The sequence below is a fragment of the Camellia sinensis genome, chromosome 4 (assembly GCF_055761805.1).
Source record: "Camellia sinensis isolate YWXY chromosome 4, ASM5576180v1, whole genome shotgun sequence".
Taxonomy (NCBI): domain Eukaryota; kingdom Viridiplantae; phylum Streptophyta; class Magnoliopsida; order Ericales; family Theaceae; genus Camellia; species Camellia sinensis.
Window position 1 is genome coordinate 108,395,944 of NC_138964.1, and position 72,089 is coordinate 108,468,032.

General features: G+C 40.3%; 2 protein-coding genes across 3 annotated transcripts; one reads left to right on the top strand and one right to left on the bottom strand.

Annotated features, from left to right (window-relative positions):
- Positions 1–14,117: 14,117 nt before the first annotated feature.
- Positions 14,118–30,909, bottom strand: LOC145789428 (uncharacterized). Of its 2 annotated transcripts, none has more exons than XM_082865900.1 (8): positions 30,740–30,909; positions 20,029–20,119; positions 18,658–19,943; positions 18,330–18,579; positions 18,004–18,231; positions 17,632–17,912; positions 17,035–17,522; positions 14,118–14,442 (listed from the first exon to the last, which is right to left on the bottom strand). In XM_082865900.1, the coding sequence occupies exons 3-5, from the start codon at positions 18,950–18,952 to the stop codon at positions 18,174–18,176; spliced, it is 603 nt and encodes a 200-aa protein (XP_082722026.1). In that variant the 5' UTR covers positions 18,953–19,943; positions 20,029–20,119; positions 30,740–30,909; the 3' UTR covers positions 14,118–14,442; positions 17,035–17,522; positions 17,632–17,912; positions 18,004–18,173. The 2 variants fall into 2 exon arrangements, with proteins under 2 accessions (XP_082722026.1, XP_082722025.1); XM_082865899.1 differs by having other exon boundaries at positions 17,617–17,912.
- Positions 30,910–42,567: 11,658 nt separating this feature from the next.
- On the top strand, positions 42,568–43,062 carry LOC145823958 (uncharacterized). Its single transcript, XM_082923533.1, has one exon. The coding sequence runs from the start codon at positions 42,568–42,570 to the stop codon at positions 43,060–43,062; it is 495 nt and encodes a 164-aa protein (XP_082779659.1).
- Positions 43,063–72,089: the final 29,027 nt, after the last annotated feature.

Consider the following 72,089-nt stretch of genomic DNA (forward strand, 5'->3'; position numbering starts at 1 on the left):
GTTAGTAATCCTCGGATTACTAAAGGCCTTTGACCTGAATATCATAAAATATAGGGGCTAGCGGAAGCAAATAGAGAAACATACATAGTCCATTGAGCTGCGTAGACATATATGGGACATAAATTTAAAATTTAGATACATAAGAGTGACGTCAGATATATACATTAGTCATACGCCACCAAAACCACATATACAAAACTTACAAAACATGTTCGGACAAAACATAAGAAAGTACAAAAGTCCCAAAGACTTGTTTTTCATAAACTTGGTTGGATCTCAAAAAGGAACCTCCTCAGGAGGCACAGTGGCTGGCTGACCCAACTCTCCAGACAGCAGCTTAGGCCTGGTCACACGCTTGCTGACCTACATAGATAATATAAACAGTGAGCGGAAGCCCAGTGAATAATAACAGACTAAAAAAAATTAATGAATGATGTTCCATAACACATTTTGTATCAACTACAAATTCAGAGTCGTATACTTAACCAGAAATCATAGTAGTTGTATGTGGTATATCCATTTAGCTATCATATCATATCGATTCTTGCATAGTCAGTACTGACAACCACATAGGTCCACATCTTGTGCACAAGTAGCCTTGGTATTCTTACCCCTAGGCGAGGGCCACGTGAACCTAGGCCTCGGTATTGTTACCTCCAGGCATGGGCCACATGAATATAAGCCACAGTATTGTTATCCCTGGGCGAGGGTCACATGCATATTGGCCACGGTATTCTTACCCCCGGGCGAAGGCCACGTGAACTAAGGATGCGACAAATACATTTCAGAAAAATGGACATTCATTCATGATTCATAAAATAGCATTTCGAAAAACAAATTGTATCATATCAGTCAGAAAATACTTATAATTAAACATAGCTTTACAGAGTTATTACTCATGAGTGGCTCCGGATTGAAATAGATAGAGCAAACTAATCAAATGGCTTACAGCGCGTGACCTATATCAGCATAACAAATACACATGATGAAACACATGCTTGGATTGCATATAACTTATTTCATTTCGTTCTTAGTGTGTTTCTAGCCTTTATCCTCATTATTATGTCTTAATATTGGCCTAGGAATGCCTAGGATGCAATGAGGATGCCAAAACATGTTGTTCAACACTTAGCCAAATTTGTTGAAAACAGGGGCCTCGCTTGAGCGCAATTTCCTTCACTCGAGTGGAGGTCCAAAAATGTAAGTGGTCACTCGAGCGCAACTCTGGTCGCTTGAGCAATCTGCAAACTTTGTAAAAGTACTGGTTGCTTGATTTATCTGCTTGATGCACGCTCGACGGTCGCTTGAGCATGAGACTGAAGTCTTCACTCGAGCGCAACTCTTGTCGCTACACTCGAGTGGTTTGCAAACATGGAAACTTCTACGAGCATGCAATTTATGCTCGAGCCAACTTTTGGTCGCTTGAGCAGAGGTGCAAAAACAAAGGTGGTCACGCGAGCGCATGATCTGTCATTCGAGCGGTGAGGTCGAATTCTGGAATTTCCAGATTCACCTCCAAGCTTCAAAACCCATCTTTAACCTTTCAAAACACATCCTTTTGAGCCCAAAGTTGAGAAAACACATATATATAAACTTATAACTTCTTGAAATGAAAGCAATTTTGTAAAATCAGGGCCCAAAAGCTTACTAATTATGCAAAATTAAACTTGAAACTCATGATATGCACACGTGTGTATAATTTCTTCAAAGTAAACCTTTCAAAACATGCTCAAACAAGGGAAATTGAGGGAAAGCATGATAGCCTCTCAAAACTAAGGTAGAACTGAGGCATGCATGTGAGAGTTCTTGGCAATTCAACTCAAAATATAAGAAAATGTGCATGCATGCATGATGTGGCTCAAGTCTCTTCATTTCTAGCTCCATTCTTATACTTATTCACAAAAGCTCCTTAGGTTCTCTTCATTAATGACTTAGATACAAAGATGAGGAGTTAATTACTCTCCTACGGCCTCTAATTGAGTTCTAACCACCAATTCTTGTGTTCTTACAAGCCAAACCTTCAATCCTTCTAGCTCTCTCTCTTTGGACTCACTCTCTTCCTTAGGTCTCTCACTCTCTCTCACGTTTTTGCTTTTGAACTTGAAAGCTGAGGGATAGATGTGTAAAGTGTAGGCAAGGTGTTGGGGTGGCCTTTGTATAGGTTTGGTTAAGAAATGAATTAATTAAGCTTACCACTAATCACATGAGCATTAATTATTCTAAACGTTTCGTTTCGAATCGAATTTCAATTAAACCCGCCATAATGTTCGAAAAATTCCAACTAACACATAATTCAAGTCAATTTCTTGATCAGATGCCGATAAGGCCTTCAATTCACAGAACAAAGCAGATATATGAACAGGTATTCCTACGATAGATAGATATAAATACAAATAATGCAACACACATGCAATTAATTCAAAATTTCATCTTAATTACTTATTAGGCATCTTTAATAATGGTTTAGCAGTTAATCGTAGGTCGGGGTCGTTACAACTACCACTACTACCATCATCACCATAAAAACCATCGTCATTTTACTATCACCATTACCATCACCTCTCCACCAATACCGAATAATATCCGACGATTCTTGTTGGTTAAATATGGTTTTCAATAAATTCTAAATATATAAATAAGAATAAAATACAAAGATAATGTTATACTAAACTTAAATTCATGTAATTCTAAACAATTTCAAGTTGTTTCAATCATAATGAAATGTAAAATCTATATTTACAATTCCCACAAATATCCACAGTTTGTTTTCCTTTATTTATGAATTTTTTAAATATCAATTATGGCTATTATTGTACCAGTTACAGTTTCAAACCAAATCGTATTTAGTTTAAATTAATTGGGTTCATTTGGGATGTGGGTTGGCTTTTTGTCTTTTTGACTATTTTAGCCTGGGGCTAAAAAGTCTCGTTTGGGATAAAATTTTTGGTTTTTTTGACTTTTGTGAGAGAAAAAATGAAATGATTATAGTTTGGATATGACATTTTGTCTTATTGTCTTTTTAGCCTATTTTGTCTTTTTGTGACTAAAGCTTTTTGGCGTGCCAAATGAAGGCTGAATAGGTATTAGTCAAAATCTAAAAGATTGGTTATTTAAATCCAATTGGTGTGAGTAATTTTATATAAAGAGTAATGTTAGGTTTCATGAAAGAAATATCATAAAAACTTTCTTGAAACTTAAGAAATAATTTAGTGTGGTAGGTAACAAAACAAGAAAAGTAGCTTATGTTAATGTAAGTATATTTTAATTTTGAAATCTTAGTTTGCAAATAGTAGACTAGTTTTGTCTTATAGTGCTCTATGATTGATAGGTTGTAACTTAGTGTATGTGATTGTATAACGTATAATAAAACACACTACAAGAAATTACACTTTTGACGACCAAATTTTTAGTCGCCAAAGGTTGTTTTTTAGTTGGCGAAAGTCAATGGCGACTAAATTTATTCATCGCCCCGTTGGTCGCCAAAGCCTAGTCGGCAATAGTCAACGGCGACTAATATAACGTTGGTCGCTAATTATCTTAAATTTGGCTACTAAAATGGACTTAGTTGCCAAACATAACATTTTGGCAACCAAATATTTGGTCGCCAAAAGTAATTAAATCAAAATGAAATTCTCTTTTAGCGACTAAAATATTTAGTTGCTAAAACATTTTAGTCGCCAAGCATAATGTTTTGGCGACCAAATATTTAGTCGCCAAAAGTAATTAAATCAAAATGAAATTCTCTTTTAACGACTAAAATATGTAGTCGCCAAAACATTTTAGTGGCTAAACATAACATTTTGCCGACCAAATATTTAGTCGCCAAAAGTAATTAAATCAAAATGAAATTCTCTTTCAGCGACTAAAATATTTAGTCGCTAAAACATTTTAGTCGCCAAACATAACATTTTGCCGACCAAATATTTAGTCGCCAAAAGTAATTAAATCAAAATGAAATTGTCTTTTAGCGACTAAAATATGTAGTCGCTAAAACATTTTAGTGGCCAAACATGACGTTTTATTGACCAAATATTTAGTCGCCAAAAGTAATTAAATCAAAATAAAATTCTCTTTCAATGACTAAAATATTTAGTCGCTAAAACATTTTAGTCGCTAATAATAGTACGTTTAGTGACCAAATAGTTTAGTCGTTATTAGTTTTCACGACGAAACACTTTAGTCGCCAAAATCTTAGATATTTTGTAACGCCCTCAAAATAATAACAATAAACCCATCAGATAAGACATGCATTTACATATAAATTAACCACACTCTTATATTCATTAGAGTTCCGTTAATTAAATATTACATGTTAACCTCATAACAAAATGCCCTATGGGCTTACAGCTTTCCAAGTTAACACTTGGTTACAACAAAGAGTTCTAACTCGTTTACACATTAAGCCCTTGGCTTGAAGTTACATATAATACATCAAAAGTAAAACGACAAAACTATGCCCGCCACTAGCCTCCCAGCTATGTCCTTGGAGGTGGCATGCTTCCTGTACCTGAAAATGATATTCCCATATAGGGTGAGCCACAGCCCAGTAGAAATACACTAAACCAACCATGGACAATGACTAAAACATTAGCAATTGATAGTTGGTCAACACTGATACAATCACATAAATTACATATTTATGTCAACGACTTACAAGTCCCATTCAATTTTCATTTTCCCTTTTTCAACAGATAAGCATGCTAGCTCTATCATCATTTCCACAGATATGTATAAAAACTATATCTCACATTCAGATAAGCATAAAAGCTATATCCACATTCTCAACAGATATGTATATCAACAATATCCACAGATAAGCATACAAGCTATATCCACATTCTACAACAGATATGTATATCAATAATATCCACAGATAAGCATACAAGCTGTATCCACACTTCACAAAGATAAGCATATGAGCTCTATCTTCACTTCTCTAGACAAGCATATGAGCTCTGTCTACGGAGTTTATCCCCTATCTCCTCCCAATACCTATCCGGTTTAGAGGTACATCCCCTATCTTCCCCTAAACCGCGGAGTACATCCCCTATCTCCTCCTCTACACATAACGTATATAAACACATTGGTTCTATATACAATCACACAATACACACAATTAGTGTACTCTATCAACCGTCAAGTTCCATGACACATTCCATTGATTAGTTTCCGTTTACCTAATCATCATGCATTGTCTACAACAATCTCGACTATCCTCCACCGATAGCCCAAAGCAGTTATTTCTAAAACAGAAAATAAATGCACAAATGGATATTCAATCAACATTTCATTTCCTCATTTCTCACCAATTAATTATCCCAATTAATTAAACAATGTAATTAGGCCATTTTCCATAATTACTATTTCAACCCTTAGGTTCCATTTTCATCAATGATTCAACAATCATTCCATTTTTCTATGCCAAACATGCATCTAGGTTTATTATGAATAAAACCCCAACTTTTGTAAAATTACACAAAAGCCCCAAACTTTCACAAAATTACCCAAACCAAGACCAACATCTCAAAATACCAAAATTTAAAGACAAAACCCATAGAGAGGAGTAGGATATCCCTACCTTGAAGTTTCAGCCAAAAAGAGATGAAGACTCCAAGATCAACTTGCTCCAAATCCAAACTTTTTCAGATTAAATCGAAGCTCTTAACACCCTCTACCTTTTTAACAAAGGCCCTAGGCTAGATTCACACCCTAGGGAGATCAAACCTTAGAGAGAGTGCAAGTTTAGAGAGAGAGAGTGTCGGATTAAGGGTTTGCTCAAAGAAAAGAAGTGAAAAAGTGATGTTTTAGACGCTGCTGTGCGCTGATATAAAACACGCTCGCTCGAGCGAAGGCTTGGTCGCTCGAGCGACCAGACACAGAAAACTCTCGCTCGAGCCAAGAAGTTCTCGATCGAGCGAAGAAAAACCCAGACCGCTCGAGCCACGAAAAGCTCGCTCGAGCCAAGAAAGACAGCTCTCAGGTCCAGAACCGGTGCAACACAACTCTCGCTCGAGCGACAAACTCCTCGCTCGAGCGAAGGACCAAAAATCTGGACAGCAACACTAGGCTCCCAAACGCAACCAACCTGTAGCAAACCTGCCCAACACATCCCATAACTCAATATACAAAGTACAAAGGATGCAAACACGATAATAAACAACAACCAACATCCACGGACACATGTCCGGATCACTGTACAACAAGGGTAAACCCGAGATCGCTATAACCTCCCCCCCTTAAAGAATTTCGCCCCCGAAATTAAGCACAAGTTTTCAAAAACAAGTTTTCCTTCATTTTAAACAACAATGTTACACCTGAACATTCAACAATTCGACCCATTACCGGTCATCCCATCCCTTTAACAAGAGACATATCACAATATGTAAACAACATATGTATTTTCAACATGCAACAACATTATGCACTAACTTTCCAATGTCAACAATATATTCAACACATATAGTGTCACATTCAACTTCCATATGAGGCAAGTTCCAAACATACTTCCAATAATCAAAACATTTTCAATGTTTCACAACTTAAGACATATATAAAAGCTCTTAAGTTCAACAAAATATAAAATTTAAATACAAGATTACATATCAACAAACAAGTCCGGATATTTCTCTCGGACTTCCAACTCACGTTCCCAAGTGGCTTCCTCCACTCCGTGATGTTTCCACAAGACTTTTACCAAAGGAATGGTCTTGCCACGCAGGACCTGATCCCGCCTATCCAAGACCCGAACCGGTCTCTCCTCATACGAGGCATCCTCATCTACCTCTAAATCGCTCCAATCCAGCACATGTGATGGATCTGGCTCATACTTCCGAAGCATACTCACATGAAACACGTCATGCACTCCAGACAACTGCGGCGGTAAGGCTAACCGATAAGCAACCTCGCCTATCCTCTCAAGGATCTCAAAAGGACCAATAAACCGAGGGGATAACTTCCCACTCTTCCCAAACCTCATCAGGCCTCGTCTAGGTGATATCTTCAGAAAGACATGATCACCTACCTCAAACGCCAAAGGCCTCCTCCTACGGTCGGCATAACTCTTTTGTCGACTCTGGGCTGTAACAAGCCTCCTACGGATAAGCTCAACTTTCTCCGTCGTCTCCCTAACCAACTCCGGACCCAACAAAGGTGCATCACCCACCTCGGCCCAACAAACTGGAGACCTACACGGTCGGCCATACAAGGCCTCAAACGGTGCCATACCGATGCTAGACTGAAAACTATTGTTGTAGGCAAACTCTACCAATGGCAAGTGCCTCTCCCACGTCCCACTGAAGTCCAGGACACAACCCCGAAGCATATCCTCGAGGATCTGAATAGTACGCTCGGACTGTCCGTCAGTCCGAGGATGATAAGCCGTACTAAAGGTCAACTTAGTGCCCAAGGCACTCTGCAAACTTTGCCACAACCTAGCAGTAAAACGAGGATCTCTATCTGAGACGATCGTCACTAGGACCCCGTGCAATCTCACTACGTCCCGAATATACAAATCGGCAAGATGATCCACCGAATCTCTCACGCGCATAGGAATAAAGTGCGCCGACTTAGTCAACCGGTCTACAACCACCCAAATAGCATCACTACCCCGCTGAGTCCTCGGAAGACCTACAACGAAGTCCATAGTGACATGCTCCCACTTCCACTCGGCAATAGGCAAGGGTTGCAACAAACCCGCTGGCCTCTGATGCTCGGCCTTCACTTGCTGGCAAGTAAGGCACTTCGATACGAAAACAGCCACATCTCTTTTCATACCCTGCCACCAAAACTGGCGACCCAAATCCTGATACATCTTAGTATCTCCTGGATGCACCGCAAGGCGCGAATGGTGAAACTCTCGGAGTACCTCCTCTCGGCAAGCCTCCGGTACAAACAAACGGTCTCGGTATCTCACACTCAGGTCGGGATACACCGTCAAACCCTTCTCAACTTTCCCACTGGAGATCTTCTCTCGGAGGGATTCTACCTCAAGGTCACCTTTCTGTGCCTCTAACACTCTAGTCACAAGTGTAGGCTGCGCAACAACAGAAAACAAGGCCGCAGCCTCGACAGATTCGCCCAGTAGCAAATCAAACTCGCCAAGTGCTCCCAACCTCTCCCATTCCCGGATGGCTATACAAGCTACATCACTAATGGTTTTCCTACTAAGGGCATCGGCCACAACATTGGCCTTTCCCGGATGATAATGCAACTCAAAATCATAATCCTCGATGAACTCCATCCATCTCCTCTGCCTCAAATTCAAGTCTCTCTGTGTAAACAGATACTTCAAACTCTTATGATCCGAGAATACCTCGAACCTCTCACCATAAAGGTAGTGCCTCCAGATTTTCAAGGCAAAGATCACAGCTGCTAACTCTAGGTCGTGTGTGGGGTAATTCTTCTCGTGTATTTTAAACTGACGTGAGCCATAAGCTACCACTTTCCCCTCTTGCATCAACACACAGCCCAAATCCTCTCGTGAGGCATCACAATAAACCGCATAACCCAACCCTCTCTCCGGAATAATCAACACCGGAGCGGTGGTCAATCTAACTTTCAACTCTTGGAACGACTTTTCACAAGTCTCACTCCACACAAACTTGACTCCCTTCCGAGTCAGTCTAGTCAACGGTGACGCTAACTTGGAGAAATCTTTCACAAACCGACGGTAATACCCAGCTAATCCCAGAAAACTGCGGATCTCAAACACACTCTTAGGCTGTGCCCAATCTTGCACTGCCTCAACCTTGGATGTATCAACAGACACCCCTTCCCCGGATACCACGTGGCCTAAGAATTTGACTTCCCTCAGCCAGAACTCACACTTCCCAAACTTGGCATACAGCCTATGGGCTCTAAGTAACTCAAGCACCACTCTCAAGTGTGCCTCGTGCTCCTCCTCAGAAGACGAATAGATAAGGATGTCGTCCACGAAAACAACCACAAATCGGTCTAAGAACTCCCAGAAAATCCGGTTCATCAAGTCCATAAAGACTGCCGGTGCATTGGTAAGCCCGAATGGCATCACCAGAAACTCGTAATGGCCATACCGCGTACGGAATGCCGTCTTAGGAATATCTTCCTCCCTGACCCTCAACTGATGGTAACCCGATCTCAAGTCTATCTTAGAGAAACAACGGGAACCCTTCAACTGGTCAAACAAATCATCTATACGGGGCATAGGGTACTTATTCTTAACCGTAGCCCGATTCAACTTCCGGTAGTCTATACACAATCTCAAGGCACCATCTTTCTTTTTAACAAAGAGGGCCGGTGCTCCCCACGGTGAAACACTAGGGCGAACAAAGCCCTTATCGAGCAATTCCTGGAGCTGAACTTTCAACTCAACCAACTCTGCTGGAGCAAAACGGTAAGGTGCCATAGAAATCGGCGCCGTACCAGGCACTAAATCAATAGAGAACTCTATCTCTCGGTGAGGTGGCAAACTAACAAGATCTTCGGGAAAGACATCCGAATACTCACAAACCACCCTCGGTAACACAACCTGGGTCTCACCACTCTTACCACTCTCAAAGCTGGCAAGTAGACTACTAAGTTCACTTCGCCCTCGCGAATCATACCCCGGTGGCAAAACACTACCAACCCGGTCTCCCAAGAAATGGAACCACTCCCCGCTCAAGGTACATAACGTGACCCTCTGGCGGTAGCAATCAATAACAGCCCGGTATGACGATAACCAGTCCATACCCAAAATAACATCAAAACCCTTCATGGGCATGACAACAAACGGAAAAGGAAGCCTATAATTGGCGACCTCTATATCACATCCTCTAACACCCTGTTTCAGGATCAACTCACCACCCAAAGGCGATACCACACAAATAGGAGATGCCAACTGTGCTAACTCCAATTCCAAAACAGATGCAAATGCAGCAGATACAAAAGAATGAGATGCACCCGTGTCTATCAACACATTAGCAACTGAGTTGCAAAACAGAAAAGTACCTCTCACTACTGATGGAGCCGGTACTAAATCCTGCGCGGTAACAGCATACACGCGCCCCGTAGGCCCCTGGTCTACCTGCTCACCTCTCGGAGCAAAAGACTGCTGCACAGACTGGGATGACGAAACTCCCGGATTGGCCCTCGAGGCCTGCACAGACTGAGCTGGCTGAAAACCCTGCGTCTGCCTAGAACCAGACGCTCCCGAAGTGGCACTCAACTGTGGGCAAAACCTCTTCAGGTGCCCAGGTTGTCCACACTGATAACAAGTCAAGAGCTGCCCCCTGCCCAAACTCTGACTCTGCGGTCTAGCTGAAGAAGAAGCAGCTTTCTGACCCCCACCCTTCTGCGGGCAAACTGAAACCTTGTGACCCAGCTGGCCACACTTGTAACAAGTGAATTCCCCCTGACTGCCTCTCCCCGAGCCTACACTCGGCACTGGAAAGGTCGATCTAGAGACTGCACCCTGAGACTGCTGAGGGTTATAACCCTTCTGTCTCCTGCCATCACCCTGACTATCCTGGCTCCTCTTGGAGCCTCTCTGACCCTCATCCTCCTCCTGCATCATAAGCTCCATATGAGCTGCAGCGTCCACTAGGTGTCTATACTCTCGAATATAAGACCCACAAATTCTCAACTTGAGGCCCCGCCTCAACTTCCGCTCAAACTCATAGCAACGGCGTTCCTCAGACGCCACCAGTTCAGGTGCAAACCTAGACAGACTGGTAAAAGTAGCCTCAAACTCGGCCACTGACAAGCCCTGCTGATTAAGCCGGCTAAACTGATCCCTCAGCTTCTCCCTAGCTGCTGCTGATAAAAACCTCTCCTGAAAAGCATTCACAAACGCCTCCCAAGTACCACCAACACGAGCTTTCTCGTACTTCCACCATTGACCCGCATCTCCCTTCAGTTGGAAGGATGCCAAGGTCACTTTCAGTGCTCCGTCCTCGATGCCAAGCATCTCAAACGTCTTCGTTGTCTGTTCGAGCCATTCATCTGCCTTAAGCGGCTCTTTAGGATCCCCGATAAACTCGTCCGGATTACACTGGAAGAACTCCCTCTTCAAGAAGGAAGGCCCTGTCTCAGCTGCCTGATTCCCAGCTCTAAGAATACCCAAAGCTCCCGCTATCTCTCTGGCCAAGGCACCCATGGCCTGCTGACCCACTGGCTCAGCCACATTGGCCTGCCCAACTCCCTCCTGAACTACCGGGATCTCTTCTAGCACAGGCACCTCCTGCCTACCCGGCCTACCACGCCTACCGCGTCCTCGTCCTCGTCCTGACATCCTAATAAAGGAAACAAAGCCATTAGCACATTAATAAATGTGCCGAAGCTAAACACTCGTGTCCTAATGCAATGGACAACAATAATTCACTCCACATAAGCACATAAACACATAAGCACTTACGAATTTCATTTCCGGATAATGATAGTCCCGAGACGTTACCAGAGTTCCGGTTAGAAATAGCATTGATCAAGTGCTTTTCCAACAAGACTCCCAGAAACTCAAGGATCCACTCAACATCCTAGAAATTAAATCCCATACCCACATAGTCACATAAGCATGTTATCAAATAAGCACATAGCATATGGTACTACATCTAAGTCTCTATCAAGCGAGACAAACCCATTGTGATACTAATCACTTCCCACGTACCCAAAGTATTCGAACCCGGTACGCTCTGATACCAAGTTGTAACGTCCTCAAAATAATAACAATAAACCCATCAGATAAGACATGCATTTACATATAAATTAACCACACTCTTATATTCATTAGAGTTCCGTTAATTAAATATTACATGTTAACCTCATAACAAAATGCCCTACGGGCTTACAGCTTTCCAAGTTAACACTTGGTTACAACAAAGAGTTCTAACTCGTTTACACATTAAGCCCTTGGCTTGAAGTTACATATAATACATCAAAAGTAAAACGACAAAACTATGCCCGCCACTAGCCTCCCAGCTATGTCCTTGGAGGTGGCATGCTTCCTGTACCTGAAAATGATATTCCCATATAGGGTGAGCCACAGCCCAGTAGAAATACACTAAACCAACCATGGACAATGACTAAAACATTAGCAATTGATAGTTGGTCAACACTGATACAATCACATAAATTACATATTTATGTCAACGACTTACAAGTCCCATTTACTTTTCATTTTCCCTTTTTCAACAGATAAGCATGCTAGCTCTATCATCATTTCCACAGATATGTATAAAAACTATATCTCACATTCAGATAAGCATAAAAGCTATATCCACATTCTCAACAGATATGTATATCAACAATATCCACAGATAAGCATACAAGCTATATCCACATTCTACAACAGATATGTATATCAATAATATCCACAGATAAGCATACAAGCTGTATCCACACTTCACAAAGATAAGCATATGAGCTCTATCTTCAGTTCTCTAGACAAGCATATGAGCTCTGTCTACGGAGTTCATCCCCTATCTTCTCCCAATACCTATCCGGTTTAGAGGTACATCCCCTATCTTCCCCTAAACCGCGGAGTACATCCCCTATCTCCTCCTCTACACATAACGTATATAAACACATTGGTTCTATATACAATCACACAATACACACAATTAGTGTACTCTATCAACCGTCAAGTTCCATGACACATTCCATTGATTAGTTTCTGTTTACCTAATCATCATGCATTGTCTACAACAATCTCGACTATCCTCCACCGATAGCCCAAAGCAGTTATTTCTAAAACAGAAAATAAATGCACAAATGGATATTCAATCAACATTTCATTTCCTCATTTCTCACCAATTAATTATCCCAATTAATTAAACAATGTAATTAGGCCATTTTCCATAATTACTATTTCAACCCTTAGGTTCCATTTTCATCAATGATTCAACAATCATTCCATTTTTCTATGCCAAACATGCATCTAGGTTTATTATGAATAAAACCCCAACTTTTGTAAAATTACACAAAAGCCCCAAACTTTCACAAAATTACCCAAACCAAGACCAACATCTCAAAATACCAAAATTTAAAGACAAAACCCATAGAGAGGAGTAGGATATCCCTACCTTGAAGTTTCAGCCAAAAAGAGATGAAGACTCCAAGATCAACTTGCTCCAAATCCAAACTTTTTCAGATTAAATCGAAGCTCTTAACACCCTCTACCTTTTTAACAAAGGCCCTAGGCTAGATTCACACCCTAGGGAGATCAAACCTTAGAGAGAGTGCAAGTTTAGAGAGAGAGAGTGTCGGATTAAGGGTTTGCTCAAAGAAAAGAAGTGAAAAAGTGATGTTTTAGACGCTGCTGTGCGCTGATATAAAACACGCTCGCTCGAGCGAAGGCTTGGTCGCTCGAGCGACCAGACACAGAAAACTCTCGCTCGAGCCAAGAAGTTCTCGATCGAGCGAAGAAAAACCCAGACCGCTCGAGCCACGAAAAGCTCGCTCGAGCCAAGAAAGACAGCTCTCAGGTCTAGAACCGGTGCAACACAACTCTCGCTCGAGCGACAAACTCCTCGCTCGAGCGAAGGACCAAAAATCTGGGCAGCAACACTAGGCTCCCAAACGCAACCAACCTGTAGCAAACCTTCCCAACACATCCCATAACTCAATATACAAAGTACAAAGGATGCAAACACGATAATAAACAACAACCAACATCCACGGACACATGTCCGGATCACTGTACAACAAGGGTAAACCCGAGATCGCTATATATTTTCTTTTCATGGTATTTTACGACCAAACATTTTAGTTGCCGAAAGATGCCATGTTCTTTCGTGACTAAAATCTTTAGTTGGCAAAAATTTCTTCCCTCATCTTCATTTATTTTAGCTACTAACTATTTGGTCAATAAAAGTCTTTTGTTTCTTTTTACTACTAAATATTTAGTCATGAAAAATCTTTGCTTGCATTTTTGGCTACCAAAATATTTAGTCGCCAAAAATTTTATAATTTTTTTTAATCACTTTCTCAGCCACCTGTATTTATTCCATTATTAGTACAATCTATAACTTGTATATATATAAAATTATCCATATACTGATAAAATTAGCAACCATTGCACAACATGCACATATTTCACTTTCAACCATCGAAAAAAATTCATATTTAACATCAAATTAATATTTCCAATAGAAATTCCATACAAACCAAGTATAATCCAATCTAAAAAATATAATTCCATACATAACATAGGATTAAACAAAATTAATATCCAATTGTTAATCTGTACCACCAAAAACTAATTTGTACCACGCCAAAAGGTAATCTGTACCATGCCCAAAAAGTAATATGTATCATGTGAATAGGTAATTTGTACCGCATAAAAAATTAATCTGTACGACATCAAATTCAATCTCCTGTACCACGCCATAAAACTAATATGTACGAACTAATGCTAATTTGTAGACTAAAAACAATGTCTTTCGTACTTGTGACAAAAATCGTTCACTTTAATTCCACGCCAAAAACCATCTGTAAAACAAAAAATTAATCATTTGTATTGACTACATTTTGGAAAATTTAAAATTATAAAAAAATATATACATAAAACTCGAATGTAATTAATATTTTCAAATAATTCATTAGTTTTGCATAATCGAATTTATAATAATAAAAAAAAATGTAAACATCGATCGCATATGTCATGCAACAAGTAATATTTTACAAGTAATCATTGCACATAATTAATAATTATTTTTGCATTTTCGCCTCCCGAACGCCTTTTACGACTAAGTTTAAGATGTTTTCTCCCCTAACTCCTATCTTACTTATCCTATTTATGTACTATCTGTCCCTACAGGTCATATTTGGCACGAGAAACTTGCCGGTTACATCACAACATTAATTTTTGGGTTTTTTTTTTTTTTTTTTTTTTTTTTTTTTTTGCAATTTTGCCCCCCGAGCAGGTTTTCTTGAATAAGAGTTGATTTTGGCAAAACATAATATTAGCAATACTTGAGTGGAACATCTCTTGGCCCTTAGAGGCTGTTCTTTGAGTGCACTAACAACAGCAGAGCATTTGTTGGACTAGCATACATTTGATTCATAATTGGACTGGGGTAAAATTGAACTATTGTGATTGGACACTAGTAGGTATCATATTCCAAAACTATTCAATCAATAAACAAATAACCAACTATGCATAGCCAAAACCTCATGGTATGGGAAACAGTTGACGGAAAATGTGTAGAAGCCTCGAACGATATTATGACTACGAACATAAAAGGTCCAAAAGTCAAGTTTGCTCTCGAGCAAAGCTTTACAGTATCAGAGAACGATGGACGAGCAGGCAGAGTATGACTAGGAAGCTCTTCAAGTGATGAAGGATATGATTATGAAGAGAGAAGAAGAGATTAAGGTTTTAGAGGATGAACTCCAGACATATAGAGAAAGCTATGGACAGATAACTAGATTAGGCAGTGATGAATGTGAAGTTGATGCTGATGACAATTACCAAGAACTGAAATTGCAGTCTTTCTCATCCGTGAGTGAAAAATCTGATTGTGGAAGCACCAGTGGAGGTGATCATAATGGTGAGAATGAGAATAAGGAAAGTGGAAAGAGGAATGTTGATGAATCATTGTTAAATTTTGAAGGTGAGAGATCTTTTATTTTTGGTCTGTTGGCAAATTTGGAAAAGAAATTCAATGAATCTTCAGATGATGGGATTAGTCCTACCAAGTCTAACTCTGACATGGTAAAGTGTGAAGCTGAAGATATATGTAATTTTTCTTTTTAGATTTTCTTTAATTTTGTTTGCTTGAATTATTTCCACCGAGTTATATAGTGTAGATGATTAAATGAATTTTGTGGGCTAGTAGGACTTGAAAATAAGGTCGTCCTGACAAGAGAAATGTCTCTTCTAAGGGAGAGATTGAGAGAAATTGAAGTAGATGGTGGATTCTTAAAGCATGCTGCAATGTCACTCCACAGAGGTAGTGAAGGAGAAGGAACAAAACTTTTGACAGAGATAGCTCTTTATCTGAGGAAGCTTAGGCAGTAGTCAAAAAAGGCCTCAGAGGATATGGATGCATGACTTCTTTCATGTACTCTTAAGGTACTTGCCCTACGATGTGTTTCTCTCTATCTTTCTCTCTCTTTCTCTCTCTCTCTCTCTCTCTCTCTCTCTCTCTGTGGGTTGACATGCTCTTGCTCTTTCACTCTAACAATTCTTAAAATTTTTTCTAGGAAGAAGATTACAGATGCTGTAGTTGCGTATTGTATGAATATGTTTACATAACATACAGAAAGTGCATATATATATATATATATATATACTGGCTGCAAAAACAAGATGCCCTAGTAATCATGTTATATTCTATGTTAATAGACTGTCAGACAGTAACTAGAGATATATGCTGGAGATTATGGGTTTTGAAGTATTATGTACGAGTCATGTAAATGCATGTAACACAATTCAGATGCATCAACTAAATCCAATATTACAAGTTTGCACGTAAATCATGGTTGATTTATTGATGACACCTTCAACATGACTACTTTAGGTGACAATCCCCAATAATTTGAAGGACACAAAATATGGTGATCACAATTTTAGACGTTAGAATTGCTTTGCACTACAAGGCGGTAACAGTTTAGATCCCGATGTCACCAAAAAGTTAACAAGGGAAAAACATCGAGTAGCTGAAAAGAACTAGTTTTTAACCTACACAAATCCCAACAATGAACATCTAATAAACCTGCAAAGCTGATTTCATAACCATAAGTAGCATCTACTCTTTTGAATTGTTACGTGATCAAAATTCTAATTGCATCACCTCACTTTGTGAAAAAAATACAATAAAGATAATATGCAATAACAAAAAATCAACAATCTAGCAAAATTTTTTAATTTGGACATCATAGATTTGTTCATATAAAAGGTTGTGACCTGGCATGCTTACATGTGTTATCCGCCCCAAGTATTATTATTATGGTGTGGGTTCAAGTGACCTACATACCCTATTCACATACCGTCTGTCCCTACAGGACAATTGACTAGTTCATTGTTAAATCTAACAAATTTTAACAAATTATTTTAAACATTAATAAAATTGTACTTACCAAATAGTAAACGTCATTCGACCACCTTAGATCCCCATGAGTTGTGTGAGTTTGGCGACTACATTATTCAGACGATCAACCTTTTTATCTGTCTCCTACCGATCTTTCTGTCCTCGCGCCCGCTATTGCAACATCTCATTGTAACATCTCTCGCGCTCCTCTCGCTCTTTTAACATATCATTGTAATATTTCTCGCGCTCATCTCGCTCTTTCAACATATCATTGTAATATATTTCGCGCTCCTCTCACTCTCTCATCAACTCTTCACAATCTTTTTGTTGCTCCACACGAAGTGCCTCCATCTCAGCTCTCATTGACTCTATATCCTTCTCACGTGCTCGTGATACAGCTATAGTGGACGGTTGTGGGCCGATCCCAAATCCAAGCAAGTACTTTTTCTTTTCGCCAAGCACTTGCCTTGAAAGCTCCTCCTGTGTCAATGGCGTCCTAGACTCAATGGCAGCCGTTTGTAGATTGACCATCTTTTGCTGTCATTGCAATAAAGAAGACAAAAAGGCATAATAAGATATATATTTTTAGGTACTAAGTCATATTAAATACAATTAATTCATTGTTTCATACTTATATGCAGCTCACCGCATTTGGGATGGATCCAGTCATTCGTCTTCTTGGACGTGTGGCTATTCTCATAAAACTTAGGAAAATCCAAATCGACATTTTTCGCTACCTGTTGATTTCAAATCACAACAAATAAAAAAATCACAACATATTATTCATAACAAAACAAAAATAATGAAGTTAATTTTAAATAACATCAATCTCATGATAGCAGCCATTATGATAGGAAATGAGCGAGATCCACTAGTATGATTGTATGGCAACTAACTTCTATTACTCTTACCAGCTTTTGACCGTTGCTACAAAAAATAAGTACATAAACAATTTTTTGTTAAATATTGGCTATATCACATTTGGCATGGGACTATGTATGATGCATTAGTATTTTACCTGGTGAGATGCACCTTGCCATGCCACATCGATCAAATGCTTCCAATCATCCAAACTCACCCCTCGGGGCGAATGAGCATATAGGTCATTAATACCCTCTTCCTTTGATAGCTTGAATTCTTGCTTCAAGTTGTACCTCCAATCTTTGTACAACTTATATGCCTTCGTATTCACAATTTGCTGAGCTTGTGAGTCAATGTGAAAGTCATCCCCAATGTCAAACTTGTCCTACAACCATAACAAGTGAAAATGCCAATCATTACAATAAGTGCTTCTTACAAGTACAAATAATAGAGGAATACATATTGCCCAATATTATCAATTACAAGAACAACTTGGACGACGTAGCTTTGGTAGTCTCATCCATATTCAGCCACGACGTAACATCCTTGAGAGGGCATATACATCTATTCTGAAGCGCTAACTCATTAGCTGCTGGAGTGGCATAATCTCCGGTTATTGCATTTAGGACACGATCAATGTGAACATATAATTTTTCCCTTTTGTTGGATCTCATTATTTTTTGTATTCTTTTTCCAAGTGTAGGTCCCCGTACACATGTAGACCTAGAAGTCCCTGATAACAAAATAACAATAAGCAAATTGCAAATAATGACAATTGATAATTGACATAGTTGAAGTACAATGATCTTACCTGTGACATGATTTTGAGTTTCTGACGATGGCTGTGTCTCATCAGAATCCTCGAATGGTGGGCTAGTCGCATTAGGAGAAGATGCACCGATTGATCTTGAGGGGATAACAAGAGGTGGTGCACCTGTTGATCCTAAGGGGACAATAGGAGGTGGTGCAACTGTTGATCCTAAGGGGACGTTAGTCGGTGAGTTTGCTTCAGTGGTCATCAGTGTCCTTTTATTGAGCCGACCAGTCCTCAAGCCAGGAACCATCATGCAAACTGCAATAACACAACTAATAGTACAAAATGTCATATACAATAACACATTTAATTATAAAGAAGAGATATAACAAGCTACTATGTCCTGATTTTTAAATTATTTGTTGCGTAGATATATAACAAGCTAACATTATAAATCATGATATACATGAAATAATTCATACAAAAATATATAATAAGCTATGACATGATTTTTATGAAGTAATAAGACAAGTTTTTTAGTTCATTATCATATCCAAATCATAAAAGCAAATACATCAACATTCTACGTCAACATCCGTATCAAAATCACTTTGTAGGTCACATTCTTCGTCTGTGTCGTTACCCTCCCCCATTAATCCATCTTCATCATCACAGATGAAGGCATCATCTATAACACCCTTGGCTTCTACACCTCTAATAGATTGCAAAACTTCCATTGGAATAATTTCAGATTCAATATCATCTCGTCGCAAAGCCACATCATCGTCAATAGCCTCAGCTGGTACAACCTCGGTAGTTTCTTCTTGTTGGATCACATCATCAGTTTCTATGTCATCCATCTATGGCACATCCCAAATTCCTCGATGTTCAAACTTTTCTACGACTCTCCAATTGGCACCTAGTTTGGTATCATCAACATAGAATACTTGTTTAACTTGACTTGGTAATACAAATGAGTCGTCTTTGTACCATCGACTTCTTACATCAACCGTTGTCACATGTGGTTCGACACGCATAGTTCTCCTACTACCGGTGTTAAACCATTCACATTGGAACAATACGATCCGATGTCTAAACAAATAGTTCATTTCCCACACTTTGCACAAGTACCCATAGAAGTTTATCAATAGGCCTTCATGCTCCCCTTCCACGACCAACCCACTATTTTGACTTTTACGACGGTTATCACGGTCGATAGTATGAAATCGGACGCCATTACCAATACATCCTGTATATGTGTTCACCAAGCCGCTGGGACCATTGGCTAATGACCACATCTCATTAGTTGCTTCAGGGGACACTTGGTTCCGCAATTGATTCATCTACATGTAGAACATGTGTTATGTTACAAGTATACGCAATATTAAGGTAATGTATGACTGATTGTAAAAGGCATTTCGATCTTACACAATCTTTGAACCATTTAGGAAATTGTTTGCATTGCCTCTTTGCGATGTCAAATGCACCTCCAGTTTGTTGTAACAAATTCTTGTGCTCCCTAGTCACAAAAATGGCTCTCAAAATAAATTAAATAAATCAATACTAATCGATTTGACAACTATAACAAAATGAACAAAATGAAGTACTGATCTATCTACACTCTTACCAAGTTTGTCAGGCAATTTGGGCTTTTTCTTTTTTTTTTTTTTAAAAATAAAATAAAAAATGGAAGTCTCAATATTGACAAAAAGCACCTTTCATAAACACGGGCAAATGCTGAAAACTTTAGGAATATGAAATTGTAAATAACATATCATTTTTGTTTCTCTATTTTATATGCTAGACAAGGATAAACAGATTAGGCGAAATTAAAAATACAATATTATTTATACTAATAAGCAACTAAGTGGCAATTACCAAACTACCATTCATCTAATAATGTAACAGGCCATACATCTTTGTTCCTGTGTACTAGGTTCAGAAAAAAAATAATAAAAAATCCTTGTTTTTTCATTCTTTCTTTCCTTCTTTTTTCTTTTTGTTTTCCATTTGTTAAGAGAAGAAGCATCTAGGCAATGAATTGGAATAAAATATGATAGAGTTACTTTGCAGACGAATTAAGGAAAAGGCCTTTAAGAGATCATATTGCTTAAATTTGTATAGTTAGATAATTTCATGGTTTCATTTGGATTATGAATTTGTTGTTTATGGAGCACAAGTAAAATAGAAAATTTATAATTCAATAGTAAAATAGAAAATTTAGAATTCAATAGTAAAATTCAATTAAAACTAAAAGCCACAATTCAAGTACAGATACAAATAAATTAGAAAGTTTTGGTTTATATGTTCAATACGAAATTCCATGACAGACACAATAACATTGCCTCATAGGTCATGTAAAACTTATCTAACACAACAATAGAGACTTTATTTTTTTTGCTTATGTTTTTCATAGATTCAATCGCAACATAAAATTAACGAATGGTTAAAAGGGAACCAATATGAGAGATTAAAGACATTTAGTTAGGTTTATATCAGATTTTGATAAGCATAGTGTATCTACTATCAAATGAAATAGGTCTTTTTCTATGAAATGGGTTTCTCACTCTGCTTTATGTTATTTTTTACTTTGTTTACTTACTATCACAGTGTAACAAGTAATCAATTTTTTTATTATGTTTTGTAGACCACCCGAACTTTCTCCGCGCGCCCCCCTTTCGGAGAGGGCACGAATCGAGTTCTGCTACTACAGTTCGGACTCCTGTCACGATTCTGAATCTAATCTCACAAAGTGCAATGTGAGACTGATAAACATCAAAGAATCTAAATCTGGCAATTGGTTTTGGAAAATCAGTTTTGAATGAAAAAGCACCAAACATGGACTGCTTTGCCAGATTATAGAGTGGCTACCTAAATATTTTATTTTGAAAAATTTAGGAAACCCTGAGTCGTGCCAAAGGCCATGTGTCCGTCATCACCAAAGTTGCCTCGGCTCGGGAACTTGGGTATGAGAGGGGAAGGTCATGCAGCGAGCACCCCTGTCGCCCAATGAAAGGATCGGCCTCTACTAAGCATGATATGTTGTTTTATAAACCATGTGTTCTTATTCCAGTTATTATCTAACTTACTATGTGATGCGCATAACATACAAGTATGGACTCAATCACGAGAATTGGAACAAAACAACTCATGTTTGTTTGTGAAAATGGTTTGAAAGTGCTACTCGCAAGTAGACTAAAGTGTGGATTTGCCACTCTCAAGTGGGCTTGAAAACATGATTTTGCCACTCAACAAAGTGGGCTTAAACTCATATTTGATGAATTGTCCCAATTCAGGCAATCAAGCCTTCACCCATAGGCATTCATGCAGTTAATCACTTAAGCAAATAGCCTCATGGCAAGCATGCTATCATGGCAACACTCACACTCATGCAAGTATGCTAAAGCGTAAACACTCACAGTGTACTCCGAGCCAAAACAAAAGCTAGTTAGAAATCATGCATGATCCTAACTATGTTAACAATGCCTAATGCAACGCATGCAAAAAAAATGCAACTGAATAGGCCCGGCTACCTAAGATGGCATATGAATGCAACTTGATAACATGCTTTGAAACACGTATTCAAAGAAATGTATTAAAATACAATGCAATTTGGATGATGCACCGAGCCTGGTGCATGCAAGACAAACGAATGATGCACGCATGCAAGCATAAGGATGCTAATCAAAACATGCCCTAAAACTAACCATCGAAAGCTGATAAGTAAAAGAAAAAAAGAAGTGGGGTTAGAAGACATGCACACACACACGCACCCTTATTACAACGATACGCCCTCACGAAGGAGGGTCCGAATGAATAAGCTAAGCTAATCAACTAATCTAATCAGACTAATTATTACACAACCAATTGAATAACGAGTAAACTACTTACTAATTATTACAAAACAATAAAGAAATAGCTAAACTAAGTTACTTAATTATTACAACACTTAATCAATTAGTAAACTAATTAATTAAATTTTAAAACCAATGCTAACTAACAAGTAAAGCATTAAATTACACTACCTCAGCTCTGCTTTAGAAAGTTGAACATGTATGCATTCGGTTTCTCACCGCGAAAAGCCCACCGGTTTGCTATTGAGAGGCTCTGTTTGCATGGTGTCTCCAAGAACTTTCTACTGAACCTTACCAAATCACTTCTGGGAAGTGCACCAATGGCCTTCCGGCCATGAGAAGTTGCTGCCGGCCATCTGTCGGCCAAGGATATGCACTGTCAGCCAAAGATGAAGCAGTGCTGGCCATTTACCACCATTCTACAATAGAGCACAAACTAGAGAAAAAGGGAGGGTCTCCCAAGGGTATGTTTGTACTGTGCCACTCCTTATCATCTCAAAACATCAAAGGAGAGGCACCATTTATAGCGATCCCAGTTGTCCCTTTTACTGTTCTGTTGTATTCTGGACTCGGTTCCGTGAAGTTGGTAGTGGTATCTATCTTGTTGCCGTCCTTTAATTCCACTTGATTGAGTTTTAGGATGTGTTGGGCAGGTTTGTTACAGGTTGGTTAGGCCTTGGTTTCAATTCCTTATTGTTCAGTTTTTAGGTGATCCGCTCGAGCGGGTCTTCTTGCGCTCGAGCGGGGATTGCACACCTCCAGTATTTCGTGTTCCTGCAAAACTTCTGCAGATGTGATTTTTACGCTCGAGTGGGTTTGTTTACGCTCGAGCGGTAGCGCTCGAGCGGGTTTGTTGGCGCTCGAGCGGGTAGTACTTTCTGGGTATAAGTTCTGGGAGGTGGAAATCTACGCTCGAGCGGACTGGTTTTCGCGCTCGAGCAGAAGTGCTTTATTCTTGTGTCTTGGCACTCGAGCGGCATTATTGCGCTCAAGCGTGTTCAGATTTTTGTTCTTGGCGCTCGAGCGTTGTGTTCTCCGCTCGAGCGGGTCATACGTATATGAGTTATCCGCTGGGTGATTTTAAATCACTTTTTGCTTTTCTTTCTCTCTCCTACTTTTTCTAAAAATCATTTTTGAGAGCCTCTCTCTCTAGAAACTCCCTTCTCTCTAGGGTTTGATCTAGTTAGAGTGTCCTCCTTCCCTTCGGCCTTTGTAAAAGTCGTGTTGATCGTTGAGGGCGTCGTTTTGGTCCGAAAATCTTGGGCTTTGGAGCATTTTGGGTTTTTTGTCTCTTCTCCATTCGAGCTCTAACTTTGAGGTAGGGATATCCTACTCCTCTTTATGAGCTTTGTCTTTAAATTTTAATATTTTGAGATGTTGGGGTTGGTTTGGTAATTTTGTGGAAGTTTGGGGCTTTTGTGTAAATTTACAAAAGTTGGGGTTTTAGCTATATAAAACCTAGATGCATGTTTGGCATGAAAAAGTGAAATTAATGTTAAAACATTAATGAAAATGGAACCTAAGGGTTGTAATGTTAATTATGGAAAAAGCCCTAATTACATTGATTGATTAATTTGTATAATTAATTGTTGGAAATGAGGGATTGATTTGAAAATGTGGAAATTGGAAAGGGAAGGGGTTAAAGGGTGTAGTTGGATCATTTATCACTCACCAAGTTGAAATGTTGATTATATATCCATTGTTGCATTTATTTTCTGTATAGAAATAACTGCTTTGGGCTATCGGTGGAGGATAGTCGTGATTGTTGTAGATAATGCATGATGATTAGGCTAACTGAAACTAATCACTAGAATGCGTCATTGAGTTTGACGGTTGAAAGAATACATTAAATTTATGTATTGTGTCGTGTTGGAGGAGATAGGGGATGTACTCCACGGTTTAGGGGAAGATAGGGGATGGACCTCTAAACCGGATGTTGTTGGGAGGAGATAGGGGATGGACTCCATAGATAGAGCTCATATGCTTATCTATTAATGTGTTGACAGAGCTCATATGCTTGTCTTTGGAAGTGTGATAATGCTCTTATGCATATCTATGGAAGTGATGATATAGCTTGTATGTTTATCTGTTGGTGTGGGATATAGCTAGTATGCTTATCTATTATGAAATGAGAAAGTGTTTAATATGGGTTATTGCCTCATATGGGTTGTTTGGCCAGGTTCTAAGCCATGGTTATAAATTGAGAATTGAACAGAATTGGAAAATGGATTGTAACATGGACTTGTATGTCATGAAACTGTAAAGTGTGATAAGGGAAAATATCAGTGTTGGCCATCTATCAATTGCTAATTTTTTTGTCATTGTTCATATTTGGTTTAGTGTATGTCTACTGGGCTGTGGCTCACCCTATATGGGAATATCATTTTCAGGAACATGTAGCATGCCACCTCCAAGGACGTAGCTTGGGAGGCTAGAGGCGGGCGGACTTTTGCTATTTTATTTATTTGATGTATTACATGTATGTTCAAGCCAAGGGCTTAATGTGTAAATGAGTTAGCACTCTTTTGTTGTAACCAAGTGTTAACTTGGAAAGCTGTAAGCCTTTAGGGCATTTGCTTTTGTTGTTAACATGTAATAATTTTGGGTAATGGAACTCTGATGAATAGAAGAAAGTGGAACTTTTATATATCAAAGTATGTCTATATTGATGTGTTTAATGTTATTATTTTGAGGGCGTTACACCATTGAATTCAAAACCATCAATCAAGCATTCACAATGCATGATGGCCAAAGATCCAACTTGTACACATTCAATAAATGCAAAACAAACAAGACTCTAGGAACCATTACCTTATCATGGATGATCAAAGGCAATGGAGACAAAGGGGATTGGTTCATTTTCATCACTTTGAGTATGAAATGGACCAATCCACCTTGTGTTCAATATAACGTCCTATTGAACACCAGGCAATGCACACATGACATGCTTATCTTGACATGTTTTACTTGTCCAATTTTATTTACACATTTTAGCATTTACCAAGCCATTCATTAACCGGTTTAGTTCAATGTGAAAGTCCTCTAATGGGAAAGATGGCCTCAGCCACAAACACCTTGAGCATGAAAGAAGCCTCATGCTTTTGGTTAGTAGAAACCCTCAAGAGAAGGCTGAAACCATTAGGCATGAGAGCCTCAATTCCATGCTCAAGCTAACAAGGGGCTTAAGACTACTTTCAAAGCAAATGAAAGAGTGAAGCATGGAGGAAGATTGCAGAAATTCAGTGCTGATATGGCATGAGAAATAAGACTATAACATGTAAACAACTCATGTACAACATGTTAAGAGCTAAAAACATTAAGGCTAGTGAAAGACACAACACTAGAGGCATACAACATAATGCTCAAAAGGGACAAATAGTCTAAAACAGTCCTAAAACACCCTAAATGGAGTTCTAAAACATGCTTGAAATAAGCTAAGAATAGCTATATTAAGAGGCCAAAACAATAACACATGCTAGGCAATTTAGCGCAATTGCACTACAAGCATACAAAGCAAAGCTCATATGATCGAACCAGCTCAAAGCAGAGCTTAATCATGCCAAATCAGTGACCTACACATGTTGAAACTTAGGCACAAAAGGCAAGAAAAACATGCACACATGTTGGCTCACAAACAAGGCACAAAGCACACCTCTCAAAAGCAATGAAAGAGTGGAATATGTGAGAGTGTGACAATGATATATGCTCTGAAATCAGATGTAAAATGATGCTATGGCATGCAAATTCCTCAAGCAAAGCATGCTAGGGGCCCTAAAACACAAAGCTAGTAAAGGCTATTTACACTATAGCTATACAAAGCAAAGCATATATGATTAAGACCACTCAAAACAAAGCTAGAGCATGCTAAATCAGTAGCAAAAACATGCTGGAGTCAAGCTAACACATGCTAGAATGATGGGCTAACACATTAGGCATGCTAGGCTAGTAAGCAAGATTACACTACAAGTGCAAGAATCAAGCAACAAGTGGCCAAACCAGCCAAAAACATAGTTAAAACATGTTAAATTAGAGCCTAAAACATGCTTGAACTAAGCTACAAAAAGGTAGAAATATATGCTCACAAGTTAGGCCATCTACACTTGCAAAGAGGATATGAGGATGGGGGGACCACCCCCTCCTATTTTGGTCCTCAAAACCAACTTTCTACCACTAAAATTCCTCTACAATTTAGTGGTTAAAAGGCCAAGAAAATGAGGTTTCAAAAGCTTTGAAAGAAGGCTCAAAAGTCTTTACAAGCCAAAGAGCAAAGGGAGGAAACCACCCCCTAACCACACTAGGCTTAAACCAACATTTTAAGACCTTAAAAAAAGAGGTTTTTACAGTTGAAAATCAGCTCAAAACAGTTTGCAAAGGTGGCAAAACAAGTGTGCAAAACAAACTTAAAGGGTGAGTCTTATACCTCTTGAAGGGAAGACAACACTTAAGCAACAAAACCAAGCCAAATGACCTTCAAGAGCTCCAAGGAAGCTCCAAGAGGGCTTCAACCAATCTCAGCCCAAAGATGAACAACTTTCATCAAGTATGAATGAGCTAAAGTTTGATGTATGCAAGCCTCCAAGCACAAATGCTCAAGAGAGAGAGAGAAATCTAGAGAGAGAGGTTTTAGAGAGATAGGCTCCCAAAGCTTCCTAAATTGTTCTAACCCTTCAAAACAATAGATATGGCCTCCATATATAGAAAAAAGAGAGCCTTGGGTCGAAAATATCTCAAAAGAGACAGCTGGAACAGTCGGCAACAAATATCTGCAAAAATCTACTTTCTGACATCAATGGCCGACACTGCTTCACTGATGGCCGGCACTTGATCATTGTTGGTCTGCATGCGACACTCTTGGATGGAAAGGGGCCGGCATAGGCCATTCATGGCCGGCACATGGCCAAAAAATCCCATTTATAGCCAGCATTCTCCACCTCTGGTTGACCAGAAAAATTTGCTTTTTGGACCCGACTTCAATCGGACATAACTCCTTCATCTGGACTCCTTTACAGGTCATTCTTGAGCCTAAATTAAAGCCCTGGAAGTCTTATTTCCAATGGTGAAAGCCTCACATCAACATTTCAACTGTGAAAGAAGTTATGCCTATTTGAGTGAAGACTGCTTAGCTTCGATCCTACCCGGATTCATGTCGAACTTCTCCTTTACTAGTTTTCTTCTCTCCTCTCCCATTTTCTTCAACTCCAAACCCCTAAACAAGGTGTTTTGAAAGATTTTTCAAAGAGTTCACCTCTCTTTCATTCATTTCTACTTTGTCCTTGCTCGGTTTACCGAAAAGCGCAACATTTAACAAAATGCGAGTGTCGAAACATCGTAGGAACTCTTTTTCAAAAATGTTTTGAAAGAGAGGGTTTTAAAGTCTAAAATCTTTTGGTCAAAATCGTTTTGGTTCAAAAAAGGGGGTGTGAAGTTGGGATTTGAAGCTCTTCTTGCCAAGGAAATTGAACTTTTGCACTGCATATCTTTCATCACCAAGTAAACCATCAGTAGCGCCCAAGTCTTAAGGGCGGTCAAAAATGGGGTGCATACATGTTTATGTCAGATTTTAATCCTGTTTATCTAGTAGAAGAACCCCTCTACCCCACCCTCCATCACTTCAATCACATAAATAGTTGCTATTCTTCTCATTTTATAAACAAATAGACCCAAGTTTCTACTGATACTGCTGCTGTTATATATTTTTTTGATTAACAACGAAGAAACACTTTATTGATGAACAACAACTTTACAAGGAAGGAAAAAGACATCAACAAAGGGAGGGGGAGGGGGAGGGGGAGGGGGAGGGGGGAAGATGCAACGGCCATCATAGCGAAATAGCCCAATCCCAACTAGGTTGGCACTAAGTAACTCGCTCAATCACATGGTAGCATCCAACCAAGAAGCTATTTTTGAGAGACCAATAGATACACAACAACACAATAATAGAACTGACAAAACAGGGCTAGCAACAGCAGAAAACAGAAACAGCAGAGAAACCTACTACTACTAACACCCAACCATCAGAGTAAGGCAGCCACAACTGAATCAAGTGATACCCAATGAAGATGACACCTAAAACAGCTTCTTGGTTGATTTATTACAAGCTTGCACCTAAATCATGGTTGATTTATTGATGATAGCTAAAACATGACTACTTTAGGTGATAATCCCCAATAATTTGAAGGACACAAAATATGGTGATCATAATTTTAGACATTATAATTGCTTTGCATCACAAGGCGGTAGCAATTCAGATCCTAATGTCACCACAAAGTTAACAAGGGAAAAACATCGAGAATTGAATTTATGATCACAAATCCATTACAGAAAATTAGAACTAGAATTGAATTTATGATCCACCAATACAAAATAATCAGTGACTTATTTAAAAACTATGTTGAAAAATTTCATAAACCCAAACTACATCTTAAATAAACTCTAAATGACCACATGACTGTGTGCATCAAAAGGTTAGAAAGGACAAGGGAACCTCCCTTCCGTTTGCTTTCAATCTATCTTGTGCCACTTCATGGTACACATAGTGGACTGAAATTGGATACTTAGACCTATTTTAGCGTCCCCCAAATCGAAATCACACAACTGATTTGAAACCAAAGTGATATAATCAGAAATTGGTAATTGTGTTGATCAAGTTGACTAGGGTGATTTCCTTTAGCTACTTTTGCTTGTCTAATGTTCACTTGAAGAATGTGATGAATTGGAAAGAAACCCAAAACTCCAATTGGATGAGGTTCTGTTTTAAGTTCCTCAGATATTATGAATTGTTGTCTCCTTCATGTTTGGTGGTAGTACTTGGAAGAACAGTCATAAGACTGTAGTACATCTGATGGTTGAGAAGAAGAAATAGGGCTGTTTTTGCATTGTTCTCTCTGAATAATATTAATTTTGTTATAGCTCGGCCTCTATACCATCTCCAATTAACATGTCCCACATCTCCAAAATCATAATAATATCATTATTCATTGTCAATATCTTGTAAAAAGTGATACAAAATAAAAGATAATAAAATCAATAATATTAATTTACTGAACATATCAATATTCATAGCAATAACTTATTCCTCAGCATCTGAAAACAATCCCACTCTATTATTCTACTCAAACTTTACATCCCTTAACACTGAATCAATATTTAACTATTAGCCACCCTCCTCGAAGATAAAGTTTTGCAACCAATAATATAATTATTTATATGCCTAACATGTGCTTGTTAATGACATAATTTTATACATTGCTCTATAATTACATCAGAACTCAGAGAAGTCAATATTCAGTCACCCTCGAGCCTTAACGGTCAGATTTGGCAATCAATAATAGAATTACTAACACCATTGAAAAGTGCTTATCTAAGATATTTTATCATTCCAGCCCAATCATCCAACAAAAGCGGTACCAAATACAACTTAGAGAAAATGCATAAATACACAAAATAAAAATTACATAATTATTAATACCACTAACAAGTGCTTAATCAACATATTTTATCATCAGAGAGGCCAATCGGCCAACAAAAGCGGTAACAAATCCAACTTAAAGAATATGAATATATTCAGAAACATATCTTGTATAATTATATTTACAAATATACACATACATGTATAACATTAGATGAATAACATAATCTAATCTACTGCTAACTTTACATTTCATCAAAAATCCACAAATTGACAGGTTTCATATTAATAATAGAGTTCAAGATGTCAAATTTCATCCAAATGTTTAACTTTATCCAGAAATAAAAGGCAATACAATCAGTACCTCAATCTATAAATTTTGATTAATAGAAGAAAAAAATAGAACAATCGAGAGAGCCAGATTCAATAATGTGGATTAATTGAGATGAGTTATTAATTTTCTGAAAAAAATACGAAAAGGAATGTAATCCTCAAAATTTTCTTCTATCTATTTTATTTCCACATTTTCTCAACTTTTCTCAGTAACCAAACGGATGCTAAAACGGGAGAATATAGTTCGAGAGCCATAAAGAAATCAATTAGAGACTCATAATAACCTAATATAAAATAAATAAAAATAATCAGAAGGGAAGGGAAGGGACCCATAAAATATGAGAAGGGATAATTTTCCTATGGCATCAAATCGATTTGGGGCTGGGTCGATTTGTGGGTGGGTCGATTTGGGGTTGGGTGTGAAGGTATATGTGAATGGAAGAAGACACAGATAGGGAGGCAGAGACACACACACACACACACACACACACACACACACACACACACACACACACAAAGGGAGAGAGCGAAATAGAGGACATACCTACCCGAGACAAAGCGACGGTGGTGCTTCTGTAACCCTTGAGGTGTACTCGTCTAACCGCGGTGGTGCTCCAGTAAAAGAGAGGAGGGCAGAGGCGTGAGGCGTGAGGTGTGACAGAGAAGATACGCAAAAGAGTGAGGCGTGAGAGATTAGATAAACATAATCATGGGTTTATTCAATGAATGGATTATGCTTCCATTCCCGACCTCCTCAAAATTTTAGTCACTAATTCATTTAGGAATCCCTCCAATTTTTGAAATCTTACCTCCAAAAATTAAATTACAATTGCCGTCTAAACGTTAGTTGCTAAAAGTAAGAGAAAGGAATTGGGACCACTGCTGTGCCTTTGGCACAACAGTTTGTGCCTCATTTTGAGGTGCATTATGGACTTATTTTTATGATCTGAACCGTTCATGTTGTAGGATTTGTTGAGTACTTCATACCTAGGAAAAATCATATTAATCGAATATCAATTACTATATGATTGATAACCAAAAAAATAAACAAGTTTTTCTTTTGAGAAATAGCATAAAAATATGCAATTCAATCATATAGTTATTGACATTCAATTAATATGATTTTTGGTAGGCATGAAGTACTCAACAAACCCTACAAAATGAAAGGTTCAGATCATAAAAATAAGCCAATAATGCACCTCAAAATGAGGCACACCAGTCACTGTCGTGCCCAAGGCACAGTAGTGACCCCATTTCCTAAGAGAAATGCCAACTAAATTACTTTTAGTAGATATACATTACTTTTAGTAATTACAGATTAATAATTCTAATGGTAACCCGTGCTATGCACGGGACTTTATAAATTTAAAAAAAAAAACATTATAAATATGTTAAACTAATTTAATATATTTTGTCTTGTTGTATACATGAAATTTATAAATTAATTTTTATGTTTATAAAATTTTAAATTATTAGTTTAAAAAATTAAGTGTAGCTTTTGAATATGTGTTTATCAATTTTGTTTTATGGACTTAAACAATTGATATTTTGATTTAAAAAATTAAAAAAAAATAGATTTTTTGGGATAAAAGAAGTCATCTAACTCCTTTATATACTATTTTAAGATGAACTATTTTAATTACCTAAGGAAATATAAATTATGTTTGGAAATTATCCCTATATATTATGCTATTATATACAAATATAGCGGTAACATATTAATTAATATATATGAAAAGTTATACTAAGCTTTCATTTTCAATTAATTGAATTATGATTAACAAACTAACAAATAGCAGTAATGGTATAATATGATAGAAAGAGGATAAAAAATAAAAAAACACAATGATATTTAAAAGTTTTAAATTTACCTAGTTATACAAAAATCTAATGTTATGGTACAATCTTGAATTCGCCATAAATTTTCACATATTCTATAAAATGAAATGACATAAAAAATAAAAAAATCGATACTCATTTTTTAACTTCAATTTCATAGTTTTCATTGACAAAAACAAAATCCGATCAAAATCCTTGGCACATAATGGGCATAGATGCTTCAATTGCAACAATTATCACCAATAATTCTTCTCTACCATGTAAACCTGTAAACAAACACATAAATCTCACTAAAACCGAAACCAAAACCAAAACGAAACCAGCAACAGAGAAAGCAAATCACAAAGGAGAAAAATATATATATATCTACATATAAATTTTTGGAGTGGTAGGATATTATCCCCCAACAATTTAGACCTTGCCCCGCCTAATCTGTCAGCCCCTCCGCCAGTGCCTACGAAGTCAAGGAGTTTGGATGACTAATCAGATTATTCTTTAAATAAGACTTGAAAATTGATTAATTTATCCTATTAAGTAATTTAAAATGTTGATAGATATATATCACTTTGATAGATATTTACTTTTGGTTATGTTATAATATAATATATACGATATTGATAGATACGCACAATTCTCATGAAAAATATTATTAAATTTTTTGAGGAAGAGAAAAGGAAGGCAAGTTTTAATAATTTCTTTTGGAAATTGATGAGAGAAATTAGAATGGAGAGATTATGAAATATTTATCTTTCCATTTGAAATCCATAAATTAATGGATAATTATTATTTCTAAAATAATTAAATAGGTATGGAAGAAGTTGAAAATGGTGTGTATAGAAGAAGTCACAAAGTCTTGGGAGACGTCAATAAGTACTGTGATTTTTTTGTAAAATTAAAAAATTAGAAAATTAGGATTAAGATATTGGAGCTCCCACAAGGCTTGTGAGTTAAGAAAAATACCGACTAAACTATTGTTCGTAGCTGATGATTGTACCTTTGCCGAAACATTTTTCTTTCGTAGCTAAAGTAGCTAGCTTTGGCGACTAGTTACTTTTTTTTTTTTTTTAAATTCTAAACTATGTATCTTTGGCGAGTAAATATTTTTAGTCACTGAAAATATATCTTTAGCGACTAATTTTTTGGTCGCAAAAGATTATAAATTATATTTATGTTAGTTTTTGGTAACTAAATTTCTTTAGTCGGCAAAAATTAGTATACAACAACTAAATGTTTTTTGGTCACTGAAGATCAATATTTGGCTACTAAATTAGGTAATCACCAAAGATTTTGAGTAAAATTATGGTAGTTAGTCGGTAGAGGAGAGCTATTCCAAGGCTTGTGGAGCGGCAGTGAGAGATGGAGGGAAGAGGAGCAGCGGAGACGGAGACGGAGACGGAGACAGACGTTGATAAGAGAGAGAGGCACAAGTTTGTTTAGGCTTTGGTTTGGAAACAAAATATATAAATCCCTCCAATTCGCGACTAAACATTTTAGTTTCTAATTAATTTTATAAATCCATTTCAAATTTGAAATGTGTCTCCCAAATATTTTAGTTCTTCGACGAATGAAAATATTTTTAGTCACTGAGCTATAAATGTTTGGCAACCAACCTTGTTGGTCACCAAAGATGAAAATAAATTTTTGTTTTTCATTCGGCGACTAAATAATTTTAGTAGCCAAAACTAACTATACAGTGACTAAAATATTAGTTGGTCGTTGAAAATAATTGGCTACCAAACCTTTGGTTGCCAAAGATGAAAATAAATTTTTTGATTTTCATTCAGCGACTAAATAATTTTAGTAGCCAAAACTAAATATACAGCGGCTAAAATATTAGTTGGTCGCTGAAAATAAATTATTGGCTACCAAACCTTTGGTCGCCAAAGATGAAAATAAATTTTTTGTTTTTCATTCGGCGACTAAATAATTCTAGTTGCCAAAAGTAACTATATAGCGACTAAAATATTAGTTGGTCGCTGAAAATAAATTATTGGCTACCAAACCTTTGGTTGCCAAAGATGAAAATATTTTTTTTGTTTTTCATTCAGCGACTAAATAATTTTAGTAGCCAAAACTAACTATACAACAACTAAAATATTAGTTGGTCGTTGAAAATAAATTATTGGCTACTAAACCTTTGGTCGCCAAAGATGAAAATAATTTTTTTGTTTTTCATCCGACGGCTAAATAATCTTAGTAGTCAAAATTAACTATACATCGACTAAAATATTAGTTGGTCGCTGAAAATAAATTATTGGCTACCAAACCTTTGGTCGCCAAAGATGAAAATAAATTCTTTGTTTTTCATTCGGCGACTAAATAATTTTAGTAGTCAAAACTAACTATATAGCGACTAAAATATTAGTTGGTCGCTGAAAATAAATTATTGGCTACCAAACCTTTGGTCGCCAAAGATGAAAATAATTTTTTTATTTTTCATTCGGTGACTAAATAATTTTAGTAGCCAAAATTAACTATACAGCGACTAAAATAATTTTTAGTCGCTAAAAATACAATTTTTGCGACCAAACTGTTGGTGGCCAAAGATAAAAATTAATTTTTTGTTTTTCATTTGGCGACTAAATAATTTTAGTAGGCAAAAGTAACTATACAGCGACTAAAATTTTTGTTTTGTTGCCAATTGTGGAATATTTAGCGACTAAAAATCATTTTCGTCGCCGATTGTGACATTTTTAGTGACAACATTTTTTTTAGTCAGCAATAATGAATATAGCCCGACTAAAAACAATAGTAGCTAAATCTTGTACTTTTGTCGACTAATATAATGTTTGGTTGCCAATTCCACTACTTTTGGCGACTAAATTTTTTTTAGTTGCCAAATTTGGTCGCCAAAAGTGTAATTTCCTGTAGAGACACCACAAACTAATCAAAGGGTGAAGAATATTCATGAAGCTTTTCAAGACACAAAATTATTAGTTCATTTCCTTTTTGTATATCTCTCTCTCTCTCTCTCTCTCTCTCTCTCTCTCTTCCATACTTATTTACACATTATTACTATTCTTTATAAATTCTAAACCTTTAGTACAAACTTGACACCTTAAAACTTATATTAAGTCTTTGAAGTTAATAATCTAAAATGCTATAATTATAAAAGTTAACTTATAAGTAATACGAAAGGAGCCTATTTAAAATAGAAATAAAAACTTCACATGCAATGGAAGTGCCCTACAATTATGCATTGTGGATTAGACTAATATGAATATTTGGAGTTATATCTGGTATGCATCTGTTTCAATGTGCACGGAAGGAGGCATACGTGACTGTAGAATTGTGACTTATCTTTATACCCTTTCTCTTTGTTTTGACTGTATTATTTTGCATCCTAATTTCATAATTAAGATCTTATATCAAACTTCAAAATTTGCTTCTTTTTCAAAATCTATTTTATTCACAAATTTGTTGCATTGCTTATAAAATTTCTCATTTCTCACTTTTGAAAATATAATTACACTAAAACCACGCGCAATGCACATGCATCGCCACTAGTATTATAATAAATGTATTGAATTTGTTATAAAAGGTGATAATAACTCTATTATTAACATTTGTAACTATAAGATTAAAATTATTTGTAATAATAGTAGAATTAAACTATACTTTTTATTTTTATTAAAATATCCCAACATGAATCGGGTTGCTTCATTAATATGAATTATTTTAGAGAGCTGATAATTGATGGAATTTGGGATGAGACAAAAAGAAACCTTTTGGGTTTCACCAAATTGGACAATAACGACTATTCCATGAAGATCTTTTTCGAATTGAGAAAATAAATATACCTCGAGGCCTTAGATAGCCATATTGTTAATTTTCCTTGAGTTGTTGCTCCCTCTTGTTCCCTTTATGTCGTGGTGGTTTTAATCTTGCATCAACTCGAATTTGTTGGAATTTTTTTAAGCGTGATCATGTTGCAACTATTGCAATCCTTGTGAATGAACTCAAAGTTTTTTTGGCATTTAATCAAGACGTGTTCAATGATTTGACCAAGCTATTGACATTAGATGATTTTAGGTATGAAATCTAAACAAAAGTTGTACTCACATAATGTTTGATGACATTTATGTATTTGAATTGCAAATCTTGTGACTTTGCAGAGAAAATAAACTAATCGCCAGTTATATTAATGCAACAAGTGCAAGATCGAAGATGGTGGTTGGGTTCGGGGACCTTATCGAGGCAAATGTTATTTTCCATGATGGACTAAATTTCCCCAACTTGGCAGATTCAAGGTTATGGAACCTCATTCACCAAAGGTAATAAATTTTATTCTAAGAAGCATGGACAATTTTACGGAGGAAGTGTGTCATGTCCAACATATTTCTTCAACATGTCTTGAAATATATAGCTTTTTAATGTAAAAAATTTGTTGTGTTATATTATTTTTATTATCTTTGAATAAATTATTCATATATATACATATTAAATTTATAGAAATATAAAACTTTAACGTATCCCAGGCGTGTCATGTCCTACATTTTCTGAAAATTGACATGTTGGCGTGTCAGTGTTGTGTCTATGTTGTGTCACGTGCTACTTATGCTTTGTTAGAAAAATATATATGTATATATATATATATATATATATTTTTTTTCTAATGCTGATTTGGGTGTAATTGTCACACCCCAGATCTAGGCATGACTGGTCATGGCCCACAAGGACTTAGCCCAAGGCATACGTAAGCCTAAACATGAACCCAAAATCACAAAGAATAAATGTGACGATAGCCCAGAAATAAATAAATCAAAACCCAAACTAGTGGCAAATCACAAGCATAAATGGTAAAACTAGCCATAACCAACTTCCAAAAATATACACTAATTGGAACACAAACCGCCCATAAAATAAAATAATTTTAAATAAAATCTAACCACAATGTATGCACAAAACCGACATAACAAGTTAAAACAAAATAATGAATGTCTTAGAGACCCATACAATTGAGTCCCTGCTATGCCATGAGTCCACTCTAAGTTCTTTTGACACCTGAAAATGATAAACAACTAAGTCAGTTGATCAGTGAGTAACAACATGGATAGTAAATACAGTTTTGAAAATAGGGTTCAATTCTAAAATAAGATATATATATATATATATATAGATTGGCATACAGTTTTGATAAAATAATCTATTTCAAAAAGAAAGTTTCACAGTTCAACAGCCAAAATACTCATGTCTCTCAAGAACATGATAAATGACATTTTCCACTTAAAATATATTACAACATGAACATCAATAATTTTCTAGGTGCCAAGAATAAGAAGTAACATGCCACAAAGTTTTCAAGGCAATAAGCCCATTGGATCCAATATCATTTTCAGGGTGGCAACCCGGGCCTTTTCTTTAAGATTATTTGATTGAAGGTCACCTAGCCTAGCCTAGGTCTTTTCCTTACAATTGTTGGGCACTAGAGTCATCACGGCCCAACTAGGATCTGTTCCCTAGTGGCTAGAGTCACTGCACACAGTGGAATAATTTCCCTGGACTAAAATATACATATGGTCCCAATAATCAACACAATTCAGTTTCACAAAACATGGTAGTTCACCATTATAAACATGAGACCATAACAAATAGTTTATAGTATGCCAAGTTTACACATGTTTCAGAAATAATTTAATTTCATTGATAATATAATAATTTATCAAAACAGTTTAGTCCTGAAACAACAATTTAATTTTCCAACAGTTCAGGGTAGGGGAACATTTATAAAAATATATAGCATGCAACTACTCACCTGAATTTCAAAATGTGTAGCCTTTAAACATAATGCGAAGAAGTAATCACTTATATCCTGAATGAAATAATAATAATAGTATTAAGAAAGACCTATACTTAATTCTATTATAGAATCAGAATCTAATAAAAATAACCCCAAAAATGAAATCTACACCTCGAAAAACCTTAGGCATGTATTTCTCGAAATTAAAAACTCATCCATTAAATCCAAAAATCACTAAGGTGTACCAAAATCTTAGAACCCAACCTGACATGATCACAACCCACACAAGCCTATTACCTTCCAGCAACCCTTCAATTAGTTGACTCTAGCAACCTAATACTAAGACCAAGGCATCAAATATATTTATATTTTTTTTCCTTATTTGTACCACTACTAAATCTCTCGCACACACATTACAAACTGTATATATAATAATAATAAAAGTTGACATCGGTGGGCCCACGAAAGGTTTTGGCTCACGACTTAGAGCCTAATTCACGATTCAAGTACTAAAGCCCAACACCCTTGAGAACCCAATGTTGAACCAGGAACCAATGGCATCTAAACACTTGTCAAGCAGGGAACCAGCCACGTAAGCAGACAAAGATTCTGCAGAGTTATTGCACCACACATCAGCCATTAATGAGGCTCCTACAACATTAAATGTGACAACCCCTTCACGTCGGAACATGCAGCCTCACCGTGAATAATGCAAGCTAGAGTATAGACTTTCGGCCAACACGATATGCCGGAGTGGACAAGGAAATTATGGACAAAGGATATAAGGAAGTTTCCAAGACACACCAAAGGTTAAGTTCATCATTCTTCTTCTTCTTTTTCTCTCTCTCTCTCTCTCTTTCTCTCTCTACACAGTCAATCTCTTTAGTTCTAACTTGATCGTTGGAGGGTCCGCTAGGGGACTCCCATTCCCGTTGAACCTTTTTTGCAGGCACCACTAGCGAGCTCTAAGATTGGCAAAAGGTGTTGGAAGCGTGGGTCAGCTCGACTTGCCCTCCCTTGGATCAACAACATCATCAGTTGGCGCCGTCTGTGGGAACCGCCACTCCGGTTAACAGTTGTGCTTATTGTTACCGGAGACCCGTTCCCGATAATTTCTCCTTAACTTCCATCGAGGTGGATGGTTACAACGAGATCCATGGCTTCTTAACACAATGTCGTCGACCCCCAAGCCGACCCTCCCAACCCAAACAACCCACCTTAGTACTTCACAGAGCTCACCAACAGTATCAATCGCTTGGCCGAACAAAACCAGGCCTTGATCAATGCTTTTACTCTAGCGAAATCTCTCTATGCCTCCTCCACCACTACAAGATATCCCTCCCAATTGAGAACAGACCCCAAGCCATCCTTTTCAACAAGCCCACCTTTCCACCTTAGAGGGTCTACAAGCCCCACCTCAAGGCATGAACCCACTACCTCGGGGCTTACATCTATCAATTTAAGCACCTATCCCTAAAGGAGAGGCTAGTAGTGTTCAGCCCCCACTACACTTTGGAGGGGACAATGTTCTTATTTGGAATGCGGAACTCTGAGCTATGAAACTCCGGCTTCAAGGAGTCATGCAGAACATATAGAATAAACCATCCACAGCAGCCAACTCCCCATTTGTCGCCTCCATCAGGGACAAACCACTACCCCCAAGTTCAAAATGCCCTCGATCGACACCTTCGATGGCACAACTGACCCAATCGACCATTTGAAGACCTACAGGACCCTCATGATCCTCCATGCTTTCCCTGATGAAATCATGCGTTGGGCCTTCTCCGTGACGCTTAAGGGGTCGGCTTGACGATGGTTTAGTCAGCTATTGCCAGACTTTGTCTCTACTTTCCAACATCTAAGTGATTCCTTCCTAAACCATTTCATTGGCACTCAGCGCCAACGGCGCTCGGTAACTCAACTGCTTAATATTCGGCAGATGGAAGGGGAGTCACTACGCAGCTTTGTCACCCATTTCAACACCGAGGCCCTACAGGTGGCGAAAAATAATGACAAGGTCATCCTCACAGCCTTCATGGCTGGTTTACGACCATCTGATTTCTTTTTCTCCCTCTCTAAAAACCCTTCGACTGCCATGGCGACCCTCCTTTCCAAAGCCCAAAAGTATATGAATGCTGAAGACTCTTTGGCAGCCCGCCAAGATTCCACACCTAAAAATCCATCCCCTAAGGACAAAAGAAAGGAACTCAAACCCAGATCCTCCCAATATACACATCAACCCCCTCAATATACAGACCAACTTGCTCGAGCCAACCGACCGGCACCTACCCGACCCCCTGGTCGGTTCGAACGATACACCCTTCTCAATTCCCCTATGGAACAAGTTTTGAACCAAATTCAATGAGACTACAACCTAAAATGGCCTCAACCATCACGATCTCCCTCAAACCGGCGAGATCAATCCAGATATTGTTGTTTCCATTAAGACTATGACCACAACACTGAGTAATGTGTTAACCTTAAAGACCAGGTAGAGGATTTGATATGCTAGGGGTGCCTCAATTGGTTCACGGCAGCTCGTCCCCAGCAACGGCCGTGGACCGACTCGTCGGGGGGCTACCGCCGACATACCCCCCCGACAACCCGCAGAACCTAAGCGAGACAACGATCGGCTTCCACTACAACCCCGGGCACAAGGCAATCCCATCCCCTCGGTCAGTGAGATCAGAGTCATCGCTAGCGGGCTAGCATGCGGAGGGCCATCTCGATCAGCCCAGTGAGCTGAACTCAGAAAAATCAGACAAGGCTCCGATAAGGAAGTAACGATATTGGATCGCCCCTTCAAACACCCCAAGCAATGGTCTAAACCCATCACCTTTACAGAAGCCGACTGCACAGGCATCCGTTACCCCCACGACAACCCCCTTGTCATCTTCGCTCTCTTATCCAACTACAAAGTCAGACGGGTCCTTGTCGACAATGGTAGCTCTTCAGACATTATCTTCCTGAACACCTACTGCCAACTCAATGTCGGAGAAGAAAAGTTGTCCCCCCTCCAAACCCCGCTAGTCGGCTTCATCGGCGATCGGGTGACCTCTATAGGCTCCATCGATCTTCCCATTACCATCAGAGAATATCCACAGCAGACCACCAAACTAGTCACTTTCTCGTCGTCGACTGTCCTTCTTCTTATAACATCATCCTCGGACACACAGCTCTTAACGCCTTCCAAGTTGTCACCTCCACATACCATCTAGCCATGAAATTCCTGATCGACCTCGGGGTCGGCATAGTGAGGGGCGAGCAGACGATGGCCTGAGAGTGCTACGTCACCTCGCTAAAGGAGGTCAAAATGAAGAAGGCTATGATCATCGAGGGTCTCAACGTCAAAGATGAGGAAGAGTTAGTCCGATGGAAACCAGTGGAGGAACTTATCGAAGTGTCTATCGATCCTACCAATTCAGCCAAAACAACCAGGATTGGCAGCCAACTGTCCTCTCAACCCAAGGCTGATCTCACACCTCTCTTAACCGAGCACAACGATGTCTTCGCTTGGACCCATTCAGACATGCCAGGTATCGATCCCTTTTTCATTACTTATCACCTCAGAGTATTGAGCCCTACTTTCAACCTTTCTGATAGAGGCAGCGTATTTTTCATCCAGAACGCAATATCCTCATTGCCACCTAGGTGGACAAACTACTGAAGGCACAGTTCATAAAAAACGTGGACTACCCCATGTGGTTGTCCAACGTGGTCTTAGTCTGCAAAAATAATGGCAAATGGCAACCCTGCGCCAACTATTCCGACCTCAATCAGGCTTGCCCCAAAGATAGCTATCCTCTCATCCGGATAGATTTGTTAGTCGACGCAACTGCAGGACATCAGATGCTTAGCTTCATGGATGCCTTCTCTGACTACAATCAAATCCTGATGTACCCGGCCGACCAGGAGCACACCTCTTTCATCACCGACAGAGGGACTTATCACTATCGTGTTATGCTATTCGACTTGAAGAATGCCGGAGCAACTTACCAACGCTTGGCTAATGCCGTCTTCCAACACCAGATAGGTCGGAACATGGAAGTCTACGTCAATGACATGCTAGTCAAGAGCAAACTCCCCTCCAATCACTTGGCAGACCTGCGAGAGACCTTCGAAACCTTATGAAAATATCAGATGAAGCTGAATCCGGAAAAGTAAGCCTTCGGCGTGGGATCTGAGAAGTTCTTGGGCTTCATGGTTAACCAATGAGGCATTGAGGCTAATCCCGAAAAGATGAAGGGCCTAATAGATATGCGGTCTACCAGAACGGTCAAGGAGGTTCAATGGCTCACGGGTAGAGTTGTTGCCCTCAACAGCTTTATTTCCCGAGCAATCGACAAGTGTCTTCCATTCTTCAAACTGCTTCGACAGGCGTTCGAATAGAGCACCGAATTCGAGGAGGCTTTCCAACAACTGAAACAGTGCATACCCAACCCTCCTCTCCTCTCTCAAGCGTTGCTAGGCGAAACCCTTTTCCTCTACTTAGCTGTATCAAACACTGCGGTCAGTGCTGCCCTCATCAGGGAAGACGACTCAGTACAACATCCAGTCTACTACATTAGCTGCGCTCCGAGGGGGTAGAACAGAACTACCCTCTGTTAGAAAAAATGGCCCTCGTCTTGGTCATAGCCTCTAGACGCCTCCGACCTTATTTCCAAGCTCACTCCATAGTGGTTCTCACTGACCAGCCTCTGAAAAAGGTCATCCAATAACCAGAATCGTAAGGAAGACTTATGTAATGGTCCATTAAGCTAAGTTAATTTAAAATCTCTTACCGACCTCGAACAATGATCAAAGGCCAGGCTATCTCCAATTTTATCTTGGAGTTCACCAATCTCACTCCAAACGTACCTCCTCCACCGGTACACTTCATCGATGATGCAGAAGACCCTCACTCCTGGACCCTTAGTGTTGATGGTTCATCCCGCAAAGAGGGTAATGGAGCCGGTCTAATCCTCACCACCCCAGAGGGTGTGTACTTCAAGTGTGCCCTCCGTTTCCTATTCGACGCAAGCAAAAATGAGGCCGAGTATGAGGCCTTGATAGCAGGTCTTCGGCTGGCCAGAGGCATTGGTGTAAGCCATATCCAAGTGTTCAGTGATTCCCAATTAATTGTCGGACAGATTACTGGGGAGTTCGACGCAAAGGAGAAGACGATACGAGCATATAGGGACATCGCCCTTCCTCTTGTCCACTTTTTCAATACTTTCCAGATCAGACACATCCCCTGGTCAGAAAACTCCAAGGCGGACGAAATGGCTCAATTAGCCTCGGTCGACTAGTTAGACTTCAATCATGGCATCCACATTGAATACCTGACCCATTCGGCGACTTCGCCAAACCCACAGGAGATCCACTTCCTCCAGAACGAACCTATCCCATTGGCTCAAGACAACATTCCGTTTTTGACACGAGGGGAGTTACCAGACGATAAACAGTAGGCCATTAAAGTCAGAGCCCGGTCATCTAATTATATCCTTATCAGTGGCCTACTATACAAACGGGGATTCTCACGACCATACCTTAGGTGTCTTAGTCCTGCTCAAGCGACCTATGTGATGAGAGAAGTACACGAGGGCATTTGTGGTAATCATTCAAGTGAAAGATCTATGGACTATAAAATCCTCCACACTAGCTACTTCTGGCCCACGCTCAATCAAGATGCCAGCGAATTTGTGTTTAAGTGTGATAAATGCCAGCGCTTTGCTGACATCGCCTATGCTCCACCGACTGAACTGATTACACTCAGCAGTCCCTACCCCTTCGCTAAGTGGGGCGTCGACTTAGTTGGTCCTTTGCCCACTAGGAGGGGCCAAACCAAGTTCGCCATGGTTGCCATTGACCACTTCACCAAATTGGTGGAAGCAGAACCCGTTGCTACAATTATAGAGTGAAACACCACCAGGTTCATCTGGCAGTTGATCGTGTGCCGATTTGGAATCCCCAAAGCCATTGTCTCGGAATATGGAAAACAATTCGTCAATGCAAAGTTTAGGAAATTTTGTGAAGAGCTTAACATTAGACCATGTTTCTCTTCCCTAGGCCATGTAATGCCCTCAAAAATAAACCCATCACAACATACATTCGCGACAAAGAGAAGAGATTTCATATTACAATCATCAGAGTATTCTTACAAAAGGTATTACATGCTGACAACAAAAGTAAATGCCCTATAGGCTTACAACTTTCCAAGTCAACACTTGGTTACAAAAGGAGAGTACTAACTCTACACAAAATAAGCCCTTGGCTTGATATACATGTAATACAACAAAAATAAACAAAAGAGTCTTCAACTCCCACAGCCATCCAAGCTAAGATCTTGGAGGCGGCATAATACCTGAACCTGAAAATGATATCCCATATAGGGTGAGCCAACGCCCAGTAGAGATATGCTAAACATAATATGAGCAAAAACTAAAACATTAGCATTTGATAAATCTTTAACTCACACAAATCAATTCATAGTTCATTTCAATTACATGACAAATATGTCCACATTTCATTCCTCTTTCCTTTACTTAACCGATTTTCAATTCATAGACATGGCTCAGAACCTGGCCAAACAATTCCCATGAGACCACAGCTCACATCAACAATACTTCCATAATTCACAATAGATACACGTATTTTCTGTATCAATAACACATTTAAACACTTCCATACTTCACGATAGATACACATATTCGTTGTATCAACACTTCAATAGATACATATATTTGCTGTATCAATGGAGTCCATTCCCTATCTCCTCCCAAATAATATCTGGTTTAGCAGTCCATCCCCTATCTCCTCCTAAATCGTGGAGTACATCTCCTATCTCCTCCCACACAACACAATGTATATAAACACATATCATATATATAATCAATCAATACATAAATTTAATGTATTATTCCAACCATCATATTTAATGACATATTGCATTGATTAGTTTTAATTCGCCTAATCATCATGCATTGTCCACAACAATTAAGACTATCCTCCACCGATAGCCCAAAGCAATTATTTCTAAACAGATAATAATTTCATCAAACAGATAAATTATCAACAACTTTCATAGGTGAGTGATTAATAATTCCAATTCCACCATTCTATCTCTTAATGAGCCAATTTCATTATTCCCAACTGAATTTCACATAGTCACAATTTTCCAAATTAATTATACCAATTAATTTATACAACAAATTAGGGCTTCCTCCCCTATCTCTCAATATTGACCCAAAGGTCTAAATATCAACCATATACAACACTAATCTCATGTTAAGACCCAACATACTCATGTATTGGCCCAAAGAACAAAACCTCTTTTTCCAATATAACACATCTCAAACCCTAACATCCCAAATCAAACCATTTATACAAAAAGCTCAACATTTAGGTTAAGGCTCATAAAAATGAGTAGTTATCCCTACCTCAAGAGATGAAACTCAAAGGAGATGATGAAGAAATCTCGAAATGCTCCAAAACCCAAGATTTTCAGATTGATAGGAAGCTCAAGCCAAGCTCTACACTCTTTGCAAAGACACTAAGGGAGTAGATCACTCAAGCTAGATCAATCCCTAGAGAGAAGGTATATTCTAGAGAGGGGAGCTCTCAAAAGAGGGTTTAGAAAAGTAAGAGAGAGAAAGGAAATGTGAAAAGTGATTCAAAATCACCCAGCTGCCATCTGATATACGACTATCCCGCTCGAGCGGAGAATAGGACGCTTGAGCGTCAAACACAAAAACTGGACCCGCTCGAGCGCAAAAAGACCCGCTCAAGCGCCAAGACACAAAATCAAAAAGCACCAGCTCGAGCGCAAAGGGAAACCCGCTCGAGCATAGATTACCCTCTTCCAGTATTTTTATAGACATTGAACACCCGCTCGAGCGCCACTAAGCTCGCTCGAGCGCGACCCGCTCGAGCGTAAGGAAATCTGCTCGAGCGTGAAAAACGCACCTGCAGTAGTTTTGCAGAGGCACAAAATGCTGAAAGTGTGTAAACTCCGCTCAAGTGCAAAAAGACCCGCTTGAGCGGACCACCAAAAATCTGGGCAACAAGGAATAGGACTAAAGCTCAACCAACCTATTTGAAACACGCTCAATACATCTTAAAACTCAAATATATGGAATTAAAGGATGACAACAAGACATATACAATAACCAACTCCACGGAACCTAAGTCCGGATACAACAATCAAAGAAGGAAGAACCAGGATCGCTATAACCTCCCCCTCTTAAGGAATTTCGTCCCCGAAATTAAGTACAAGTTTTTTTTTCAAAAACATGATTTCTCAATTACCAACATTATTACAATGCAAAATTCAACAACTTGACCCATTACCGGTCATTCCATCTCTATTCAAGAGGCAAACTTCCATATAGTCCCCAACATGCATTATCAACATGTATCTCAAAACATATTCAATGCCAACAATACATTTGCATTCTAAAACATCATTAACATATACAATGTTAAAATTAACTTCCATTTTAAGGCAAGTTCCAAAATATATTTCCGTACACCAAAACGTTACCATTGTTTTACAACTTAAGACATATTCTATGCTCTTAAAGTTTATCAATATTACAAAATTCCCATTACATGTTTAAACATTAAGAAACAAGTCCGGATACTTTTCACGGACATCCAACTCATGTTCCCAAGTGGCTTCTTCCACTCCGTGATGTTTCCACAAAACTTTCACCAAGGGAATGGTCTTGCCTCGCAAGACTTGATCCCGCCTATCCAAGACCCGAATCGGTCTCTCCTCATACGAAATATCCTTGCTAACCTCCAAGTCGGTCCAATCCAACACATGGGACGGATCCGGCTCGTACTTCTGAAGCATACTAACATGAAACACGTCATGCACTCCGGACAATTGCGGCGGCAAAGCCAAGCGATAGGCAACCTCGCCAATCATCTCAAGGATCTCAAAGGGACCGATAAACCGAAGGGACAACTTCCCACTTTTCCCAAACCTCATCAAACCCCGCCTAGGTGATATTTTCAGAAAAACATGATCACCCGCCTCAAATGCCAAAGGCCTCCTCCTACGGTCAGCATAACTCTTTTGGCGACTCTGGGTTGTAACAAGCCTCTTACGGATAAGCTCAAATTTCTCCGTCGTTTCTCTCACCAACTCCGGGCCCAACAAAGGTGCATCACCCACCTTGGCCCAACAAACTGGAGACCTACATGGTCGACCATATAAGGCCTCAAACGGTGCCATAACGATACTCGACTGAAAACTGTTGTTGTAGGCAAACTCCACCAAGGGCAAGTGCCTCTTCCACGACCCACTAAAGTCAAGGACACAACCTCGAAGCATATACTTAAGGATCTGAATAGTACGCTCGGACTGCCCATCAGTTTGAGGATGATAAGCCATGCTAAAGGTCAATCTAGTGTCCAAGGCACTCTGCAAACTCTGCCACAACCTAGCAGTAAAACGTGGATCTCTATCTGAGACGATCGACACTAGGACCCCGTGCAACCTCACTATGTCCCGAATATACAAGTCGGCAAGATGATCTACCGAATCTCTCACGTACATAGGGATAAAGTGTGCCGACTTAGTCAACTGGTCTACAACCACCCAAATAGCATCACTACCCCGATGAGTCCTCGGAAGACCCACAACGAAGTCCATAGTGACATGCTCCCACTTCCATTCGGCAATAGGCAAGGGCTGTAACAAACCCGCTGGCCTTTGATGCTCGGCCTTCACTTGCTGACAAGTAAGGCACAACGATACGAAGACCGCCACATCCTTCTTCATACCCCGCCACCAAAACTGGTGACCCAAATCACGATACATCTTGGTGCCTCTAGGATGCACCGAAAGGCGTGAATGGTGAAACTCTCGGAGTACCTCCTCTCGACAAGACTCCGGTACAAACAAACGGTCTCGGTATCTCACACTCAGGTCGGGATACACAGACAAACCCTTCTCAACCTTCCCACTGGAGGTCTTCTCTCGGAGGGATTCTACCTCAGGGTCACTTCCCTGTGCCTCTAACACTCGAGTCACAAGTGTAGGTTGCACAATAACAGAAAACAAGGCCGCAGCCTCAACGGATTCGCCTAGAAGCAAATCAAACTCGCCAAGTGCACCCAGTATCTCCCACTCCTGGATGGCTATACAAGCTACATCACTAATGGATTTCCTACCAAGGGCATCGACCACAACATTGGCCTTTCCCGGGTGATAGTACAACTCGAAATCGTAGTCCTCAATGAACTCCATCCACCTCCTTTGCCTCAAATTCAAGTCTCTCTGTGTAAACAGGTACTTCAAACTCTTATGATCCGAGAATACCTCGAATCTCTCACCATAAATGTAGTGCCTCCAAATCTTCAAGGCAAAAATTACTGCTGCTAACTCTAGGTCATGAGTAGGGTAATTCCTCTTGTGAATCTTTAACTGACGTGAGCCATAGGCTACCACTTTCCCCTCTTGCATCAACACACAACCCAAACCCTCTCGTGAGGCATCACAATAAACCGCATAACCCAAACCTCTCTTCGGAATAATCAAAACCGGAGCGGTGGTCAATCTAATTTTCAACTCTTGGAACGACTTTTCACAAATCTCACTCCATACAAATTTGACCCATTTCCGCGTCAATCTAGTCAACGGTGAATCTAGCCTAGAGAAATCTTTCACAAACCGGCGGTAATACCCAGCTAATCCCAGGAAATTGCGGATCTCAAAAACACTCTTAGGCTGTGCCCAATCTTGCACTGCCTCAATCTTGGATGTATCAACTGACACCCCTTCCCCGGAAACCACATGGCCTAAGAACTTTACCTCTCCTAGCCAGAACTCACACTTCTCGAACTTGGCATACGGCCTATGGGCTCTAAGCAACTCAAGCACCACTCTCAAATGTTCCTCGTGCTCCTCCTCTGAAGGCAAATAAATCAGAATGTCGTCTACGAAAACGACCACAAAGCGATCTAGGAATTCCCGGTTCATCAAATCCATAAACACTGCCGGTGCATTGGTGAGCCCAAATGGTATCACCAGAAACTCATAGTAGCCATACCGCGTACGGAATGCCGTCTTCAGGATATCCTTCTCCCTGACCCTCAACTGGTGGTAACCCGATCTCAGATCTATCTTAGGGAAACAACGGGACCCCTTCAACTAGTCAAACAGATCATCAATACGAGGCATAAGGTACTTATTCTTAACTGTAGCCCGATTCAACTTCCGGTAATCGATACAAAGTCTCAAGGCACCATCTTTCTTTTTAGCAAAGAGGGTCGGTGCTCTCCACGGCGAAATGCTAGGGCGAATGAAGCCCTTATCCAGCAACTCCTGGAGTTGAATCTTCAACTCACTCAACTCGGCTGGGGCAAAGCGATGGGTGCCATGAAAATCGGCGCCGTGCCAGGCACTAAATCAATGGAGAATTCGATCACTCGATGTGGTGGCAAACTCACAAGACCCTCAGGAAAAACGTTCAAGTACTCACAAACCACTCTCGGCAATATAGTCTGGGTCTCATCACACTCATCACTTATAAAGCTAGCGAGAAGACCACTAAGCTCAATCTGCCCTCGCGGATCATACACCGGTGGCAACACACTACCAACCCGATCCCCCAAGAAATGGAAACAATCCCCGCTCAAGGTACATACTGTGACCCGCTGGCTGTAACAATCAATAACTGCCCAGTATGACGATAGCCAGTCCATATCTAAAATAACATCAAAACCTGACATGGCCGTAACTACAAATGAAAATGGAAGCCGACGGTCGACGACCTCTATATCGCACCCTTTACACCCTTATTTCAAAATCAATTCACCCCCAGCAGGTGATACTACACAAATAGGAGATGCTAACTGTGCCAACTCCAGTCCCAAAATAGGTGCAAATGCAGCAGATATAAAGGAATGAGATGCACCTGTATCAATCAACACATTGGCAACCGAGTTGTAAAACAAAAAGGTACCTCTCACAACAGATGGAGCCGGTACTAGATCCTGCACGTTAACAGCATACACATGCCCAGTAGGCCCCTGATCTACCTGCTCACCACTCAGAGCAAAAGACTACTGCACAGACTGAGACGATGAAGCCCCCTAATTGGCCCTCGAGGCCTGAACTAATTGCACTGGCTGAAAACTCTGTGTCTGCCTCGAACCAGACGCATCAGAAGTGCCACCTAACTACGAGCAATACCTCTTCAGGTGCCCCGCCTGACCACACTGGTAACAAGAGAGCGGCTGGCCTCTGCCCTGACTTTGGCCTTGAGGACGAGCCGAAGATGACGCTGCTCTCTGCTCTCCTACCCTCTGCGGGCAAGCTGGAGACTTGTGGCCCAACTGACCACACTTATAACAGGTGATGTCTCCCTGACTGCCTCTCCCAGAGCCTGCACTCGGCATTAGAAAGGTCAATCTAGCAAAAGCACCTTGGGACTGCTGAGGGTTAGGACCCCTCTACCTCCTACCGTCCCCCTAACCATCCTGACTCCTCTTGGTGCCCCTCTGTCTCTCCTCCTCCTCCTGCATCATAATCTCCATATGGGCCGCAGCATCCACAAGGCGCCCATAGTCCCAGGTCATAGAACCCCCAACTCTCATTTTGAGGCCATGCCTCAACTTCTTCTCAAACTCGATACAACGGCGTTCCTCAGATGCCACAAGCTCAGGTGCGAACCTGGATAAACTAGTAAATGTGGCCTCAAACTCAGCCACTGATAAACTCAGCTGCTTGAGCTGACAAAACTGGTCCCTCAGCTTCTCCCTGACAGTTGGAGATAAGAACTTCTCTTGGAAAGCATCTACAAAAGCCTTCCATGTACCACCAACACGACCTCTCATGAACTTCCACCACTAACCCGTATCCCCTTTAAGTTAGAACGATGCCAAGGTCACCTTCAATGCCCCGTCTTCGATGCCAAGCATCTCAAACGTCTTCGTTATCTACTCCAGCCACTCATCAGCCTTAAGTGGCTCCTTAGGATCCCCAACAAACTCATCGGATTAGACCGAAAAAACTCTCTCTTCAGAAAGGAAGGCCCTGCATCAACAACCTGGGCCGGAACTGGATTCTCAGCTCTGAGAATGCCTATGGATTCCCTCATAGCTCATGCTATCTCGCGGGCTAAGGCACCCATGGCCTGCTGACCTACTGGCTCGGCCACATTGGCCTGGCCAACACCTCCTACTGCGCCGGAACCTCATCCTGTATAGGCATCTCCTGCCTACCACGCCTACCACGTCTACCACTTCGTCCTTGTCCTGACATCCTAATAAAGGTAACGAAGGCATTAGCACATTCACAAATGTGCCAAAGCTATAACACTCGCGTCCTAAAACATTGGACAATTGTAATTCATTCCACGTAAGCACATAATCACATAAGCACCTACGAATTTCATTTCTGGATAATGATAGTCCCAAGGCGTTACTAGAGTTCCGGTTAGAAATAGCATTGATCAAGTGCTTTTCCAACAAGACTCACAGAAATCCAAGGATCCAATCAACACCCTAGAAACTAAATCCCATACCCAAATAGTCACATAAACATGTTATCACATAAGCATATAACACTACATCTAAGTCTCTATCAAGCGAGACGAACCCATTGTGGTACTAACCACTTCTCGCGTACCCAAAGTATCCGAACTCGGTACACTCTGATAACAAGTTGTAACGCCCTAAAAAATAAACCCATCATAACATACATTCGTGATAAAGAGAAGAGATTTCATATTACAATCATCAGAGTATTCTTACAAAAGGTATTACATGTTGACAACACAAGTAAATGCCCTATAGGCTTACAACTTTCCAAGTAAATACTTGGTTACAAAAGGAGAGTACTAACTTTACACAAAATAAGCCCTTGGCTTGATATACATGTAATACAACAAAAATAAACAAAAGAATTTTCAACTCCCACAGTCATCCAAGCTAAAGATCTTAGAGGCGGCATAATACCTGAACCCGAAAATGATGTCCCATATAGGGTGAGCCAATGCCCAGTAGAGATATGCTAAGCATAATATGAGCAAAAACTAAAACATTAGCAATTGATAAATCTTTAACTCACACAAATCAATTCATAGTTCATTTCAATTACATGACAAATATGTCCATGTTTCATTACTCTTTCCTTTACTTAATCGATTTTTAATTCATAGACATGGCTCAGAACCTGGACAAACAATTCCCATGAGACCACAACTCACATCAACAATACTTCCATAATTCACAATGGATACACGTATTTGCTGTATCAATAACACATTTAAACACTTCCATACTTCACAATAGGTACACATATTCATTGTATCAACACTTCAATAGATACACATATTTGCTGTATCAATGGAGTCCATCTCCTATCTCCTCCCAAATAATATCCGGTTTAGGAGTCCATCCCCTATCTCCTCCTAAACCGTGGAGTACATCCTCTATCTCCTCCCACACAACACAATGTATATAAACACATATTATATACATAATCAATCAATACATAAATTTAATGTATTATTCCAACCATCATATTCAATGACATATTCCATTGATTAGTTTTAATTCGCTTAATCATCATGCATTGTCTACAACAATCAAGACTATCCTCCACCGATAGCCCAAAGCAATTATTTCTAAACAGATAATAATTTCATCAAACAGATAAATTATCAACAATTTTCACAGGTGAGTGATTAATAATTCCAATTCCACCATTCTATCTCTTAATGAGCCAATTTCATTATTCCCAACTCAATTTCACATAGTCACAATTTTCCAAATTAATTATACCAATTAATTTATACAACAAATTAGGGCTTCCTCCCATATTTCTCAATATTGACCCAAAGGCCCAAATATCAACCATATACAACACTAATCTCATGTTAAGACCCAACATACTCATGTATTGGCCCAAAGAACAAAACCTCTTTTTCCAATATAACGCATCTCAAACCCTAACTTCTCAAATCAAACCATTTATACAAAAAGCTCAACATTTAGGTTAATGCTCATAAAAATGAGTAGTTATCCCTATCTCAAGAGATGAAACTCAAAGGAGATGATGAAGAAATCTCGAAATGCTCTAAATCCCAAGATTTTCGAATTGATAGGAAGCCCAAGCCAAGCTTTACACTCTTTGCAAGGACACTAAGGGAGTAGATCACTCAAGCTAGATTAATCCCTAGAGAGAAGGTATATTCTAGAGAGGGGAGCTCTCAAAAGAGGGTTTAGAAAAGTAAGAGAGAGAAAGGAAAAGTGAAAAGTGATTCAAAATCACCCAGCTGCCATCTGAAATACGACTATCTCGCTCGAGCGGAGAATAGGACGCTCGAGCGTCAAATACAAAAACTGGACCCGCTCGAGCGCAAAAAGACCTGCTTGAGCGCTAAGACACAAAATCAAAAAGCACTCGCTCGAGTGTAGATTACCCTCTTCTAGTATTTTTACAGACATTGAACACTCGCTCGAGTGCCAATAGGCCCGCTCGAGCGCGACCCGCTCGAGCGTAAGGAAATCCGCTCGAGTGTGAAAAACGCACCTGCAGTAGTTTTGTAGTGGCACAAAATGCTGAAAGTGTGTAAACTCTGCTTGAGCGCAAAGGGACCCGCTTGAGTGGACCACCAAAAATCTGGGCAACAAGGAATAGGACTAAAGCTCAACCAACCTGTTCGAAACACGCTCAATACATCCTAAAACTCAAATATATGGAATTAAAGGATGATAACAAGACATATACAACAACCAACTAAACGAAGAGTTGCGTCGGTCTGATCTGGACCTAGTTAGAGGGCTCCGAGTGGTAACTGCTGTCAGACGAGCATCATATCAGCAGATAATGAGAACACATTATAACCGCAAAGTCCGACCTCGAGAGTTCATAGTGGGAGACCTCGCCTTGCGCAAAGAAACCCTTGCCACTAAAAATCCGACTGAGGGCAAGCTGGTAGCCAAATGGGAAGGACCTTACGTTGTCAAGGCCAGACCTTGTCCGGGTACTTACTGTCTCCAAGATATGGATGGCAGAGACCTCCCCCATCCATGGAATGCCGAACACTTGAAACGTTACCTCCAGTAAAATGGCGTCTCCTGTTTTTGTATCACTGAATTGTTGTATGTTCTATTTTGCCGATCTTAACACTTGTTCATTTTTGTCCTTTCCATACACGGTGTAAATTTGTGATCGACAGACTATGCCTTAATGACAACAATTTCACATCCCCATTATCTGTGTTGTGCTTCAATGACAAGTTTTAGGCCTAGTCTCAGCCAGACTGAGCCCTTCAAGTCTCAGCCAGATTGAGCATGAAGAGCTCAGCCAGACTGAGTTAAACCTAGTTTCAGCCAGACTGAAAGAGCTCAGTCAGACTAAGTTAAGCCAAGCCTCAGCCCGACTGAGCCCTTCAAACCTCAGCCAGACTGAGCATAAAGAGCTCAGCCAAATTGAGCATGAAGAACTCAGCCCGACTGAGTTAAGCCAATTCTCAGCCAGACTAAGCCCTCAAAGTCTTAACCAAACTAAGCATAAAGAACTCAGCCAGATTGAGTTAAGCCAAGCCTCAGCCCAATTGAGTCTTCCAAGCCTCAGGCAGACTGAGCATGATGAGCTCAACCAGACTGAGTTAAACCTAGTCTCAGCCAGATTTAACATGAAGAGCTCAGCCAGACTGAGTTAAACTTAGTCTCAGCTAGACTGAGCCCTCAAAGTCTCACCCAAACTGAACGTGAAAAACCCAGCCAGACTGAGTTGTACATAGTGCCACTACTTAGTTAAATCTAAGTTCATTCTTATCCCAAGTCATGTTTACCTAAGTTAAGCTTACTTATCCAATTTTACCATCCATACACTTTATTAACAATTTTACCATTTAAAAAAAAAAAAACCATTACAGAACTGGCACCTTTATTTATTAACAACTTGCACCATTATACACTTTATTACATAAATCACATTCACTTCATTACAAACAAAAAAACAAAAAACAAAAACACTAACAACAAAAACATAGGAAAACACCCAGCCCTCACTCTCCTTCGTTGGACGCCAGATCTTCCTCTTCCACCCCCTCATCTAGGGGAGTCTGGACGACATCGTCCTCTTTTACTTTCACCTGACTAAAGTCCACATCTGGAAACAACTCCTGCGCCTTATACTTGAAGCTTATCCAGCCGTTGTCCCAGTATTGGCTCATTTCGTGCTTATAGAAGTTCGATCGCTGAAAACTTTGGATTACTTCTTATTCGCTCCTACCCTCAGCGGCCACTCCTGATGGCCCAGCACCCCCTTCACCCTCCTTAGCCAAACTTCTCTCGACCACTGTGTCGATGGCCATTTGGAATTCAGTAGACCCCTTAAACTGCTCCACCGCCGCCACGCACAGCTCTAGGTACGCTGCCCTCTCAGAGACCATTTTGGCCCTCTCTTCTCCCAGTGTCCTCTCCTAACCTTTCGTTGGTAGTGTTGTAGGCTTCTTGGACTTTGCCTACCTTCCTCTGCTGGCCCGCCAGCTTAAACTCCAGCGATACCGCCTTGTGGAGCACCACTTCCAGTTCTGATTTGGCGACGGTGAGCTCGGAGGCAGCGCGTTCTGCCAAGTAACTGTGCACCACCGCCAATACTTTCATCTTTTTTGCCCTTTGTGCATAATCCAGGCCCTTTGCACAGGCACTCCACGCGGCTTTTCTCCAGCCCGCCGTCTTCACCCTTAAGTTTTGCAATTGTGCCTTCACCCCTTCTAGCTGGGGCTTTAGCGGCTCTGCATCCATTTTTGCCCGCACCGCCTTATTTAGCAGGGCTACTGCCAATGTCGTCGCTTCCATCTGCGTTGAGCAGAACCCTCTTAGGAGGTTGGCCTCTATAAATCGTGCCATTAACCGCACGACCGTATCCTCCACTATCCCTAGGAGATGATCTACGGCGACCGTGGCTTAGCCCCTTCTTCTACCAAACGACCGGCCACCGCACGAACATGATACGTGGCGGTCTTCAATTTGGCACTCACTTCCGATCTGCTCGTTCGCCCCTGCCTATCCCAGGACTTAGGGACACTTCTTGTACAGGTACCATCTTGGGCGATTGGTCTTCCAACCACTCGCCTCCTGCCAACTGCTTTGGCTCAGCTGCTCCATTCACCACTTGGGCACTTGGGCACTTGGCCTCTCCAACCCCCATCTTGGTCTCCCCCACCTCTACTTCTAGGGATGCCTCCGTCATTCCCTCCTTCACCTCTCTCACCACTGGTTTAGATTGTTCCATGTGTACAACCACGATTCACCACCGTTTTCCCCTTCCCGTCTATTTCACTTCACATCATCACATGCCTCATCGCTCCTCGAGCCCCGCGCACCGCCACCACCTCTCGCTCGGCCCTCTTCACGGTCGGTCCTCCTCACGGTTGGTCTTCTCACTCCTTCCCCTTCGCAGTCGACCCTCCTCTTAGTCGATCTTCTCGCTCCGCCCCTTTCGCAGTCAGCCCTCCTCTCGGTCAATCTTCTTGCTCGACCCCCTTCACGGTCAGCCCTCCTCTCAGTTGATCTTCTTGCTCGGCCCCTTCGCGGTCGGCCCTCCACACAGTCGATCCTCTCACTCGGCTCCATACACTTCCTATTTTCTTTCTTATTCGCTTCGCTGGACTAAAGTTGCACTTGGGAATGAGGGACTACTGACATCGGTGGGTCCACGAAAGGTTTTGGCCCACGACTTAGAGCCCAATTCACGGTTCAAGTACGAAAGCCTAGCACCCTTGAGAACCCAATGTTGAACAAGGAACTAATGGCATCTAAACACTTGTCAAGCAGGGAACCAGCCACGTAAGCAGACAAAGATCCTGCAGAGTTATTGCACCACACATCAGCCACTAATGAGGCTCCTACAGCATTAAATGCGACAACCCCTTCACGTTGGAATAGGCAGCCTCACCGTGAACAATGCAAGCTGAAGTATAGACTTTCGGCTAACATGACAAGTCGGAGTGGACAAGGAAATGATGAATAAAGGATATAAGGAAGTTTCCAAGACATACCAAAGGTTAAGTTCATCATTCTTCTTCTTCTTCTTCTTCTCTTTCTTCTTCTTCTCTCTCTCTCTCTCTCTACATAGTCAATCTCTTCGATTCTAACTTGATCATCAAAGGGTCAGCTGGGGGACTCTCATTCCTCGTTGGACCTTTTTGCAGGTACCACTAGCGAGCTCCGAGACCGGTAAAAGGTGTTGGAAGCGTGGGTCAGCCCAACTTACCCTCTCTTGGATCAATAACATCATCAATAGTATTATATGAGTAACTGATTAAATCAATTAAATGTTCATTCCTCAACAACTTCAAATAAAATATTAATCATAACTTTAAAATATCAATAATTGAAACAGTGCAAACTCAATATTATAGACTTATGTAAATTTGCTCTTATAATATATAAACAAATCCTTAATCAAAACCAAACCCACTTATTCATCGTCACAATACCTTACAGCCAAACCCAAAAACCCACCACACTAACCATGAAATCTCCAAATTAAACCACACAGATAAAGTTTTAGCATGACACTAGAAGTAAGATGAACAAAGATTGAGTACCTGCTAGTTCACTTAGACTAAGTTAAGTGGCTTCTCCCTTTCTCTCTCCGTCTCTTTTTTCCTGCTTCACTCTTAAGGGTCACGACTACTATGAATAGGAATTCAAGGCTGCTACTATTGTTTTGAACAAAAAAGAGAGTATGGTTTGTGTTTATTCTATTTTATACTAGTGGTAGGCGCAAATATTGCGTGTGCAAGTCAAATAAATAGATAAATATACAAAATATATATGTAAATTATATGCAACTCAAATGGTAAGAGCCTTATTTAATGATTTTGCGGTCTAGAGTTCAAGTCACACCCTCTTCTCTATTTATTTTTATAATAAATCTTGCCTCTAAATTAAATGTTCAACATAAATTTATTGTACGTTTAAAATTTATTAAAAGACCCTCCGAAAATTTAATTTGCACTTTAGGATTTACCATCAAAATATTTGAGATTGTAAAATTATTATTATTTAATTATTTACTTTATTTTTATATTCTGGTTCTCACAATGGTGTGACAACTTAAATTGGCAGCATATGCTTTGCGAAAATCTTAGTCCCAATCCTAAAATGAAAACACCTTTTGTGGATCACAAATGCAGCCAACCAAGTTCTTCAAATGTGAGATCAACTACTAACAACTCAACAAATAGATCCACATCACAACTTAGAGGTTTCCTCCCTGTGGCTTCAAATGTGGTTTGAGATCAAGTTAACTAGATTGGTTTTGTGATCTCTTTGTTCTTTTTTTTCCTTTTATTTATTTATTTATTTTTTTCCCTCCTTGGTAGAAAAGTTCAATTTGAATACATTTTTATGTTCTCCATTCCAACCCATAGTACCTGATCAAAGCCCTTACAGCATGTGGATGCATAGTCAACCAATTGTAAATCATCCAATTGTTTCTAGAGGAACTATGGCTCCCCCAATGAACCCCAAGTAACCATTATATTACTCCATTACCTGTCTCGATTATGCTCTAAGTTGACATCGTCTATCAAAATGATTTTATTACTCTACTACTTGTCCCCATTAAGCTCTAAGTTAACGTCATCAGTTAAAAAATGATTTTATTAATAAATTTGTGCGATGCTTTGAATTTCAACTTACCACATAATCTTGCATAGTTATAGCTCAATGAAGCCTTAGGGGTTATGATGATATCACTAAATCAATCCCCTATAGAAGTTCAGATAAGGGAAATCGGATTAGACCTAATTGCTAAAGGCATATCTTATTTCTATTTATGTTTCTTCAACTTTTCTTTTCACTGTTTTAGATTTGTAAATTTATCTTGTAGATGAAGTAGATAGTCTGCAGTCTTGACGGGCCTGCTAGTCTAGTGCTCAACATAACTGATAAATTGCCCATGATTGTCATTAGGACATTGAATCAACAGTCACATGTAGTGGCCATGGATTTTTATCATCTTTTACCAACACTACTTCTAAGTCAGCTTTTTGGTTTTTGTTTTTTGTACTTCAAGCCAGGGCAAGATGTTGACTTTGTGTTTCTCTTTATGATTTCTTCTTCAGTTGGAACTGATGTAGGAGACATCGGATTGTGGGAAGTTGGCTCGATGGAGAAGCTTGTTTTATTAAGTTTCCAAATTTGGAACGTTGTTTCAATTTCAACATTATTAAAAGTACGACACTTCTGTACTTAAGTTGTAATATGGAACTATATTGTTAGGATGACGTGAAATTTGATTTAATCCTATTGAAATTCAGTCAGATTTAGTCCAAGATTCATGAGCTGCAGTTAACTATATAAAATGGAGCCGAATTGGTTCTTTATTTGGTGAGTTAAATCATCCTTCATATATATGTGTGTGCGTGTGTGAGTGTGTGTAGATGAGTCCAGTTATTCTATAGGGTCTGAAAAGTCTTAAATGGTTTATGATTTGAATTGATGTAATTGATTAACATGCCTACATAAAAGAAGATTTGTTTAATTATTTGTCAGAATCATTTGTATCACATTTAATTGTACAATTTGATGATGAGAGTGTGAGGACAGGACAATATATCCCATTGGAATGCGATAACACAATTCTATAAGGGTGGCGTTGCAATAGAGTGGGATTATCTTACAAACTTTATGAAAAAAATAATCAAAACATACAATAATAATATCATCTAATCTCGCTCCTCTTAAACATAGAATAAGACAGTATACGAAGTGGAACAAGCTGATAAGTGTGATTCTTCTGCAAAGAACTCATCTTTTCCTTCATGGCTTGCATCCAACAGTCTTTCTCTGTATGACTCTTTGCTTTTGAAAAACTCTCAGGCTCCCCCTCATCAATAATCAGAATATACTAAAACACGGGATATTTGGTTCATGGCATGGCAGCTCTTTCAGATCTCCGCAACTGAGGCCTCGTTGCCTTTGGTTGAAGGGGTTGCCCCCATACTCAACACCCATACTCAACACCCTTTTGGCATAGGATCCTGCAACTCTGACACTTCTTGTTACACATCATCACATCTAGTATTTTGTGATGGCTCGAGAGATGGTAACAAGTCTAGAGTGGTGACATCTCTAGACTTTGTAGACTTTTCAAAATTTGCTACTGTCTAGTCTTCTTGGAACACAATATCTCTGCTCTTGAACATCTTCCTATTCACTGGGTCCCATAACTTGTACCCAAATGTTGCATTTGAATAGCCCACAAATATGCATGGAGTGGACTTGTCATCAAGTTTCTGTCTGTTTTCCTTGGAGATGTGTGCGAACACCTTACACTCGAAGACTCTCAAGTGAGAATATGATACCTTTTTTCTAGACCAGACTTCCTCGGGTATCGCAAAATTCAACTGGACTGAAGGGGACCTGTTGATGAGACAACAAGCTGTTGGGTGGCTTTAGCCCAGAATGACTTTGGCAACTTTGTCATTCTGAGCATGCATCTGACTCTTTCAACAATAGTGTGGTTCATCCTCTCTGCCACATCATTGCATTGTGGGGGTACCGGGATCTGTTGTCTCATGTCGAATACTTCTGCTAGGACAATATGCTTCAAAAGCATTGGGAGTGTACTCTCCACCATTGCCTGTGTGATAACTCTTCAACTTCTTCCTGGTCTTTCTTTTTACCATTGCATGGAACTCCTAAAAGTATTGGAATAGTTCATCCTTTGTATTCAAGAAATACACCCATAAATTCCTTGATACATCATTAATAAAGGTTAGAAAATACTTGCGGCCGCCAATGACTCCACTTCTATAGGGCCACAAACATCTGAGTAGACCATGTTGAGCAATTTTGATTTCCTCCTGCTCATTGATGTGAATGATACTCGATGTTGCTTACCATAAAGGCAATGATCACATGACTTAAGAGCACTACCCTTGGACAAGGGTATTCTGGATTGCTTTGCCAATAGATGCAATCCCTTTTCACTCATTTGAGCTAGTCTTTTGTGCTATAAGTCTGGTGACTTCTTGTCTTCTACTGCATTGAGACTCTCTGGACAGGTCTTTGTTTGAGTCTTGTATAGTGTAGAAGACACTTCTCCTCTAGCGATTGTCAAAGCTCCTCATGTTAGCTTCCAACGGCCATTACCGAATGTACTTGTATAGCCCTGTCAGTCCAGGGCACTTTCGAAGATAAGATTGAGGTGCAAATCTGGAACATGCCTTATATCTTTGAGAACCAGCTTGTATCCGACATTAGTCTAAATGCTAATGTCTCCAATACTTACAATCTTCGAATAGCTAGAATTTCCTATTTGAATAGTACCAAAGTCTCTAGTATTGTACGAGCTGAAGAGTTTTTTATGGGAAGTGGCGTGATAGGATGTAGCTGTGTCTATCGCCCATTCTATGTAGTTGTGGTCAGCCATGTGAAGGCAGTCCTCTTCTTCACCAACTACAAAAAATATTTTATCAGTTATTATGACTGTCGTGTTCTCACCTCCCTTTGACTTACTACTTTAGCCTTTATCTTTTCGGCTTGGGAAATTCCTCTTTATGTGACCCTCCTGGTCACAATGAAAACAAGCAAAGTTGGAGTTTCCTCGACCGTTGTTGTCTTTGGATTTATTTCTATTGTTCCATCTGCATCTGCTCTTGCTTCTTCCTTTGTTTTTTTTGCTACCTTTTTATCTATCTCTGCCTCTGTCTTTTGTGACAAGAGCATGGGTCTGATTACCTCTCATGTATTTCCTCCTCGTTTCTTCATTGTACATGGCACCTGTGACCATACTCATGGTCAGCTTCCCTTCTGGTGCAGAGTTGCTGAGAGAAATTACCAACGTCTCCCAGTTGTCTGGTAAGGAACTGAGTAGTAGTACAACTTGCATTTCATCATCTAAGTGCATCTTAATGGTTGCAAGTCGATTCACTAGACTTTTGAATTCACTGGTGTGTTTGGCGACAGACACACCATTCTTCAACTTCAGATTTACAAGCCTTCTCATCACCAAGGCTTTGTTCCGAGCAGTCTTTGACTGGTACATGTTTTCTAACATTATCCAGAGAACATAGGCATCTATCTCCTGGGCGACATGGTGGAACACACTGTGGTCTATCCATTGTCTGATACAACTGGCAGTCTTCAAATTCATCTTTATCCAGCCTTCATCCTTCTCTGCTTCTAGTTTAACCCCTTTTAGAGTAATAGGGTCAAACAGGTCTTTATAATATAGGATGTCTTCCATCTGCGGCTTCCAGATTGTGTAATTGGAAGGATTCAACTTGATCACGGATCCTGAAGTTGATGTAAATTCTTTCATCGTCTTCTTTCTTTTTTTTAGAAATTCTGATTCAAAAATATGACCATACAGATGTGTCCGGAATACTCCAAATAGTTGAAAACCACTATTGGATCGCTAAAATGGGACTTCAAATTGCTCAGATCTTGACGGTTTAGGTCTGCTAATGTACCATAGCCACGTAGCACCAGATAACCTCTCTGCCTTTGTGTCGGGTCAGGTAAACCTAATGGGTTGGCTGGTCAACTAGTGTACTGACGTGGCAGCCACGTGGCGATGACACGTGGGTTGACCTAGTGCTGACGTGGCTGACAGGTGTTGTCTAATGCGGCACTGATTGGCTGATGACCTGGTAGTGAGTTGGCGCTGACGTCAGCATTACCCAAAAAAAGAAATAAAATTCTTCAAATGCTGTCTGTGGGACTTGAACTCCAAACCAAGGGGTTAAGACCATAAGCTTTAATCATTGAGTTAGACTCACCCTTGTGATATTAGTTCCCCAGACAAATATTTAAAGTATCTGGATTGGCTACAAAATGGTCATTTTCAACCTCTAGCCGCGAGTGGGACTCTGGTTCAGAGTTGATTTTACGCGCCAAACTTTGACCTGCACATGTGGGTCACCCTGACCTCCATTTTGCCTCTTCTTTCTAGGTCTAGACTCCTCTCGTCGAGGTCTTCCTCCCGGTATGTTGAAAAGTGAATTTTGAATTTCTTGTAGTTTCAGAAAAATAGAGTATTTAAGCCTCTATTTTACCTCCTCGCTCAACCTGAGCTCTAATACCACCTGTTAGGATTATGCACACTCAGAAATCAATCACATACATAGAAAAATGAGACACAAGAGATTTATGTGATTCGGCAATAGCCTACATCCACGGGGAGAGAGGTCCACTATAGAATTATCGCAGAGGGAGTTTACGACACTCACATCTCAGTCTCTTTCTTTAGCACTCTCACTCACTCATATTATACAAACACACACTCTGTGTTGCATGTTTCTTCTCTTCCTCCCACCATCTATATATACACGGGGAGAGGGAAACAAAGTCAAGAAAGGAGTTATTGAGCTGGTTTGCCACCTGCCCTCTTCCCTCATACTTCTTGACTTGGAGCCAACCTTCAATAACTCCTCCATGTGGGCTAGAGCTAACAAATGTTTATTTCCAGGAGGCTGCTAGACGCTCGACATCCACTGGTTAGTTGTCCTGCCACCTCTTCAATCATAGAATTCTGAAGATTTAATCCCTGTTGGATTAATTTTGTATAAAGTTTTGATTCGATTCAAATCACATTTACACTCTAATCAAATGATGGTAGTGAAGAAGTGGAATATAAGCCTTTACCTAGAGGCACTAGCAATGTCACTCAAATAGAATCCAATGAATCCAAAGCATCAGAGGTCAACAGTAATGCTGCTTGCACAGAAAATCAATGTGACTCATTTTTTCAAGGGCAGACTACTGTAGTGTATCCAGGTTTCTATTATGCAAAATGTTTACGGGAAAAAACTCTGCATTCTTGTTTGTGCCCAGGCTAGTATCCTTCGGCTACAGATTACCAAGGTTTTTATTTTTCTCCAAGTGCTTTGAGTTTTTTTTTTTTAGCTAAGGAAATGGGAAACTAACCGTGTTTGACACAGAATTACACAACAACCTGTTCTGTAGCATACTGGGTATTAAAATTATTGCAGGTACTTTATATGTCTTAATAATACAAATCAAAAGGTCTGCAAATGGGATCATAATTTTCATCGAGGTGAATGGTTTTCTTTTCCTTTTGTGGTTTTTCAGATCCTGGTGACTGTCGGTGCATCTGGATATAAAGCAATTAACTTATACAAAGGGTTGAGAGTAATAGCATCCAAGGGAGAAGCGTTCTGCGTTGTTCTTGCAGGGATAGTTGGTGGGTTGCTAGGTCTTGGTGGTGGTTTCATTTTGGGTCTTGTGTTTATGGAGTTGGGAATCCTTCACCAGGTACATGAAATGCTACCCTATTAACTGGAATTTTTTTCTTCATATTTTGAATGCCACATTTTGTATTCTGAAGCATATCTTTTTTCTTTTCTTGATAGACAGTTGCCTCTAGTAATACCAATCATAGTAGGGGAGCACATATTTTTGAAACCCAAAATTAAATATCAAAATTAGGGTTTATCTTAGTAGGCATTTGAAAAATTGATAACCTAATAGTTTTTCATATTTTTAGCTACATTGTCGGGTGTGTAAGATGAATCTTTAGCTACATTTGCATCTATTTTGAATTGCAAGATCAAAAAGCTGCATATGCAATATCTAGGTCTACCTCTTGGGGCTAATCCTAATAGAAAGAAAACTTGGAAACCAGTGTTGGATAAGATTCGTAGCAGGCTAGCTAGCTGGAAAAGAAAGCTTTTGTCTTGTGCCGGGAGGCTAACCTTAATCAAATCTGTAACTGCATTGCTGCCAGTATACTATATATCCTTGTTTAGATTACCTCAAGGGGTAGCTAAAGTGATTGAAAGGCTTCAAACTTCATTCCTTGGGGGGGGGGTCTGAAGTAAGGAGAAGGTTACACTTGGTCAAATGGGCTGATTTGTCCAAAAGTGTGGATCAAGGGGGACTGGAGCTGAGAAGAGTAAAATTGATGAATGACTGTCTACTAATTAAATGGTGGTGGAGGTTTGGGTATGAAAGAGTTGCATTGGGGAGGAAGGTTATTTGTAGCAAGTACAAGGTGGACTCTAGTGATTGGGTGCCCATTTCATGTACAAGGCCTAGTGCATCTAGTGTTTGGAAAGGTATAATCAATATTGCTATGTCTGATAGCCCACTCCTCCAGTTCTACTTGAATAATTGGCAGCTAAAGGTTGGGGATGGGAGTAGAGTAAGGTTTTGGTTGGATAAATAGTGTTATGCCACCTGTTTCAGAGAGGAATATACTGGCCTATTCTCTTTAATCTTGGATAAGGAGGTGTCACTAAGAACAATGTATGAGAGAAAGGAAAATGCAGGGGACTGGGTGTTTAATTTTAGAAGAAGGCTCTATGATTGAGAAGATTGTGAGGTCACAAGGCTCAAGAATCTCCTGGGTGCTGCACCTGCTTTGGTGGTCAATCAGGTTAATAAACCAATGTGGTTAGCAGCAGCAACAGAGGTATTATTAGTGTCCTCTCCATACAATGGGGTTTCTGCTAATGCTAGTTCTCAATTGAGTATTTGTAAACTACTGTGGGTTAAATACTTGCCTCCCAGTGTAACGCCCTCAAAATAATAATATTAAACCCATCAATATAGACATACATTGATATATATAAAAGTTCCACATTCTTCTATTCATCAGAGTTTCATTACAAAAAGTATGACATGTTAACGACAAAAGCAAATGCCCTAAAGGCTTTCAGCTTTCCAAGCTAACACTTGGTTACAACAAAAGAGTACTAGCTCATTTACACATTAAGCCCTTGGCTTGAATATACATGTAATACATCAAAGGGAAAAGACAACAAAAGTCTGCCCGCCTCTAGCCTCCCAAGCTACGTCCTTGGAGGTGGCACGCTACCTGTACCTGAAAATGATGTTCCCATATAGGGTGAGCCACAGCCCAGCAGAGATATACTAAACCAACTATGAGCAATGACTAAAAGATTAGCAATTGATAGATGGCCAACACCGATACATCCGCATATATCACGTCACAATTTCATAACATACGAGTCTATGTCACTTTCCATTTTCCATCTTTATTTAATAGATAAACATATTAGCTATATCAACACATCATCAGATAAACATCTTACGCATCAACAGATAAGCATATAAGCTGTATCCACACTTCACTAGACAAGCATATGAGCTGTATCTATACTTCACTAGACAAGCATATGAGCTGTATCTACACTTCTCAAAGATAAGCCTATGAGCTGTATCTTCACTTCTCTAGACAAGCATATGAGCTGTGTCTACAGAGTTCATCCCCCATCTCCTCCAATCCTACCCGGTTTAGAGGTACATCCCCCATCTTCCCCTAAACCGCGGAGTACATCCCCCATCTCCTCCTCTATACACAATGCATATAAGCACAAAGGTTCTATACACAATCAATCAATACATAAAATTAATGTATTCAATCCACCGTCATACTCTATGACACATTCAATCGATTAGTTTTAGTTTGCCTAATCATCATGCATTGTCTACAACAATCACGACTATCCTCCACCGATAGCCCAAAGCAGTTATTTCTAGGTAGAAAGTAAATGCACAAATGGATATTAAATCAACATTCCAACTAGGTGAGTGATAAATAATCCAACTACACCGTTTTTATCCCATGACTTCCCAAATCAATTCCTCATTTCTCATAATTAATTATGCAAATTAATTAACCAATGTAATTAAGGCATTTTCCATAATTTACATTACAACCCTTAGGTTCCATTTTCATTAATGTCTTAACATTAATTTCACATTTTCCATGCCAAACATGCATCTAGGTTTGATATAGTTAAAACCCCAACTCTTGTAAATTTACACAAAGGCCCGAACTTCCTCAAAATTACCCAACAACTCCCAACATATCGAAATGCCAAAATTTAAAGACAAAACTCATAAAGAGGAGTAGGATATCCCTACCTCAAAGTTTGAGCTCCAATGGAGATGAAGACCAAAACCAAAATGCTTCAAATTCTGAAATTTTCAGATTAAAATGTAGCCCTCGACGATCAACACAACTTTCGTAAAGACCAAAAGCGAGCAAACAACTCCTACTAGATCAAATCTAAGAGAGAATGGCCAGTTTTAGAGTGAGAAGCTCTGAAAATGGCTTTTTGTGGAAAAGTAAGAGAGAGAAAAGATATTGAAAAAGTGATCCAAAAGTCGGATCTCGAATTTATATAAAAGTCGCCCCACTCGAGCGTCAAACTCCCCGCTCGAGTGTCACTCACAGACTCCCGCTCGAGCATCAACAATCTCGCTCGAGCGGCGGATACACACTCCCAGAACTTTTACAGAACCAGGTCTCCGCTCGAGCGTCAAACCTCTCTGCTCGAGCGTCACACATAACATCCCGCTCGAGCGTCAAAACTCCCGCTTGAGCGCATAACTCTGCAGAGGAGATACTGGAAGATGGAAAACTACGCTCGAGCTTCGGAAACCCCGCTCGAGCGGACAGACAACAACGAAGGGCCCGCTCGAGCGTCAAAATCCTCGCTCGAGCGTGAAGGCCAAAATCTGGGCAACTACACTTGGTTCCTAAGCTCAACTAACCTGTTATACACCTGCCCAACACAACCCAAGACTCAAATACAAAGAGTAAAGGATGTAAATGAGATGTACACAACAACCAATGAAAAGGGAAACCGGGATCGCTATAACCTCCCCTCCTTAAAGAATTTCGTCCCCTAAATTAAACACAAGTTTTTCAAAAACAGGTTTTCTCCATTTCTAACAACATTTCAACCCAATATTAAACATTCCGACCCATTACCGGTCAATTCCATCTCTTTTCAAGAGGCATTTCACAACATATTTTACAAGTGCATTATCAACATGCAATTTTCTTCCATTTCCAACCATTTTCAACATACATGGTTCACAGTTCATATCATAATCAATATACTTGATACAACTCCAATTTTATAATATAGCCAACATATGCAATATCATAATCAACTCCCATATCAAGGTAAGTTCTACAACATACTACCATTAAGCCAAAACATCACCAATGTTTTACAACTTAAGACATATATAAAGCTCTTAAGTTCAGCAATATTACAAAATCTAAATACAAGATTACTCATCAATAAACAAGTCCGGATATTTCTCGCGGACTTCTAACTCATGTTCCCAAGTGGCTTCCTCCACTCCGTGATGTTTCCACAAAACCTTTACCAAAGGGATGGTCTTGCCACGCAGGACTTGATCCCGCCTATCCAAGACCCGAACCGGTCTCTTCTCATACGAGGCGTCCTTATCTACCTGTAAGTCGGTCCAATCTAATACATGCGATGGATCCGGCTCATACTTCCGAAGCATACTCACATGAAACACGTCATGAACTCCGGACAACTGTGGTGGCAACGCTAAGCGATAAGCAACTTTCCCAATCCTCTCAAGGATCTCAAAGGGACCAATAAACCGAGGGGATAACTTCCCACTCTTCCCAAACCTCATCAACCCCCGTCTAGGTGATATCTTCAAAAAGACATGATCACCTATCACAAACATCAAGGGTCTCCTCCTACGGTCAGCGTAAGATTTCTGACGACTCTGGGCTGTAATCAGCCGCCTACGGATAAGCTCAACTTTCTCCGTCGTCTCCCTAACCAACTCCGGACCCAACAAAGGTGTATCACCCACCTCGGCCCAACAAACTGGAGACCTACACGGTCGGCCATACAAGGCCTCAAACGGTGCCATACCGATACTCGACTGAAAACTGTTGTTGTAGGCAAACTCCACCAATGGCAAGTGCCTCTCCCACGTCCCACTAAAGTCAAGGACACAACCCCGAAGCATATCCTCAAGGGTCTGAATAGTACGCTCGGATTACCCGTCAGTCTGAGGATGATAGGCCGTACTAAAGGTCAACTTAGTACCCAAGGCACTCTGCAAACTCTGCCACAATCTAGCAGTAAAACGAGGATCTCTATCTGAGACGATCGTCACTGGGACCCCGTGCAACCTCACTATGTCCCGAATATACAAGTCGGCGAGATGATCTACCGAATCTCTCACACGCATGGGAATAAAGTGCGCCGACTTAGTCAACCGGTCTACAACCACCCAAATAGCATCACTACCCCACTGAGTCCTCAGAAGACCTAAAACGAAGTCCATGGTGACATGCTCCCACTTCCACTCGGCAATAGGCAAGGGTTGCAACAAACTCGCTGGCCTCTGATGCTCGGCCTTCACTTGCTGACAAGTAAGGCACTTCGACACGAAAACTGCCATATCCCTCTTCATACCTCGCCACCAAAACTGGCGACCCAAATCATGATACATTTTAGTGCCTCCCGGATGCACCGCAAGGCGTGAATGGTGGAACTCTCGGAGTACCTCCCCTCGGCAAGACTCCGGCACAAACAAACGGTCTCGGTATCTCACACTCTGGTCGGGATACACCGTCAAACCCTTTTCCACCTTCCCACTTGAGATCTTCTCTCGGAGGGATTCTACCTCAAGGTCACCTCTCTGTGCCTCTAACACCCTAGTCACAAGTGTAGGCTGCGCAACAACAGAAAACAAGGCCGCAGCCTCAACAGATTCGCCCAGTAGCAAATCAAACTCGCCAAGTGCTCCCAACATCTCCCATTCCCGGATGGCTATACAAGCTACATCACTAATGGATTTTCTACTAAGGGCATCAGCCACAACATTGGCCTTTCCCAGGTGATAGTGCAACTCAAAATCGTAGTCCTCAATGAACTCCATCCATCTCCTCTGCCTCAAATTCAAGTCTCTCTGTGTAAACAGATACTTCAAACTCTTGTGGTCCGAGAACACCTCGAACTTCTCACCATAAAGGTAGTGCCTCCAAATCTTCAAGGCAAAGATCACTGCTGCTAACTCTAGGTCGTGTGTAGGGTAATTCTTCTCGTGAATTTTCAACTGACGTGAGCCATAAGCTACCACTTTCCCTTCTTGCATCAACACACAACCCAAACCCTCTCGCGAGGCATCACAATAAACCGTATAACCCAACCCTCTCTCCGGAATAATCAAAATCGGAGCGGTGGTCAATCTACCCTTCAGCTCTTGGAACGACTTTTCACAAGTCTCACTCCACACAAACTTGACCCCTTTCCGCGTCAATCTAGTCAAAGGCGAAGCTAGCCTGGAGAAATCCTTCACAAACTGACGGTAATACCTAGTTAATCCCAAAAAACTGCGGATCTCAAACACATTCTTAGGCTGTGCCCAATCCTGCACTGCCTCTACCTTGGATGCATCAACAGACACCCCTTTTCCGGATACTACATGGCCTAAGAACTTGACTTCTCCCAGCCAGAACTCACACTTCCCAAACTTGGCGTACAGCCTATGGGCTCTAAGTAACTCAAGCACCACTCTCAAGTGTGCCTCGTGCTCCTCCTCAGAAGGTGAATAGATAAGAATGTCGTCCACGAAAACGACCACAAATCGATCTAAGAATTCCCGGAAGATCCGGTTCATCAAGTCCATAAAGACTGCCGGTGCATTGGTAAGCCCAAATGGCATCACCAGAAACTCATAATGGCCATACCGTGTACGGAATGCCGTCTTCGGAATATCCTCCTCCCTGACCCTCAACTGGTGGTAACCCGATCTCAAGTCTATCTTAGAGAAACAACGGGAACCCTTCAACTGGTCAAACAAATCATCTATACGGGGCATAAGGTACTTATTCTTGACCGTAGCCCGATTCAAGTTTCTGTAGTCGATACACAATCTCAAGGCACCATCTTTCTTCTTAGCAAAGAGGGCCGGTGCTCCCCATGGTGCAACACTAGGGCGAACAAAACCTTTATCTAGCAACTCCTGGAGCTGAATCTTCAACTCACTCAACTCGGCTGGGGCAAAATGATAAGGTGCCATAGAAATCGGCGCTGTGCCGGGCACTAGATCAATAGAGAACTCTATCTCTCGGTGAGGTGGCAAACTAACAAGGTCCTCGGGAAAAACATCCGAATATTCACAAACCACCCTCAGCAACACAAGCTGGGTCTCATCACACTCACCACTCTCAAAGCTAGCAAGTAGACCACTAAGCTCACTCTGCCCTCGCGAATCATACCTCGGTAGCAAAACACTACCAACCCGGTCTCCCAAGAAATGGAACCACTCCCCGCTCAAGGTACATAACGTGACCCTCTGGCGGTAGCAATCAATAACAGCCCGGTATGACGATAGCCAATCCATACCCAAAATAACATCAAAGCCCTTCATGGGCATGACCACAAACGGAAAAGGAAGCCTATGGTCGACGACCTCTATATCACAACCCCTACATCCATGTTTCAAAATCAACTCACCCCCGATAGGCGATACTACACAAATAGGAGATGCTAGCAGTGCCAACTCCACACAGATGCAAATGCAGCTGATACAAAAGAATGAGATGCACCCGTATCAATCAACACACTAGCAACCGAGTTGCAAAACAAAAAGGTACCTCTCATAACTGATGGAGCCGGTACTAGATCCTGCGCGGTAACAGCATACACGCGCCCTGTAGGCCCCTGATCCACCTGCTCACCTCTAGGAGCAAACGACTGCTGCACAGACTGGGATGACGAAGCTCCCGGATTGGCCCTGCAAGGCCTGCACAGACTGAGCTGGCTGAAAACTCTGCGTTTGCCTAGAACCAGACGCCCCTGAAGTAGCACTTAACTGTGGGCAAAACCTCTTCAGGTGCCCAGGCTGACCACACTGATAACAAGACAAGGACTGGCCCCTGCCCTGACTCTGGCCCTGAGGTCTAGCTGAAGAAGAAGCAGCTCGCTGACCCCCTCCCTTCTGCGGGCAAACTGAAACCTTGTGACCCAGCTGGCCACACTTGTAACAGGTGAAACCCCCTTGACTACCTCTCCCGGAGCCTGCACTCGGCACTGGAAAGGACGACCTAGCCAGACCACCCTGAGACTGCTGAGGGTTGGGACCCCTCTGTCTCCTACCATCGCCCTGCCATCTTGGCTCCTCTTGGAGCCTCTCTGCCCCTCATCCTCCTCCTGCATCAAGAGCTCCATATGAGCTGCAGCATCTACCAACCGTCTATACTCTCAGATGAAAGATCCACCAACCCTCATCTTGAGGCCTCGCCTCAGCTTCCGCTCAAACTCAAAGCAACGGCGTTCTTCAGACACCACTAGTTCAGGTGCAAACCTGGATAGACTAGTAAAAGTAGCCTCAAACTTGGCCACTGACAGGCTCTGCTGCTTAAGTTGGCAAAACTGCTCCCTCAGCTTCTCCCTTGCAGCTGAAGATAAAAACTTCTCCTGGAAAGCATTCACAAATGCCTTCCATGCACCACCAACACTGCCCTTCTCGTACTTCCACCATTGACCCGCATCTCCCTTCAGTT

Coding starts and splice junctions, on each gene's coding strand:
- LOC145789428 (XM_082865900.1), bottom strand. CDS start 18,952: ATGACATTTTGTACTATTAGTTGTGTTATTGCAGTTTGCATGATGGTT. Junction 18,580..18,657: donor AACTCAAAATCATGTCACAG/GTAAGATCATTG, acceptor TTTTGTTATCAG/GGACTTCTAGGTCTACATGT. Junction 18,232..18,329: donor ACGTCGTCCAAGTTGTTCTT/GTAATTGATAAT, acceptor TTATGGTTGTAG/GACAAGTTTGACATTGGGGA.
- LOC145823958 (XM_082923533.1), top strand. CDS start 42,568: ATGATCAAAGGCCAGGCTATCTCCAATTTTATCTTGGAGTTCACCAAT.